General features: G+C 43.7%; 1 protein-coding gene, 1 long non-coding RNA gene and 2 pseudogenes across 3 annotated transcripts in view; 1 reads left to right on the top strand and 3 right to left on the bottom strand.

The window, feature by feature from the left end:
- Positions 1-4,281, top strand: part of LOC115031551 (uncharacterized) — a 23,961-nt gene extending 19,680 nt beyond the window's left edge. Inside the window, exons 2-4 of one of the 2 annotated variants that reach the window (XR_015047771.1) lie at positions 2,564-2,699; positions 2,874-3,028; positions 3,412-4,281. This is a non-coding gene — a long non-coding RNA (uncharacterized LOC115031551). Of the gene's footprint in view, positions 1-2,563; positions 2,700-2,873 lie in introns of both variants that reach the window. The other variant, XR_015047770.1, reaches the window with a different exon arrangement.
- LOC147003757 (V-set and transmembrane domain-containing protein 1-like) overlaps positions 1-10,566 on the bottom strand; it is a 14,832-nt pseudogene extending 4,266 nt beyond the window's left edge.
- Positions 10,567-18,020: 7,454 nt separating this feature from the next.
- LOC110298758 (T-cell-interacting, activating receptor on myeloid cells protein 1) lies at positions 18,021-36,657 on the bottom strand. The gene is made up of 7 exons (XM_021168187.3): positions 36,483-36,657; positions 32,210-32,245; positions 31,481-31,771; positions 30,743-31,039; positions 30,011-30,079; positions 22,246-22,384; positions 18,021-18,039 (listed from the first exon to the last, which is right to left on the bottom strand). Exons 1-7 carry the CDS (start codon positions 36,514-36,516, stop codon positions 18,021-18,023), a joined length of 885 nt encoding a protein of 294 aa, XP_021023846.1. The 5' UTR covers positions 36,517-36,657.
- A 6,982-nt stretch (positions 36,658-43,639) lies between these two features.
- Positions 43,640-59,744, bottom strand: LOC147003756 (platelet glycoprotein VI-like; annotated as a pseudogene).
- Between the last annotated feature and the right edge of the window lie 12,345 nt (positions 59,745-72,089).

Here is a 72,089-nt window from a genome sequence, read left to right as displayed (position 1 = left end):
AACATCTCTAATCCCAGCACTCAGGAGGCAGAAACAAGAGCATCAGGAGTTCAAGGCCACTCTTGATTACATAGTGGGTTAAAGGACAGCCTGGGATATCCTTCTCCTCTTCCTCCTCCTCCTCTTCCTTCTTCCTCAGTTATAAATATAATCAATTATATCTATTTATTAATTAAAACAATTCTAATTACAAAACTAAGAAGATGAAGTTATAAATACAATTAGTTGCAAATGTAAACATAAAAACACAATTATATTTATTATTATTATAAAACTCAAGAAGCAAGGCTGGGGAGATGACTTAGTGGATAATGAACCTGAGTTCTGTAAAGACTCATCTTCTTCAGCCAGGGGGCAGAAACTGCTATAAATCAAGATGAATTCTATCACGAGGATGGTAGAAGAAGGAGGCTCGCATGGCTGTCCTCTGAGAGGCTCTACCAGCACCTCACAGAGACGCAGGTGCTTACAGCCAACCACTGGACTGAGGATGGAGACACCTATGGAAGAGTTAGGGGAAGGACTGAAGGAACTGAAAGGGGTGGCAACCCCACAGGAAGACCAACAGTGTCAACTAACCTGGACCTCTGGGAGCTCCCAGAGACTAAACAATCAACCAAAGAGCATACATGGGCTAGTCCATGGCCCACAGCACATATGTAGCACATATGCTTTGTCTGACCTCAGTGGGAGATGTGTCTAATCCTGTAGAGACTTGAAGCCCCAGGGAAGTGGGATGTGGGAGGTAACTGGGGGACGGTGACTGGGGAGCACCGTCTCAGAGACAAAGGGGAGGGGTGAAGATCTCTTGGAGGGGAATGGGAAGGGGGCAGCATTTGGAATGTAAATAATAAAACAATTAAAAAAAAAAGAACCTGAGTTCTATAATCCCAGTACTCTTACTGTGAGATGGGAGGTGGAGGCTGATGAACCCCTAAAAGCTCTCGATCTAGCGAGCCAGGAGTACATAGCAAGGAGTACATAGCAAGAGTACAAAAAAGGAAACCCTGCTCAAGCAAGGCAGGAGGTGAGGACCAACATCCAAGGTTGTCCCCTAATCTCCATATATATGCCATGGTTACCTTGCACCTGGACACACACATACACACATATATCATATGTACACACAAAGTTTTTTGTTTTGTTTTGTTTTGTTTTGTTTTGTTTTTAATTCAAAGACCTGGAGGGTTGGCTCAGTGGGTGAAGGTGTTTGCTGTTAAGTAAAAAGACTTGAGTTTGATCCCCAGCCCCAAACAGTGAAGAGAGAAGCCAAGTGCCGCAAATTTTCCTCTGACCCCTTCACACATGCTTGTGGCATGCATGTGTACACATGTACACACATGAGGAGTAAATAACATACAAGTAGTTTTAAAACATACAAGGAGCAGGTGCGAGGCTGCTCTGCTCCCCTGTGACCTCCAGCTGTAAGGGCTGACTCTGTCCTGACCACTGTGGGAGGCTGCTGTTCTGTAGGCACAGAAACGGCCTCCAGCGTCTCAGTGAGTGCAGCCGAGTGAGGTGGAACTCAGCTTCCTCTCCCAGAGCCTGCTTCTGTTGCCGATACTGAGAGTTGTATGACCTTCCCAGAGTGACTATACCATTCTGGAGATGAGTCCTGCATCGGAGAGTGACGTTGCTCTCGCACCTGACCACAGAGCTGGGCCAGGCACTGATGGGAGGCCTGGGGAGCTCCTCTGAAAAGAATGCAGAGTTAGTTGAGTCACCTCAGTGAACCCCTCAAGACTTCTGAGGATTAAAGATGTGATGGTTAATTTCAATTAGAGCTTCAAGGAAATCTACCATCCCCCTGGAGACAAGCCTTTTGCCTGTGAAAGATTATCTTGATCAGTTTAATTGAAATGAAAAGAACCATCCACTGTGGGTGGAAGCACTCTCTAGGCCGTGGTCTTCAACTGCATAAAATGAAGAGGGTTAGTAGGAAGGCTCAACTGATAAAAGTGCTCCCTGCCAAGCCTGACATTGTGCGTATGATCCCCCAAACCGTCATTTGTGAGAGGAGAAAATTGACTCAAAACACTCTGACCTCCATACATACGCTGTGACATGTTCACATCTCACAAACCCACACACATAAATAAATGCAAGGATGTTTTTAAGGAGAAAGTGACCTGAGCATAAGGATCCATTGCTCTCTTAGTATTTTCTAAGATTTATTTATTTTTATTTATATAAGTACACTGCAGCTGTCTTCAGACAAACACCGGAAGAGCGCATCAGATCCCATTATGGATGGTTGTGAGCCACCATGTGGTTGCTGGGAATTGAACCCAGGACCTCTGCAACAGCAGTCAGTGCTCTTAACCACCAAGCCATCTCTCCAGCCCCCTCTTTCTCTTTTTAAAATATCCTTTCTTAAGGCTGGAGAAGTGGCTTTGTGTCTAAGAACATTGCAGAGGACCCAAGTCACGCATCTCTTCATCACCTATAACGCCAGCTCCAGAGCATCTGACACCTCTGGCTTACAAAGGCACCCGCATTCATATGCATAAACATGATTAAAATATTTTTAAATTATTTTGTTCTTGTTGTTGTTTAATTTCAGGGATGGAGAGATGGGTCAACGTTAACAGCACTGACTGCTCTCGCAGAGGACCAGGCTGGATTCCAGCACCCGAGTAACAGCTCACAGCTGCCTTTAACTCCAGTTCCAGGGGACCCAATGCTTCTGGCTTCTTTTGGTACTGTACACACATAATACATCCACATAAATGCACTTAAATACTCACATACATAAATAAAGTAAGATTTTAGTGTGTGTATGTGCGTTTGCGTGACATGCGTGTGTGCTACAGTATGTACATGGATATCAGAGGACAGCTTTGGGCAGCTGATTCTCTCCTTCTACTGTGTAGGTTCCAGGTTGTCAGTCTTGGCAGCAACTGCCTCTATTCAGTGAACCATCTCATCTGAGCATTCCCTAACGCTTGACTATTGATGGAATGTGATCAGTTGCCTCAAGTTCCCCTGGCTGTGACTTCCCCACTAGGATGGGCTGCAACTTCAAACGGTAAGACAAACCCTTTCTCCCTGAAGTTGCTTTGCCTCTGCTTGCCTCAAATTCAGGATTTGAAATCCCACCAATCCGCACCCTGGAAAACTCTGTCACCGAAGATACCTTATATAAAGTCTACCTCCCACTCAGTTTTCTGATGCTCCTCACCTGAGCAGAGACTGCCACCCTCTTGTGTCTGTCCCAAGAAATCTCTTGTGTGAGGTTTGTTGTGCAGTGTGACTCTGTGTTGTTCCTTGGCTCCCGACTGCCAGAGTACATTTCCCTTCAGAGCTGTAACAGTTTACAGGGGCTACAGAAGGAGGTCACGGACAGTGGCGCACGGGAAGACTTAGAAGTCACGTGGAAGGAAACACCGTTCTCATCCTCATTTCCCATAGCTCAGGCACAGCCCTGGAAGAGAGAGCTCAGTGCGACACCGCTCAGTAGCCGTTTCCCCTGATTGAAACACCACCTCCTGGCTGAGAAGAATATAAAGCTGGGGGAGTGAACGAAACTCACAAGGCTCAAGGAGTAAACAGAACTGCAAGGCTCCGGAAGCTTTCCCAGCTCAGCATATTCACAAGACCCTTCCCCGACCCGAGGATGGAGGGTGGGGTGGGGGTGGGGAGGGTAGAAAGGCAGTCGTCACTGCTGTGAGAAGAGACTCCAGCCCGCAGAGTTTGCAAGCAATTTCGAGGGAGTTGTGGTGAAGAAGTAACAAAATTCTAGGCCTTTAGGATAAGGCTTGGGAATGTGACCTTTGTGACTCATTGCTCCAAGGTATGCTAATCATACCTTGATAGCGACATTCCTTCCTCCACCTACCTGCTTCCTGGGTTCAAAGAGTGTTCATTCAAAGAAAGTCACCCTGACCAACACCGGAAACTGCCATGCAAATGTGCTATTGTTAGGGGCTCTTAGAAACTGAGAGTTAACCAAAACAATTACCAGGTATTCTCTGTGACTCTTGTGACTTTGCGGAAGTGACTCTTAACTGGTACCTCCCCACTTCCTTGAGTTGTGGTTTCTTCCTTTAAATACCCCCTTATACAGCTACTCGGGGCGCCATGGTCCTCTACCCCTGCGTGGTGTATGACCATGGGCCCGAGAACGCTCTCGAATAAAAATCCTCTTGCAGTTGCAGCAAGACTGTTTCTTGTGTGATTTGGGGTGTCGCCTCTCCTGAGTCAGAACGTGGGGGAGTCCTCACGTTGTGGGTCTTTCAGTGGCTTATGCTGGGGTCAGCTTTTTCATGACCCGTAGTGGCTGGCTATGCTAGCCCAGTTCTTGTAAGTAATCTCTTACCCTCCCAGTAAGACTCACTGGTTTACCAAGACAGAGTTGGGTGGAATTCAGGTAGGAAAGTTGTCAAGATAGTTAAGTAACCCACTTAACTTGGCTAGAGTAATATACACACTGTTTTCCGTACAATACAGGTATCAACCGGAGACGTCCACCACATACAAACATACACCTGGCTCCCAATAAGCAGTAGGTCATTCCTTTCTAACGGCTGTTTGGTAACTTTTCTTTTGTGGCCAAAAACATCTCAAAACTTTACCTGAAACTAAGTGAAATGGGTCAATCAGGCTGATGAGGTTTTGGGAGCATATGAAGTAAGTCAAAACATGTCCTTTGAGTAAGTGTTTAGAGGGAAACCCCTGTAATTTAGCAATGTTAATTACTAATTTAAAATAATAGTAATATTATACTAATGCATGACTAAAAGCAGATGCATCATGGGTAAAGACATGTGCAGCGAACAAAGGCTTACATACCCAAGCCAACCAGTCAGATCCAAAAGGCCGCCTACATCCTGGGCCTTAGCAATCAGCTCCTCCTAGACCCACAAAGGAGTTCCAGGAGGTGACCATGGGCTCTTGAGCACTCTAGGTCGAGACGCCTTCTGTGCTCTTGCAGTATATCTGACCTGTTTTCTCTTTGCTTCTGAATAAAACCCCCTTGCTGCTTTACCATTTGTTTGTGTCTCTAGTTATTTGAACAAAACACCCCAAACCTGGAAATACCTGGTTCAGACAGACCACCAGTAACAGAATCATTTCTTTGACCTCTTGTCACTGTCCTATCCAGAGGTTATTTGTTGGAGTTCTAGTCTGTTCCAGTTTCATTCTGTTGCTGTGGTAAAAAGGTTTCCATCAAAAGCAGTTCAGAGGGCTGGCGAGATGGCTCAGCCGGTAAGAGCACTGACTGCTCTTCCAAAGGTCCCGAGTTCAGATCCCAGCAACCGCATGGTGGCTCACAACCATCCATAATGAGATCTGACACTCTCTTCTGGTGTGTCTGAAGCCAGCTACAGTGTATTTATGGGCTGGAGTGAGCGGGGCCAACTGGAGTGAACAGAGGCCCTAAAATTCAATTCCTAGCAACCACATGAAGGCTCACAACCATCTGTACAGCACTCACATATATAAAATAAATAAGTCTTTAAAAGGAAAAAAAAAAGCAGTTTAGAAAAGAAACGGTTCATATTCATCATTGGTGGAAAACTGGGCAGGAACTTAGAGGCCAAAACCACAGAGGGACTGCTTGCTGGCTCACACACCCAGGTTCATGCTTAGCTGGCTTTTGTATATAACCCAGGCCCCTCCTGCATAAATTAATAATGAAGACAATTCCCCACGGACATGCCCAAATTGACCTAGGCAACTCCTTAATGGAGCTTTCTTCTCAGATGTCTCTAGGCTGTATCAAAACACTAACGGGGACAGACCTTGATCCGGGCTTGGGGATCTAAGTCCGAGTGTTCACCTGGCATGCACAAAACGCTAGGTTCCAACCCAAGCTCCGTAAAGAGTGGGCAGTAGTTTGCACTGGGATCTCTGCTCTTGGGAGGTAGAGGAAGGAGGATGAACTGAAAAGAAAACATGCTAACTAAAAAGCAAGGGACCAAGAATTACACATTGTGTCATTTTGTTTCATACCTTATACAGCATATGCAAATCCAGAGACAGAAAGCTTGTTGGTAGCTGCCAGGAGCAGGAGGTGTGGGGAGCTTAATGAGCAGTGTTTCTGTGGGGGTGATGGCAGTATCTTGGAACTAGAAAGAGATGGTGGTTGCACAATACTGTGGATATACCAACTGTCCCTGCTTGTGTCGACTTTCAAGTGGCTGGTTTAATGTTCTGTGACTCTCACCTCAGTAACTGTTTAAAAATCAATGTACCTCGGGTATTTTTATCCTCTCTCGCGGAGAGTTGTGTGAATGCACAGCAGTGGTCAGCACAAGACCAAGCCAGTTAAAACTCCAGCACAGTTGCTAGGCAGTGCTGGAATGTACCTTTAGTCCTAGCACTCTGAAGGCAGAAACAGGCAGATCTCTGAGTTCAAGGCCAGCCTGGTCTACAGAGTGAGTTCTGGGACAGCCAGGGCCACAGAGAGAAACCCTGCTGTCTAGAATTTGAGGAGGGGATTCCCGAATGGAGGGGTGAGGGACTCCTGAGGATCCATTCCTAGTTGAAAAACTAGCTACTGCATAGGGAAGGAGAACCAGTTTTGGTTTAAGGGTACAATGAGAATTAGATTTCCCATGTCCCACTGGATGACCCTGTACCTATAGACATATGGGCAACACTAATTGAACTTCAGTGTGTTAAGAAAGAGAAAGAGGGGACTGGAGAGAACACTTAGTGGCTAAGAGCACTGACTGCTCTTCCAGAGGTCCTGAGTTCAATTCCCAGAAACCACATGGTGGCTCACAACCATCTGTAACAAGACCTGATTCCTTCTTCTGGTGTCTGAAGACAGTGACAGTGTACTCACCATACATAAGTAAAGTCTTTAAAAATATTTTTAAAAAAGAGAAAGAAAGAGAAAGATAGATAAATAGATGTGGTAGGGTGGTTTAGGAGGGAGTTAAAGGGGAGAATAGGGATAAATGATTAAGATATATTATATATGCACACAAAGATTTCAAGGAATAAATATTTATATAAAAAGTATGGGGGTGGAGAGAGAGTTCATGTTAAAACTACTGATTGCAGAGGACCAGGGATCCCAAGAGCCACATGGTGGCTCCTGTCTGGAACTCCAGTTCAGTGACAATCTCCTCAAGCAAGGCCACACCTCTTAATCCTCCTCACAGAGTCCCACTGAGTAGAGACTAAGTATTCAACTATATGAGCCTACGGAGGCCATTCTCGTTCAAACCACCGCGTGAGTGAGCTTTCAAAGCTATAATACAGCTATAATCCCAGACAGAGTTCTGCTCTCAGACCTTGAGTTCTCCAGCTTTTGGCTTCATCTTACTTCTGGTAAACTTTTGATATTGAAATCTTTATACACATTTGTATTTACTTTATTTTTTATTTTTATTTATTATTTATTAATGTATTTTTTGAGACAGGGTCTCTCTATGTAGCCGCAGCTGTCCTGGAACTCACTCTGTAGACCAGGCTGGCCTTGAACTCACAGAGATCTGCCTGTCTCTGCTTCCCTAGTGCTGGGCTTAAAGACGTTCCCTACCACCGCTCAGCTTTATCCTGTTCCTAGTGTGTATGTATATGATAGATGTTCTTGTGAGAACACCTAAGTGCAGATGTACCATGGCATGGATGTAGATATCAGCTTTCAGGATTTGGTTCTCCTCTGTCCTGAGACAATGTCCAGGGATTAAACTCTGTAGTCAGACTTGAATGTCAAGTGCTTTTGCCCACTAAGCCATCTTTATGGCCTTATTTTTCTCATTTAAAATCCATATAGAGAGCCAGACTCAGCCACTAAGAGCGCTGACTGATCTTGAAGAAGAGTAGGGCTTGATATTCAACACCCATAGGGCAGCGCACAACCAACTGGAACTTCAGTTCTGAGGCATTCGATGCCCTCTTCTGACCTCTGAAGACACTGCACACCTGTAGTGCACAGAGACACAAATAGACGAAACATCCATACATAAAACTATATAAATAACTTAAAAATAAGCAAACAATCACATGTTCACGAGCACAATCTTATTAGGAAGTAGCCATGTTTGGTTTTTGCAAATGTAGCTAGGCTAAGATAAATCTATCCTGGACTAAACTGAGCCTTGATCCACTGTAACTGATGTCACTCAGAAAAGATAAAGAGATACAGACAGGAACAGCCATGAAGCTTTAGGCAGGGTTGTATCCATAGATCAAAGAATGTCTACAAAGCTGGGCATGGTGTTATAGGCCTGTAATCCCAGCCCTTCAGAGACCGAGTTAGGGGACTGTCTAATATTCGAAGACAACCAGGTCTAAATAACAGGTTGCAGGCCAGACAGGACCAGATTAAAAAAAAAAATCTTGTATGAAAACAAAATAAACAAAAACAACAACCGTGGGGCTAATAAGATGGCCCAGCAGGTGTGATTGTCACCAAGCCTGACACATGTGTTCAGTAACCCAAACTCACAGGATGGAAGTGAAAGGTCCTGACAGAATGTAAAAGGGCACAGAAGCCTGAAATTGGCAAAATAGATTTCATTGTTAGCAGAACTAGCCTCACTGATTTAGAAAAATAGAGGTGCACAATGCTCTGGCCGCTCCTTGAACCCGTGTGTCTGCCAATGTTCTGACCATTCCTTGAATCCAGATGTGTGCCCACTGCTGCACCTCACTGCCAGGTGTTTGTGATATTGGTTGCTGGGATAGAGTCAGAAAATCTCCCCAGCAACCACAGTTGGGGCCAATCCGGAGTTACTGTACCTTCATTAAACTCTTTCCTTGTTTCCCTCCCATACCCATTTCTTGAGAAATCAATCACTTTAGAATAGACATTGTTTAAATCTGGAAATCCCCTACTCTCCCCCTTCTCCTCCCCCACACTGAGGGCCTATAAAAACTGGGATCCCTTTCCCCTCAGGGTCGACTCCTCTACCCCTGCATGGGATATGAGTCGTCCCCAGAGCTCTGGCTTTCCCCAAATAAAGCCTCATGTGGTTTGCATCAAGTTTGGTCTCTTGTGAGTTCTTGGGGGTCCGCTATTATCCCAAGACTTGAGTGAGGGTCTCCCTTCGGAAGTCTTGCAGAAGCAGAGAATCGACTCCAGAAAGTTGCCCTCTGCTTGTGCCTTGTATGTTCCCACACACAGACACACGATAAATAAATAAAACTTGCTGGGTATGGTGATGCTTCTCTTTTACCCCAGTACTCAGGAGGTAGAGGCAGGTGGATCTCTGCAGATCCCAGGCCTGTCCCATTTACTTTGTGAAATCTTATGTAGTGGTTTGAATGAAAAAGGCCCAGACAGGCTCTTAGGCAGTGGCATTATTTGAAAGGATTAGGACATGTGGCCTTGTTGGAGGAAGTATGTCACTGGAGTGGGCTTTGACAGTTCTAATGCTCAGGTCAGGTCCAGTCCCCACCCCATCTTTCTCTCTTCTTATTGCCTGTTGAGCCAGAGGTAGAACGCTCAACTACCTCTCCTGCACCACATCTGCCAGTGTGCTGCCATGCTTCCTGCCATGATAACAATGGACTAAGCCTCTGGAACTGTAAGCTAATTCCAATAAAATTCTTTTCTTTGTAAGAGTTGCTATGGTCATGGTGTCTCTTCAGTGCAATAGAAACTCTTACTAAGACTTACTAAGAAACCCTTACTAAAAAATATAATTTAAAACTGTAAAACAATAGCAACAACAAACAATGCACCCAAAAACATTACCAGTTGCCACCAGAAGCTACAAAAGCTATAAGAGACATATGGAGTAGGATCTCCCTTCCAAAGGAACCAACATTATCTATACCTTGATCTCTGGAACCCAAGTAACACAGAAAATAATTTCCCTTTATATTAAAACAACAGGTTGGTGGCACTTGGGTACTGGGTTCCAGTAAAGCAACACAGACTGTATCAGGATGTTTCCTAGAGCGGCTGTTTACCCTGTGCTGTGGATGGAGACTCTCTCTCTAAGGCATATACAGAGAGGAGAACACTGGCCTGAGGGGAAGGCTGTGAGTAGAAAAAGAGGAAGGAACAGGGCAGATGCAGTATTTTGAATGTCACCCTGCCACACACACACCCTGTCCCTACTCTTGTGCCAGGGAGGAACGAGAGGATTCTTAAAAGAGAGCTGCTATATAATATAACGAAACCAACAATCCCACCTTCCTCTTCAGGCTCTGAGGCCAGTTCCACAAGGTTATATTCAAACCCAGGGTGTTAAAAATTAACTCAAGGATGTGGATGGTTGGGAAAACCTGCATCTGCATCATACTCTTAATTATATGATTGGCAGTTCCTATGCCTCAACCTCTTTCTAATCTAGTGGCATAACTAAGCAAGATTGTGGAGCCCAAAATAGAGATGCAGAGACTCCATGGAGTTTGCACTTCTTGTGGTAAACAGGGTGTTCTAGGTGTGGCACTGGTACTGATGTACTTGGGACACCCCTGCCTCCACCCCCACTCCCACCACACCCCTGCCTTGAACACCCACACAAAGACCCTTTTGTGCATTTCCATAGTCACCACCTTGAACCCCCCTCCCCACTGTGAGTTTTTCTAGCCAAGCAATTGTCACAGCCTTGTAGACTCACCCAGGCAAAGCAGGTATATGAAACCTATGTCCATTGCTTCCCTTATCCCCAAGTCAAGATCCAGTCTTCCACTCTCAGGGAGAAGAGGCAGGGCCAAAGGTTAAGCCCCACTTTGTCCCCGGAGCCTGCAGGCCGAAGCTTTGCCCTGATACGGGTTGCCTGCATAGCTGTTGGTACAATTTCCTTCCTGAACTGACTCAAGTCACAAGAAGCCATGGATGATAGCATCTTTCCCCTAAGTCTGTGTGCAGCCATGTCCACCTTGGGACCTTGTAGCCTCCCTGAGCCCTGAAGCAGGCTGATCCAGACTTTGACCTTGCTGCCACTAAGAAGGAAATTACCTAGGGTGGAGCCTTCGGACCTAGATGGCTCTTTTGTTCTGTCACCTGCCACTGCTCTCTCCAAGACACTGCTACCAGCTGAGAAGCCTCTGAGATATTCCGGAGGAACATCCTATCCTGCAGGTCGCCTACAGGCTGGCTCCAGACACCAAAAATGGACTGGCGGGGGATGGGCCTTCCCCTTTTATAAGTAGACTCTCTTAGTAAACTGGCGGGCCTTGAGCAGAATCATGTCTTGGTCTCCATTAATCTCTCGCCATCTAAGTCTCTTTCAGCCCCAGCCTGCCTCCCAGGTGTACCCGTTTCAAGTAGGCCGAAGGCCGGCATACAACAGGACCTACCCTCCTTAACTGAAATCTCACCTGAGAAACATCTCAGTTTACATTTTAATTTGTTCTTTTTGGACAATTTCATGCTTTGCATATGGAATCTCGTGATCACTTTCACCCCTACTGTTTTTTCTTTTGGTTTAAATATTGTTTATTGATACCATGGTGTTATTTTGAATTTTCTCAGCTAATGCAGCAAAGAAATATGTGTGTCTACTGACTTGTACATGCACACATACATTAAAAACTGTTTGCCTCCAAACCTTCCAGTTATTTATTGACTGTACAACCTAAGTGAGGATAGATACTGTTTATCTCATTATTTATTGTCTTGCTTTGATGAGTATGAAGTGTCCCTCCTTATCCTTATCCTTTTGATAACTTTGGATTGGAAGTCAGTTTTATTCAATATTAGAATGGCTACTCCAGCTTGTTTCTTTGGACTTTTTGCTTGGAAAATTATTTTCCAGCCTTTCACTCTAAGGTAGTGTATGTCTTTGTCCCTGAGGTGGGTTTCCTGTATGCAGCAAAATGTTGTCACCCACTACTTTCTCTTCCACCAGCCCCCTCTTTCCAAACTAGACCCCTCCTGCCTTTGAAAGAACCTAGTGGGGAAACCCCCACTCAACTCCCGATTTGGCATGCACCCAAGAATCACGAACAGACAGTCTTGATGTAAATACACGAGGTAGTTTAAAGGCGGAGCTCACGCAGGAGACAGTGGATTCGACCATGAGGCTTGAAAGCTAGGGGTTGTTGAGAGCTATTAAGACAACTCTTGATCTCTGAATTGGGCCTCTCCCCCCGAGAAGAAAAGGGGGTCAAAAGCGGGCCACCGACACACCGATTCCGAGAATGTTCCAGCCCTACCGATTCCGAGAATGTTCCAGCCCTAAGCCATCACCGATGTCCTGACCACACCCTGATACCACCAAGTTCCTGCTTCCCCGAGTAGCTGCCAAAAGAAAGAATTTCTATTGCCCCCCTCCCATAAGTACTTCTCCTTTTGCTTGTATTGCCCTACCCCTCCCACTGATAAGTATCTGTACTTCCCCTTTTGCTTGTGCATTTAAGCCTTGGACCTTTTTCAATAGATTCAGGGCCTTGATACAACTTCAGAATGGTTTCCGTGTCGTTATTCGTACAAGGCCCTTGTCCCTCTCTACCCCCCATTTGGTTCTTAGGAGGAGGTCCCCTCGTGACCCTCGAATAACTGGACCTGCTGGACGGGTCAGGGGTTTTTATAGAAAAGGGTCTGGGGCTGGGGGAGTAATTGGTGCGGTTTCACATGATTGGTCCATTTAAACATCAGCAGGGAGGAATTGGTGTGGTTTCACATGATTGGTCCATTTAAACATCAGCAGGGAGGAATTGGCGCGGTTTCACATGATTGGTTCATTTAAACATCAGCAGACGGTACATGCAGATAACATTTAACTTAGGTCAGAAGGGCAGAAGATAGGGAGGTGCCGGGCCAGTCTGGACATGTCATTCTCTTTATCTTTATGGCCAAGCAGCCTCAGGAATGTCTTAATGACGGGCCTGCCCAGGCATGTCCTGGCCTGCTCTGCTATGTTGTCAGTCCCAGGTTTCAAAGCTCACAAACAACTCTATGGGCTATTTGACATAAATTACATGAGTCACAGGTCTTAAGTTTTATTTTCTTTCACCTTCACACCCCTCCTATCCATCCCTCCTACCCTTCCTTCCTTTTCTTCCTTCTTTTTCTGGTGATACATCTTTATTATCATTCTCTTCTGGTTATTTAGTCTGCTTATTCTGTAACAGTCATATCTTTAAGCAAATTATTTTCTATCCTTCTGAAATGTATTTTCTTTGAAAATTCCATCAGTGTATACAATGTAACTTGATCATCTAGCTTTTCTTTTTTCTTTTGTTTGTTTGTTTGTTTGTTTCGAGACAGGGTTTCTCTGTGTAGCCCTGGCTGTCCTGGAACTCACTCTGTAGACCAGGCTGTCCTCGAATTTAGAAATCCGCCTGCCTCTGCCTCCCGAGTGCTGAGATTAAAGACGTGTGTCACCACGCCAGGTGATCATATAGCTTTTCAATCCTCCCCACCCCCATATCTCCCTCTTAACTTCATGTCTTCCTTTTAAGATTATTCATTTTAAGGGCTGGAGAGATGGCTCAGTGGTTAAGAGCACATGGCTCTCTTCCAAAGAACCTGAGTTCCAGTCCCAGCACCCAAGTCAGGTGGCCTACAACTGCCTGTAACTCCAGCTCCAGGGGACCTGACATCTTTGTCTTTGAGCACCTGCTTTCCCATGCACATATCCACGCATGGGCACACACACATACATATAATTATACATATTTTAAAAATAATTACATATATATAATTAAACAGCAAAAGTAAAATATTAAAAATATTAATAATAAATTAAAAATAAATATTAAAAATAAATTTTATTTTATTTTTGGTTTTTCAAGACAAGGTTCCTTCATGTAGCCCTGGCTGCCTGGAATGTACTCTGTAGACCAAGATGGCCTCAAAGTGACAGAGATCCACCTTTCACTGCCTCTTGGGTGCTGGGAAGAAAGGCGTATACCACCACTGCCTAGCATTATTTATTTTAAGTTAATGTCAAAAGTGGTAAATTTCATAGACATTTTCATGTATATGTATCCAAGTACTTTTGTCCTTATTCATCCTACTTCTTCATCTCAGCTCTCTCCCATCTTCTCCAGCTTGCTCCCCCAACCTAATAGTCCCTCTTTCTGCTTTCTTCAGAAACAATCCAACTAAAAGTGGTGTCTTCGGGTTTCATTGCTGTGAAGAGACACCATGACCAAGCCAACTCTTATAAAAGAAAACATTAATTGGAGCTGGCTAACAGTTTTAGAGGTTTTTTTTTTGGATTGCTGAAGTCCACTTTATTTTGTACTTTACATTTTCAAATAAAAGCTTAATATTATAAAGTATTTACAAAACTTGTGAATATTTTTATCAACAAGAATTTTATACAATTTTATATAAAATGAAGAATCAAATTTCCCTTAAAAGTCCAATGAGAGAAAAAAAATATACCCTCTGTACTGCTTTAAAGTCTAATGCAAACATTTCTTGAGCCATCTGACTGTGACAACCTAAATATGTTAAGTATTGGTGCTAGGATGATATAAGAATACAGGCGCACCTCCCATGTCTCTCATTACAAAGTTATCAACCTGTGAGCTCCTCCCTGAGCTCCTCCCTAAGTGCCTAAAAATGATGCATAAACCAAACCTGTCAGTAGGAGGTATGATGAATAATACCATTCATTCTAAATCTTGGGCATAAGGGCTTGGAATGTAATAAAATTTGGACGTTCTCCAACAGATAAGAGACAGCATTAGCTAGGTTATGTTTCAAAAATGTCTAGAGCTTTTCATATATATTATCAAACGCTTTGTAGCCACAAGCTTAACAACTTGTATTAGTTGACCCTAAACACAATATGCCTCGAGTCTATCTACATTTTTACATTTTGTTTTGTTGCTGTTGTTTTTCCTCGTTTATTTTTGCTTTTTAGTGTTTTTTCTTATGCCCAAAAGAAAACACCTGTATCACACATTGTTATTTGATGTACTGAAAAAGGAAAGAAGTAACTGACTTCTCAGGTCAGTCAAAGGCCTTGTCTTTAGCAGCAATATTTTAAAATTTTAATTTTACCAGCCCAATCTTTATGTAATATCTCTAGCAACAAGATTAATAGCAAGAAAAATATGCCTAATAATTCCAATTCATTCAATATTTAGCTGAAATATTTTGACCAAGGAATAATACTACCTGTCCAAACTGTGCCATCCATAAGCAAGTACATAGGAAAAATTGCTTTTAAAACCTAATCTTAGTACTTCTAACAAGGGTAACAATGGTCACCTCATGAGAGTGTTCAGACTGAAAGTAAAGACAATGTCTAGGGATTAGCATTCAACAGTCTTTGAAACCTCAGACCAAGTTAGTCTATAAATTAAACAAAGTATTGCTGATGTTCCTTTTTGTCTATTAAAATGAATATTGTAGGCCTCACCCATCAATGAAAAGCAGAGTATTTAAAAAATTTAGCTATAATTTTGAAATCATCTGACATCTAACTTTCAGGGACCAGATATCTTGACTCTACCTTCCTTCTTCTTCAATATAACCACCTCATAAAAATAAGAGAACTAAAACAATCCAATCATGATTATTTTTAAAAGTCCTAAGAGTTGGAGGATAATCAGCTCAGTAAGTTGCAAGGCATTCTATGTCATGATGTGAATTCTTCTCATTATACTAATGATCCTCCCAGCAGGACATTACATCATTCAAAGTCAAGTCTTGTTAGTTTGCCAATTTCCCTCATATCCTTGTTGCATTTGTTCTTGTTAGTTTGCCAACTTCCCTCATATCCTTGTTGCATTTGTCGTTATAGCTGCCTACAAGGCAAACTGGTTCAACTTCTGCAACTGTCTAATCCTGTGTGATGTCAAATCCTCAGCCTGATCTGGCTACCTTTCCTCTTTCCCACCTGCTGAGGCCATCCTCCATGGCCAGTGTAGTCAGTCATACCTGAGCTCTCTAAGGCTACTCAGCCCTACTTGCCAGAGTCTTTGATGGGGAAAGGATGCTGAGGGGGGGGGGGGTAACACAGACTATAGAAGTCTAGCATTGCCCTACAGCCCAGGTGCTAGTGCCATGGTTCCTCCTAGCATTTTAAAGCATTTTTAACGAAGGACATGAACACATTATTGCCTATGTATGGCTGCATATTATGTCACTTTTAAACAAGATCCTTTTTCTCTTTCGTATCATTAACCCATCATTTATACAGGACCAGGGCAACCCTTTAACTTTTGAGTTCTTTGGTTACTCTTCAATAGTCAATACAGGAAAAGGCTGATGCCTTTGCCATCGACATGCAGAGGGAAAACAGAGGCAACTGGGCACGTATATCCACTGAGCAATACTTCACTGTGGCTTGAGAAACAACAATCATTTCTAGGTGGCAACTCACTCCTAGTCCAGGCCTTCCTCAATTCACTTCCACTTTGGTTGGCTTTTGGGCCTTTTTGTTTTGTTTTTGTTTTTTTCTTAATGCCTGCTCTGTCCCTGAATATGCATAGTACACAGCAACACTCAAAGAAGAAGTCTTCTCTGAACTGAGAATGCCTTTTGTAGAAGGAGGCTGTTGCCCTTAGAGTAAGGCTAAAATGTAAAAGTCACAGCTCAGATGTAAGAGTTGAGCTGAGCCCAAGTGCAATGGAGTAAGCAGACACTTCATATCAGTGTATATATTACAACTGTTCAACAGGGGGCAATAAAATATTTTGAAGAAGTGATTCTTTTTGTCTTTTGAAGAAAGGTCCTGTGTGGGCTAATGATAGCCCTGCTGAAAGGCCAAAGAGAAATCTGTTCCAGGAGAATTTCACAACAAATAATAAATAATGGGTAAGTCATAGGCCAAGGAACGTAAGAGCTGCCCATGCCACAGTTCCTACAAGCTTTGCCAGCTCTTCTGGAGAGAGTGGTGAGCTGTTTGCCAGTCTTTCTCTCACATGACTTTCACCATTCTCCATCTCTGCAAGCTGGTTAAAGGCACAGGGTATATGGTAGAGCACCAGTGCTGTACTGTTCTCCATCTTTGGGCACCGACAGACCTGGCTGTGGTCCTTACAGACTCAGGACTCCGGGCTTAGTCCAGAGACGGTGGTTTTGTCATGGATTCAGAAATTCTCCCAAAGTTCTCATTGATGACTCATACAGGAATCTTTCAAGGCTATCCTCTTCCAAAGTGATCTCCATGAAGGTCTTCAGCTTTCTGTTCACAGCTGCTGCAACTTCCTTCACCTTTGCACTTATATGTTTACCTGTAAGAAGATTGCATTGAAAAAGCAAAAGATCTCAACATCAGTACATATACATATACTCGGCTGTGCACATGGGATCAGTTTTACAAGTTAACCCTGGCTGACTGCAGGATAATTATGCCTTCCACGGAGATGCTATGAGAGTGCATCTGCTGTGAGTGATAATGCAATTACCAGAAAGGAAGAAAAAACCCAGTTTTAGAGGTTTAATCCATTATCATCATCATGGTGGGAAGCATGGCAGCATGACACACCTGCTCCAACAAGGCCACATCTCCTAATAGTATCACTTCCTATGGGTCAAACATAATCAAATCACCACAGATGGACCCAGTCCCAAGAAATATGCCAAGCCCAGAGACAGTGTCATCCTTCTTTCATACATGGGATCAAGGAAGAAAAATGACACTAAAGAGGGACAATTAGTGATGTCATATTCCTTGTCTTAATATCTGACAGAGACAACTCAAGGGAGGACATTTTTATTTGTATTCACAGTTTCAATCCATCATGGCACAGTGGAGGTCATAGTAGTGGGAACAGATGCTGGAGGCTTTTCACATCAAGCAGGGAGCTTGGGATGGAACAAGAAGCAGGGCCCATCTTAAGTTTCACTCTCTATAAGGCTGTGATAGAACACCCTGACAAAGACCAGCCCTGGTAGTGGGTTGGTGAGATGGCTCAGTGGTTAAGAGCTGCTCTGGCAAAGGTTCTGTGTTCAATTTTTAGCCACCACAGTATGGCTCACAGCCATCTATAATGGGATCTAATGCTCTCTTCTGTCTGATTCCCTCTCCGGTCATGCATGCATACGTGTATCGTGTGTCATATGTGTGTGTGTCCAGATATGTCCAGGCCTCTGTTCTGTGTGAAGAGTCAGGATGAGGCAGCCTGTTCCTGGATGATTCCCAAAAAGCTGCATCAAGGTTTCACATAAATTCACAGAGATAATTTGGTCTGAAGATTCATTTTTCTCCTGGGGCACTGTGGGGCAGGACAGAACTGAATTGAGAGGAATACAATTTCTAAATTGGAGGGGTTCTCATTCACCACCATTTCCCATCCTTCCTATCTGGAGATGTTTGAAAGACATAGTCTTTCCTAAATGCTTCATTTTGGGTTCAGGCTCCATTTTAGAGAACCTGACCTAAGGTTGAACTCAAGTAAACTCACAGGCCAGTACCTAGCACCAGTTTTCAGGCTACCCACCAACAAAACCTGCATCTAGCACCAGTTTCCAGGCTATTCCCCAACAAATCTGCACCCCCCAGATTACAAGCCTGCCCCTGACATTTCACTTCCTAACAACCACCAATCGGGAGGAAAGCAGAAGTTAAGTTTATGGTTTGGCTCCTGGCACCAACCAATTATGCTAAAGGCCATAATGGCCCCCCAATCAGATATGTACCAGGCTCTTGCTTCTGTAAATGCTTGCCTGAAACTAGGCTCAGGGCTCCACCTTCCTACTATGTCAGGGTTGGCAGGGAGCCCAAGCTTGGGCTTGAATAAAAAGACCCTAATATGATTCCATCAGAATCAGCTCCTTGGTGGTCTTCTGGGGTTCACGAATGTTTCATGGCACAACACAACCTCTCCTCTAGCCCGCAGAGGTAGCAGAAGAGAAAAGCTATTAGGATATGGGGAGAGTGGACCTGTTCAGCAATAGTCCTTTGGGGGCGAGCTCAATCATCTTTCTTCAACAGTTCAGTCCTGTAGCAAACACCAAATACGACTCAGCGGCTGCAGACCAGTCCTCTAGGTAGGCAGACACCAGGCAGACACAAACCAGCAGCTGTTGTTCAATCCGGAAGAAACTGCCAGGCTTGACAAACAGCTGCAGGAACCTTATGAGCAGTTCTTGGACAAGTTTCTCTCAATGGCAACATTACCGTAAGTTGAGTTCAAAAACGCTATGTAAAGCAAACCAATACATGTGTGTCTTTAGTGAAGAATAGCGAGGTGGAGCAAACCAAACCAAGGCTCAATGCATCTCTTCCGCTCTCTGTGGGATCATATCTATATTTCTTCATCAAGTGTCTTTTCACATGCTGGCTATATTCAAACATCCTTTCACCTGTGTCTTCTTCAGGAAAACAGTCTTTCATGTGTTTGCTTTAGCAAGACATCCTCTCACCTGTGTGCCCCAGAAAAACATCATTTGACATAGCTTTCCAAAGAAACTAGAAGTTTCCACTTTACAGGACCCGGAGTAACAAATACTAGTCCTCTGTAAAAGCAGCATGTGTTTTTTTTTTTTTTTTTTTTTTTAATTTAAACCAAACACAAATATCTGTTTATTTATGGGCTATCATTTTACATCAATTTCATTGAAACTTAAACCAGTTTGCTGTGCTCGTTAAGTGGCATAACAGTATTTAGTTAAGCTGGGAGTCACAGGACTTGCACACTTTTATGACTGTAATGCAAATACTGACGACACAAGGTATTCACAGTTATAGGCTGGCTGCTGTTCATGTCACAGCAACGCCCAATAGAAATTATTTTATGAAAAAAAGCAACCCACATTTTGTTCTCATTTACAGATATCCAACATTTCAGTTGGTCAATGAATTCTATACAATTTTATACAACTATGAAAGGATAAAGGATAAGGCTTACAGAGGTATTTTAGCAGTTGTAAAAATAAAAACCAAGGGCACAAACTAAACTCTTTTTTTTTTTTTTTTTTTTTTTTGGTTTTTCGAGACAGGGTTTCTCTGTGTAGCCTTGGCTGTCCTGGAACTCACTCTGTAGACCAGGCTGGCCTCGAACTCAGAAATCCGCCTGCCTCTGCCTCCCGAGTGCTGGGATTAAAGGCGTGCGCCACCACGCCCGGCTTACAAACTAAATTCTTAAAGCTTTCTGTATAAACTTCAAAAGTATGGTTAGGATGGCGACAGAGGCAACAGAAATCTGTTAAACCAGAATCTAGAGGTTTGTCTAATCAGTTATAAAGACTGAACACAAGAGTTCATGCTTCAAAAGGGGCACGCCAAAGGCTACCACGGCTATCCAGCACATCTTGTTAGATAACTTCTACCCAGTGCAGTGTAAACGGCTGCAAGCTGCATTCCCCAACAAGAGGATGTTGCCGCACCCTGAAACACAAGTGAACGGAGGAAGGGTGGCTGGGGCTCAGGTACTGGAGAACCGAAGGCGCCCAGGCTTCTTCCAATGGTAGCCATAAGTGCTCTTGATGATCGTTCAACTTGCGTAACTTGGCGATTCTTCAAGAAAAGGGGTCTTTTTTACTTGGTCTGACTCCCCTTAATAATAGCTCTGTAAAAATTGAGAAATCCAAAGGCAAGCCACAGTCACGGTGGTTTGTTTCTTGAGGCAGTTCAGAGATTATCTGGGGTTGTAAATATTGGTCATCCCCTCTGGAATGCCGACTTCCATCCTAGTCATCACGGTGGTTTTTACTTGAGTCTCTATTATCAAAATGTTCACTGTAGATAAAATGGAATTTCTCATGCTGGTAACCACCTTTACTCGCAGGTTCACTGTGCTTAGTGTTTCAAACACTCTCTAGATTCTCACACAGCATTTAAAACAATCCCATCTATGATCCTTCTTTGCATCGAGACAATCGACAGCTGACCTACCTCAACAACAGTCACCCTGAGAGAATGATTCTTTAACCGTGGGACCACCTGAAAAGGGATCCTGCTCTGCAGAGCTATGCCTGTCTTAGCAGTCCCCAGCGCCACACACCTCTAAGCAGCATGTGTTCTTAATCACTGCGCCATCTTTCTAGCTCCTGTTTCTTCTTCTTCTTCTTCTTCTTCTTCTTCTTCTTCTTCTTCTTCTTCTTCTTCTTCTTCTTCTTCTTCTTCTTCTTCTTCTTCTTCCTCTTCCTCTTCCTCTTCCTCTTCCTCTTCCTCTTCCTCTTCTTTTGTTTTTGCTTTTTGTTTTTTGTTTTTGTTTTTGTTTTTGTTTTTGTTTTTGTTTTTGTTTTTGTTTTTGTTTTTGTTTTTGTTTTTGTTTTTCGAGACAGGGTTTCTCTCTGTAGCCCTGGCTGTCCTGGAACTCACTTTGTAGACCAGGTTGGACTCGAACTGAACTCAGAAATCTGCCTGCCTCTGCCTCCCAAGTGCTGGGATTAAAGGCGTGTGTCACCACGCCTGGCTAGCTCCTGTTTCTTATCACTACCCTATGGTGAAAAGAATCTTCCTGTGTGCCTGTGTGGAGACACCTATGACTCTACTGGGTGGGATCTGTTTTTTATATAAGCCCATATTGATTTAGCATACGGCATATACCCTGTAAGTAACAAGGCTAAATTGGACAATTAAAAATTGTCATAAAATGGAGCTTCAGAGATGGCTCAGCAGTTAAAAGCACCAACTGCTCTTCCAAAGGTCCTAAGTTCAAATCCCAACAACCACATGGTGGCTCACAACCATCTGTAACAATATCTGAAGGTCTCTCTGCTGGAGTATCTGAAAACAGCTACAGTGTACTTACATATAAAAAAAATAAAATTTTTTTTAAAAGTTGCCATAAAAGTAGCTCTGTATTGGTAAGTAGGTTTGATAGCTGTTTTGTGTCAAATATTCCATGACTGATGAAATTTCTTATTCAGTACATAATAGATTACTTAATTATTTTTTCCTAGGGTGATTGAAATATAATTGACACAAAAATTCAATATGTTGGGGCTGCAGAAATGACTCCCTGGTTAAAAGTTACTGGATACTCTTGTAGAGGACCCTGGTTCAATTCCCAAACCCCACATGATGGTGCACAGTCACCTGTGAATCCAATACCCTCTTGTGCCCTCTAAGGCATCAGGCATGCACATTGGTACAGACATATATTTGGTACACAGACATACATTCAAGCAAAACACACATAAACATTGATTTTTTTTAAATTAAATATGTCAAGATCCTACTTTGTTCATAGTAAATACATTCAATTTATATCTGTCAGTTACACCTCTCTCAACTGAAGAAGAAAACAGTCACAACTACACAACAGCCCATTTAAAAGAGGAGTGGTAGCTGGGCATGGTGGTGCATGCCTTTAATCCCACCACTTTGGAGGCAGAGGCAAGCAAATCTCTGTGAGTTCAAGGCTAGCTTGTCTGCAAGGCAAGTCCAGGATAGCCAGGGCTGGTTACACTAAGAAACCCTGTCTCAAGAAAACAAAAACAAACACGTAAAAAGGAGTGTTCAGTTATTTTACCAGGGTTTATTTGGAGACAGCCGCTCACGGTGCCAGGCTTCAACCAGAAAGCCTCCCACTATTAGCAGGATTACAGCAGCCACACCGACCCGGATGAGATTACCCATAGTGTAGCCTTCTGTCATTGTATCCAGGGTCTCTGAAAGGGAGAAGATGACCATCACTGGCTGCAGAGGGCATCCCTCCTTCAAAGAGAGATGGACCAGATCTAACTCCCATATGTCTGGCTTGTACCCTGGCCTGTGTTCTCTAAAGATTGAACTGTGAGTTGAAATGGATATTCCTTTACCTTCCTTTGTGTTCAACTCTGCCTCAGCTTTCCCCCTTTGTTTGGCTTTACCTCATTTCTACTTCTGCTCTCTTCCGTTTTTCCATCTCCCTTGATGTATTAGGAGGTAATCTTAGGCAGAACACAGATCAAAGGAGAAAGATCTACACCTAGATCTATGGAACACAGAAATCAGTGGCAGGTCAGCATGCGGTCCTCAGACCACAACATGCTGTGCTGGAGTGAGAGTCAGAGAATTTGAAAGTCTGGTTTACTGTGTATCTCCCTTTCATTCAAGAGGAGCTGTTGAATTATGGCAAAGGACAAGGGGAATGGCTAAGTGGGTATAGTGCCTGAACCCCAGAACCCACATAAAGCTAAATACAGTAGTATGCATCTAAAACCCATATGCACTTTAGTGAGATAGGAGATTCTGAAGAAGCTTGTGGGCCTGATAGCCTGACATCTGCATGCATGAACTGCAAGAGACCCTTGTCTCAAACAAGACTGAAGGCGAGGACTACTACTAGACAATGTTGTCTTCTGACAGCCACACATAAACCTTGGTATATGGATGCCTGCACTTATACATATGAACACACACATACCCTTAAAAGCAGAAGAAGGAGGAGGAGGAGGGGGAAGAGGTAGGAGGAAGGAGGGGAGGAGAAGAGGTGCTGATGTAATGCTTGGCATTGATCTGTCCTTAAAGGAGCCTGCACATGAATCACCTCATCTCAAAGATGCATTCATAACTAAATATATCAACAGCAAGGTTACCTGTGGGCAAGACGCACAGGGCAAGTCAGGTAACATCACTGCTACATAAGAAAGTCATTCTTCACCAGTCAGCATTCATCACATGCACCTTCTTTCTTTCTTTCTTTTCTTTTTTTTTTTTTTTTTTTTTTTTTTTTTTGGTTTTTCGAGACAGGGTTTCTCTGTGTAGCCTTGGCTGTCCTGGAACTCACTTTGTAGACCAGTCTGGACTCAAACTCAGACATCCGCCTGCCTCTGCCTCCCGAGTGCTGGAATTAAAGGCGTGCACCACCACGCCCGGCTTCTGTGGAGGTCTTTGATCTCCTATACTTATTGATATACATATACATAAACAATTATAAGTGGGTTTCTCCCTGATATTGTTCCTTTATGGTTTTAAGTCTCCAAAACTATCCAAAGTTTCCTACGAGAATATTTCCCCATTAACTACCACACACCTTGCTTGTAAATTCTCTTTCTTCCTTCCTTCCTTTCTTTCTTCCTTCCTTCCTTCCTTCCTTCCTTCCTTCCTTCCTTCCTTCCTTCCTTCCTTCCTTCCTTCCTTCCTTCCTTCCTTTCTTTCTTTCTTTCTTTCTTTCTTTCTTTCTTTCTTTCTTTCTTTCTTCCCTTGAGATTTTCTTTTACATAAAAAGGTCTAAGCTGGGTGTAGTGGCACACGCCTTTAATCCCAGCACTCGGGAGGCAGAGGCAGGCTGATTTCTGAGTTCGAGGCCAGCCTGGTCTACAAAGTGAGTTCCAGGACAGCCAGGGCTACACAGAGAAACCCTCTCTCGAAAAACCAAAAAAAAAAAGGCCTCCACAGAGAAAACATTAAGACATCAAAGACAGAAGAAGACACTAGAAGATGGAGAAACCTCCCCTGATCATGGACAGGCAGAATTCATATTGTTAGAACGGCTAGGTTACCTACAGTGACCCACAGATTTGGTGCTATCTTTATCAAAATCTTAACAACATTCTTCACAGTACTAGAGAAAACAATGCTAAAACTCATATGAAAGCACACAAGACTAAGAATAACAAAACTGATCCTTAGCAGAAAAAGCCATGTTGGAAGTCTCATGATACCCAATCGCAAATTAGCTACAGCAACAGCAACAAACCTGTAAAAAGCAGAACACCACCACTAGTGTAAAAACAGACGTGTAGACCAGTCAAATAGAATGGAAATCAGCCCATGTGGTGTGATTCATCTAATTATTACAAAATGGTCAAAAACACAGGCATGGTGGAGTGCACCTTTAACCCCAATGCTCCAAGGAGGCAGGACACAGGCAGGCAAATCTCTGTGGCTTCTGGGACAGCCTGGGCTCCAGAGTGAAACCTTCTCTCAAAAACAAACATCCCAGGGATGCAGGGATGATTGAATATATGGAAATCTATCAACGTAACCCACTATATAAACAAACTCAAAGACAAAAACCACATGATCATCTTGTTAGATGCTGAGAAAGCATTTGACAAAATCCAACACCACTTCATGATAAAAGTCTTGGAAAGATCAGGAATTCAAGGCCCATACCTAAACATGATAAAAGCAATCTACAGCAAACCAGTAGCCAACATCAAACTAAATGGTGAGAAGCTGGAAGCAATCCCTCTAAAATCAGGGACTAGACAAGGCTGTCCACTTTCTCCATACCTATTCAACATTGTACTTGAAGTCCTAGCCAGAGCAATTCGACAACAAAAGGAGATCAAGGGGATACAAATTGGAAAGGAAGAAGTCAAAATATCACTATTTGGAGATGATATGATAGTATATATAAGTGACCCTAAAAATTCTACCAGAGAACTCCTAAACCTGATAAACAGCTTCAGTGCAGTAGCTGGATATAAAATTAACTCAAACAAATCAGTGGCCTTTCTCTACACAAAGGATAAACAGGCTGAGAAAGAAATTAGGGAAACAACACCTTTCACAATAGTCACAAATAATATAAAATACCTTAGTGTGACTCTAACTAACGAAGTGAAAGATCTGTATGATAAGAACTTCAAGTCTCTGAAGAAAGAAATTGAAGAAGATCTCAGAAGATGGAAAGATCTCCCATGCTCATGGATTGGCAGGATTAATATAGTCAAAATGGCTATCCTGCCGAAAGCAATCTACAGATTCAATGCAATCCCCATCAAAATTCCAACTCAATTCTTCACTGAGTTAGAAAAGGCAATTTGCAAATTTATCTGGAATAATAAAAAAACCTAGGGTAGCAAAAACTATTCTCAACAATAAAAGAACCTCTGGTGGAATCACCATGCCTGACCTTAAGCTGTACTACAGACCAATTGTGATAAACAAAACAAAACAACACGCATGGTACCGGTACAGCAACAGACAGGTAGATCAATGGAATAGAATTGAAGACCCAGAAATGAATCCACACACCTACGGTCACTTGATCTTTGACAAGGGAGCTAAAGCCATCCAGCAGAAAAATGACAGCATTTTCAACAAATGGTGCTGGCACAACTGGCGGTTAGCATATAGAAGAATGCGAATTGATCTATTCTTATCTCCTTGTACAAAGCTCAAGTCTAAGTGGATCAAAGACCTCCACATAAAACCAGAGACACTGGGCTGGAGAGATGGCTCAGTGGTTAAGAGCACAGACTACTCTTCCGAAGGTCCTGAGTTCAAATCCCAGCAACCACACGATGGCTCACAACCATCCGTAATGAAATCTGACGCCCTCTTCTGGTATGTCTGAAGACAGCTACAGTGTACTTAGATATAATAAATAAATCAAAAAAAAAAAAAAGAGAGAGACACTAAAATTTATAGAGGAGAAAGTGGGGAAAAATCTTGAAGATATGGGCACAGGGGGAAAATTCCTAAACAGAACAGCAATGGCTTGTGCTGTAAGATCAAAAATTGACAAATGGGACCTCATAAAATTGCAAACCTTCTGTAAGGCAAAAGACACTGTCAATAAAACAAAAAGGCCACCAACAGATTGGGAAAGGATTTTTACCAATCCTAAATCTGATAGGGGACTAATATCCAATATATACAAAGAGCTCAAGAAGCTGGACTCCAGAAATTCAAATAACCCCATTAAAAAATGGGGTACAGAGCTAAACAAAGAATTCTCACATGAGGAATACTTAATGGCTGAGAAGCACCTGAAAAAATGTTCAACATCCTTAATCATCAGGGAAATTCAAATCAAAACAACCTTGAGATTCCACCTTACACCAGTCAGAATGGCTAAGATCAAAAATTCAGGTGACAGCAGATGCTGGCAAGGATGTGGAGAAAGAGGAACACTCCTCCATTGCTGGTGGAATTGCAAGCTTGTACAACCATTCTGGAAGTCAGTCTGGTAGTTCCTCAGAAAATGTGGCATAGTGCTACTGGAGGATCCCGCAATACCTCTCCTGGGCATATACCCAGAAGATGTTCCAACTGGTAATAAGGACACATGCTCCACTGTGTCCATAGCAGCTTTATTTATAATAGCCAGAAGCTGGAAAGAACCCAGATGTCCCTCAACAGAGGAATGGGTACAGAAAATGTGGTGCATTTACACAATGGAGTACTACTTAGCTAATAAAAACAATGAATTTATGAAATTCTTGGGCAAATGGATGTATCTGGAGGATATCATCCTGAGTGAGGTAACCCAATCACAAAAGAAGTCACTAGATATGCACTCACTGATAAGTGGATATTAGCCCAGAAACTTAGAACACCCAAGATACAATTTGCAAAACACAAGAAAATCAAGAATAGGGAAGACCAACTTGTGGATACTTCATTCCTCCTTAGAATAGGGAACAAAGGGCTGGTGAGATGGCTCAGTGGGTAAGAGCACCCGACTACTCTTCCAAAGGTCCAGAGTTCAAATCCCAGCAACCACATGGTGGCTCACAACCATCCGTAATGAGATCTGACTCCCTCTTCTGGAGTGTCTGAAGACAGCTACAGTGTACTTACATATAATCAATAAATAAATCTTTAAAAAAAAAAAAAAGAATAGGGAACAAAATACCCATGAAAGGAGTTACAGAGACAAAGTTTAGAGCTAAGATGAAAGGATGGACTATCCAGAGACTACCCCACCTGGGGATCCATCCCATATTTAGCCACCAAACCCAGACACTATTGAATATGCCAGCAAGATTTTGCTGAAGGACCGTGATATAGCTGTCTTGAATGAGGCTATGCCAGTGCCTGGCAAATACAGAAGTGGATGCTCACAGACATCTATAGGATGGAACACAGGGCCCCCAATGGAGGAGCTAGAGAACGTGCCCAAGGAGCTGAAGGGGTCTGCAACCCTATAGGTGGAACAACAACATGAACTAACCAGTACCCCCAGAGCTCATGTCTTTAGCTGTATATGTAGCAGAAGATGGCCTAGTTGGCCATCATTGGGAAGAGAGGCCCCTAAGTCTTGCAAACTTTTCCCGGTACAGGGGAACGCCAGGACCAAGAAGTTGGAGTGGATGGGTAGGGGAGCAGGGCAGGGGGAGGGTATAGGGAACTTTCGGGATAGCATTTGAAATGTAAATAAAGGAAATATCTAATAAAATAAAATAAAAAACTAAAGTCTCTTTAAAATGAAACAAACAAACAAACAAACAAAAACAAGCAAAAATTATAGAAAAGACATTGTCTTTAACAAGTCATGCTGGGGGCTGGTGAGATGGCTCAGTGGGTAAGAGCACCCGACTGCTCTTCCGAAGGTCCAGAGTTCAAATCCCAGCAACCACATGGTGGCTCACAACCATTCGTAACGAGATCTGGTGCCCTCTTCTGGGGTGTCTGAAGACAGCTACAGTGTACTTACATATAATAAATAAATAAATCTTTTTAAAAAAAAAAAAAAGGTCATGCTGGGAACACTGAAATCGGCTTGTTGAAAATGAAAGTAGATCCACCTCTCTCACCCAGCGCAAAAATCAATTCTAAATACACCAAAGCCCTTAGACCAGATGCTTTGACACTGCTCAACAGAAAACACTTCAGCATAGCAGACGTAGGCAAGGACTCCCTGAAAAACTCTTTGATGACGCATTAAATGATCCAAAGAACTAACAAGCAGGATCACATAAAACTAAAAGGCGCCTTCTCTATGACAAAGGACACGCTCTCCAGTGTGAAGAGACATCATGGAGAATGAGAATGATCCTGTGCAATTACACAACAAGTAGAGGATTAACATATAGGATATAAGATGGACTCTGAAAAATTAAGCAACAAAAATCATCCAAACAATATACTAGCTAATAAACTGAATAGGCAGTTCTCAGAGCCAGAAACACAAAAAGCTGTTAAATAGAAGAAAAGGTGCTCAGAGAAAAACTTCTATGAGAGGGCTGGTGAGATGGCTCATCGGGTAGGGGCACTGACTGCTCTTCCAAAGGTCCTGAGTTCAAATCCCAGCAACCACATGGTGGCTCACAACCACCTATAATGAGATCTGATACCCTTTTCTGGTGTGTCTGAAGTCAGCTACAGTGAATTTATGTATAATAATAAATAAATCTTTTTTTAAAAAAACTGCTATGAGGCTGGCATGGTGGTGCATGCTTTTAATACCAGCACTCGGCAGGCAGAGGCAGGTAGATCTCTGTGAATTGGAAGTCAGCGTGGTCTACAAAGTGAGTTCCAGAACAGCCAGGACTGTTTACACAAAGAAACCCTGTCTTGTAAACCAAAAACTGGGCTGGAGAGATGGATTTGAGGTTGAGAGCACTGGCTGCTCTTCCAGAGGTCCTGAGTTCAAATCCCAGTCATATGGTGGCTCACAACCATCTGTAATGGGATCTGATGCTCTCTTCTATCTGATGCCTCTTCTGTCATGAGGCATACATTCAAATAGAGCACCCACATACCTAAAATACATAAATAAAACTTAAATATAAAAAATTAAAATTTGTAAAAAAGAAAAAACAACAGCTATGAGATTCTATCTTACCACAATCATAATGGCTGAAAATGTACCAACCAATGCTGGTGATGATGCAGGGAGAGGGGAATCCTAACACCGCTGGTGGGAGTGTAAACTTGTACAGTCAGCATAGAAATCAAAGTGGAGGTTTCCCAAAAAATTGATAATAGGAACACTATACAACCAGCTGTGTCACTCCTTGGTGTATACCTGGAGGGCTCTCAGGTCATTGTACCAAAGGGATGCCTGCTCATGCTCCTCTGTACCTATTGCTCCCTTAGTCACAATGGCCAGGAAACTAGACCAGCCTTGATATCCATCAAATGTGATGTGTGTGTATATGACAGAATTTCATGCAGCCATGAAGAAAATCAAAATCATGGTATCTGCTGGAGGTCACTGTGTTAAATAAAATAAGCTAGTTTCAGAAAGATAAATATCATATTTTCTTTCAATGATACCCAATCTCAAATTATTTTATAATCATAGCAACAGCCTAGCCTAGATTTAAAATTATATGTATGTGTGCCTGTGTGTGTGTGTATAGTTTATATGAGAGTCGCTAAACTATATTGAGGATCATGAGAAGTGGGTATGAGAATTAGGGGAGGATAAAAGTATATAATGAGACAATGACTAACAGGGAGACAGGAGGAAGCAGTTGGGGGCAGTGGGGGTGACTAGAGCAGTGTGGGCAGAAAGGAGAATAAATGTCTTTAGTCCTTGTAGAGTCACACTGATTAAACTCAGTGTGCTAGCTGTATTAGTGGTTATTGCCTCACTAAAGCAACCAAAGAAAGGGTTTGTTTTGACTCACGGAGTGAGGTTGCTGTCAGTTGCGGTGGGAAAGTCGAGGAGGCAGCAAGATCTTGAGGCAGATGGTCGTCTTGCATCCACAGTCGGGAAGGAGAGAGCAAGGTAAATACCGGGGGCTCACGGTTCACTTTAGCCTTTTTATCTAGTCTGGGATCCCAGCCCTTGGATGGCAAGCCTTCCCATCTCATAACCTAATTTAGATAATCCCCCATTGACAAGCCCAGAGGTTGGTTTTCTTGCTGATTCTAAGTCCCATTGTGATTAACTTTATATTAACCTGAAAGTTTAATTAAAATCATAAGCCAGAGTAGCAGTATATGCCTTCAAACCTAGCATTCTGAGGCAAAGGCAGGCAGGTCTCTGTGAATTTGAGGCTAGCCTGGTCTAGGCCAAGACTACATAGTGAGACTTTGTCTCACAATAATAATAACAAGGGCTAGAAAGATGGCTCAGCTGTTACGAGCACTGACTGCTCTTCCAGAGGTTCTGAGTTCAAATCCCAGTAACAACACGGTGGCTGTGATGAGATCGGGTGCCCTCTTCTGGTTTGTCTGAAGACAGCTACAGTGTACTCATAAATAAAACAAATCTTTTTGTAAAAAAAAAAATCAATAAAACTATAAATATTGCTTAGCTAAATAAAACATGTCTGCTAACTATGACAACCCCAGCACTGGACAACTCCCTCAGCCAACACACACACAGGTGGTCACAAGATTACACATAACCTTACCTATCACAGAGATCTCAAGCAGCTTGCTGGGCCCTGAGGCCCGATAGGGAGCCTTTGCCTGATAGTAAACACAGCTGTACTCCCCCGAGTCTCTGACTGTCACATTCTCAAGAGAGAAGTCTGATACCATTCCTGTTGAGCTCCTCGTCTGCACAGGAGTTGAGCGTCCCACCTTCAGTAACACAAACTTCACGGGTCCGAGGACACTGCCTGCTTTCTGGCACTGCAAAGTCACCTTGCTTCCTGCAGTCACTGTACCCCGGTGGTGGGCTTGAAAGGAGGGCTGAGGTAAGTATCCTGGAAGAGAAAGAGGCTCTGAGCTCAAGGGAAGAAGCTGTGGGTCCTGAGTGCTGGTTCTTGGTTTGTTTTTGTTTTGTTTGTTTGTTTTTTCGAGACAGGGTTTCTCTGTGTAGCCCTGGCTGTCCTGGAACTCACTCTGTAGACCAGACTGGCCTCGAACTCAGAAATCCGCCTGCTTCTGCCTCCCAAGTGCTGGTGGATTTGCCACCACTGCCCGGCTATTTTTTCATTCTTGTTCATGTGGTGGTGATCTCAGGAACCTTGCCCCTCTGTCTATTGTGACTCTAGGACAGAGATATTAAACTTCCCACAAGCCCTGGGGGAGCCACATACTTGCTCCTCTAACCCTGGCGCTGGAGATCCCACCCTTTCACTTCCTCCTTTTTTCTAGTCCCTCCCCCAACCTCTGTCCATCTCTTTGAGGTAGACCATCCTCACCTGTGACCAACAAGAAAAGGGCATTGCTGGGGCGTGACAGTGTGTCATGGGGCCATTTGCTATAGTATTCACAGGTATAGTGTCCGCCATCATTCTGTCGTAGGTCGGTGATATGAAAATCAGCCGTCTCCTCTGTCAAATTATATGGCTTCACAGAATTCAAAGCGAAACCTTCCCTTTTGAGAATGAAGTATTTACTCGGGGTGGGGCTCTTACATTGCATTGTCACGTGGCTCCTGGTGGGAAGCACTGTGCTGGGCCAGGCACGGAGGCTGGGCTTGGGAGGAGGCCCTGGAAGGAAACAGACTGGAGCTTTATCTGAGATAGTTCAATTAGTAACATGCTTGTAATGTGGTCGCAAACACCTGAGTTGGACTCCTGGAAATTAAAAAAAAAAAAAGGTCTGGCAATGCATGCTTATAATCCCATTGCTAAGGAAGTGGAGACAGATGGATCTCTGAACAGGTCAGCTAGTCTAGGTTAATTGGCAGGCATTGGATCCAATGAAAGACTTTGTCTCAAAAAAAAAAAAAATTACAGCAGCACGACCCCAAAATAAAATAAAATAAAGAATGGAGGACACCTGAGAAACAACACCAGCGTTGTTGACTTCTGGCTTCTACATGCATCCTCACAATATGCACATGGACGTACACACAGAAGATAGAAAAGGGGGAGGGAAGACAGGGTATTTGGGGGAAGGACGGAGGAGTCTGAAGAACAACTTACCACTTTCAGGAATGTCTGTTTGCCCAACACACAGCCCTGGGGGAGGGAGAAATCACTCATGAGGCACAGGCCCCTGCCTGAAGTTACCTAGTCACCATCCCTGGTCCTGAGAGGCAGGCAGGAACACTCTCCTGTTATCACTTCAGGATATCCTCTCAGGAGCTGCATGCTCCCTACTTTGGGCTGTAGCTTCGGCTTGTTTCTGGGATTGACTGTTATCCTCTTGTTGATCTTACTCCAAGGGTCCCATCTTCGTCCTATAAACTCCCACAAACCTTTCCACTGTTCATCCCTATCCCCAAGCTTCATAAGTCACCATGTCTGCATGGGTCACATTGTCTGGGTCATTACTTCTCCTCAGGGAAGGGACACAAGCCTCGAAGAACACTGGAGAGAAAAGAAGTTAACCTACTCCTCACGGTATCGAGATCCCTTGGGGGAAGATGGGGGTGGCTTTGCATACCTTTAATCCCAGTACTCAGGCAAGAGGACATTTGTGAGTTTGAGGCCAGCCTGGTCTACATAGTGAGTTCAAGAACAGCCTGAACTGAGAACAGAGACCCTGTCTCAAAACAAACAGACTAAAAAGGCTCTGTGGAGAGAACCTGGGGAGGCCTTTCAGTCAGCAAATCTCTCAGTATATGCAAGTTTGATCCCTAACACCTATGTGAGCTACATTACTGTGGTGACAAATGCTTGGAGTCCCAGTTGCCCGAGAAGTAGAGACAGGAAGATCTCTTGGGCTCAGGGGCCAGCCAGTCTAGATCATGGGTGAGCCTCAGAGCAAAAAGAGACCTTGTCTCAATAAGCAACATGAGTTGCCCCTGAGGAGTGACACCTGAGGTTGATCTCCTGCCTTCCACACATCCATGAGAGTCTGCATATACACCTGCACCCATGTGAACACACGCACAAAAACACACAATTTATTGACAATGTATACAAATAAATAAATATAATAAAAATAAGTCTATAATAAAACTCCTCATGTCTCCACATGGTGTCACCCTAGATGAGGAGCTACTTAAAGATGTGAATAGTTGCTGAGAGGAGAATCAGTCTCTTCCTGGGATGAACTCCCACACCGGTTGTCCAATGCCAAGTGGTTACTCCTAGACACATATCCATATGAGTATAGCTACTCAGTAGGTTGTATATACTCATGTATATATATATATGTGTGTGTGTGTGTGTGTATGTGTATGTCTGTATATGTGTATATATGTATATACATATATATGTGTGTATATATGTGCTCATACACATACATACATACATACATGCATGTAGCATATAAACAACAATGATTAAAGAAGAGATCATGAATTGGGAAGTCAGACGTGTAAGGAGTTGGAAGGAGATGGAGGGAGGAATGATACAGATGCAGTGTTCATGTGTGATCTTATCAGAAAGAAAACACTATGGGCTGGTGAGATGGCTCAGTGGGTAAGAGCACCCGACTGCTCTTCCGAAGGTCCAGAGTTCGATTCCCAGCAACCACATGGTGGCTCACAACCATCCGTAACGAGATCTGGCGCCTTCTTCTGGAGTGTCTGAAGACAGCTACAGTGTACTTACATATAATAAATAAATAAATCTTTAAAAAAAAAGAAAGAAAGAAAGAAAACACTAAACTATAAAAGAAAACCCTTCATACACTCTTCAAGTTCATTTAACCAAGCATCCAGAAACCCTGGCCCAAGATGTCTGGGGGCTGTAGACTGTCCCAGTACCTAACTTTCCACCCTGGGGAAGCTTCTGTCAAAAAGAAAAAAAAAAAAAATTAAAATACCGATAGGTGGTGACACATGCTTTTAAGCCCAGCACCCTGGAGGCAGAGGAAGGTAGGCAGATCTCTCTAGCCTGGTCTACAGAGCAAGTTCCAGGACAGCCAGGCCTATACAAAGAAACTCTGTCTCAAAAAATTAGAGAGAGAGAGAGAGAGAGAGAGAGAGAGAGAGAGAGAGAGAGAGAGAGAGAGAGAGAGGATTTCCCTGTGTAGCCCTAGCTGTCATGAAACTCACTCTGTAGACCGCAGGCTGGACTTGAACTGAGAGGTTCGTCTGCCTCCGTCTCCTGAGTGCTGGGATGAAAGCCATGTGTCACCACTCTCTAACTTTAACTGCAGTTTTTATTGCTGCATTAAAACACCCTGCCCAAAAGCAACTTGGGGAGGAAAGGGTTTCTGCTTCACTGAGAGAGGTCAGGGAAGGAACCTGGAGACAGGAGCTGATGCAGAGACTATGGAGAAGTGCTGACTCCTGGCTTGCTTCCCATGGTTTGCTCAGTCTGCTTTCTTACAGGATCACCTGCCCAGGGATGGCACCACCCACAGTGGTCTGAGCCATCCCACATCAGTCATTAATCAAGAACTTACTAAAGTTGAAATGATCCAGAGATTAGTGTAGTCTGTGAAATGACATGCAAATTTGTGAAGCGTACCATAAAAAAAGAAAAGAAAATGCCCCCACAGACTTACCAACAAGCAATCTGATGGAGGCATTTTCTCAAATGAGGCTCCTCTTCCCACATAATCCAACAATTGTAAGGTTAACAACAACAAAATCAAGACAAACTCCAAGTCCCATCAAACATTTCCAAGATGGTCCCACAACAAGGAACCCTGTAAACTCAGCCTTGTTCATAGAACTCTGGGCAACATGGAACCAGTAATACTGTTTGGGTTAGACACACGTGGGTTGAAATTCGGTTTCCTCAAAATCTCTGAAATATTGAGCCGGGCGTGCTGGCCCACACCTTTAATCCCAGCACTCGGGAGGCAGAGGCAGGTGGATTTCTGAGTTCGAATCCAGCCTGGTCTACAAAGTGAGTTCCAGGACAGCCAGGGCTATACAGAGAAACCCTGTCTCGAAAAAGCAAAACACAAAACAAAAGCAAACAAACAAATCTCTGAAATATGCTGGAAATCACTTTGGTTTGCAAATTCAGATCAGATTTCTAACCTATAAAAGCAAACTTAATCTTCTTCAGAAGGCTTTTAGGGTTGTTCATTTGTTTTTAAATAGGGAGTGGGTCAGGATGGTCTCACTATGTAGCTCTGGCTGGCCTGGAACTTGCTATGTAGACCAGGCTGGCCTCAAACTCACAGAGATCCGCCTGTCTCTGCCTCCTCAGAACTAGGATTAAAGACGTTCTACTGTGCATGCTTTATTTCATTATTTTATATACGGCCTCATATAACCCAGCTGGGCTCAAATTCACGACGTAACCAGATGACTTTGAACTTCTGATCCTCCTGACTCCTCCTCTCTAGAGCTGGGATTACCCCTGCCTAAGGAAAGTTATTTAATAACATTTGTCATCTATTGTAGTGTTGTTGTTGTTGTTATTATTTATTAAAAAGAGCTAGACATGGTGGCACAAACCTGTAATCTCAGCATTTGGCAGGATGATCTCTGTAAGTTCAAGACCAGCTTGGTCTACATAGTGAGGTCAACCAAGGCTGCATGGTAAGATCTTGTCTCTTTTTTTTTTTTTTTTTTGGTTTTTCGAGACAGGGTTTCTCTGTATAGCCCTGGCTGTCTTGGAACTCACTCTGTAGACCAGGCTGGCCTCGAACTCAGAAATCCACCTGCCTCTGCCTCCCGAGTGCTGGGATTAAAGGCGTGCGCCACCACGCCCGGCAAGATCTTGTCTCAACAAATTTTAAAAATAAGTAAACAAGAAGGTCTTTCTGAGGTTGGTCTCGGTCCCATCTCAATCATAACAAGTTGGCTTCGTAGAAAAGAAATAGCGGGCTGCTGACTCAACCTTGGCTAGCAACAGCACATAGAATTCCTAGTTTTGATTCCTTTACATTATATCTATGCTCTATCTGCTTTGTGTCTGTCTGTGCGTGTGTTGAAGGGAGGGGGGATGTTTATGTAGTCCAGGCATTCCTTAAACTCCCTACTTAGCTAAAGACGATCTTCAAATTTTATTTGCCTCTCTCCATCTACCATGTACTGGAGTTACAGATTTCATGTCACTATTCTTGATTTATAGTACTGGGAATGGAACCAGGGCTTCACGTACACTTGGTAAGCACTACCAACAAAGCTACAGCCCCAGCCCTTACTTTTCCCCATCTCTGCCTACTACATGTTGAGCATTGGTTTTGCCCTAACATGTACAGTGAACTCGCTGAAATTTCTGGTTTGTCCTATGCACTCAGCACACTATCTGGTGTAAATTCTGGCTTCAATCCCCACCCAAGTATCTCACCAGCTTTATGATTTCCTGGAAACTGAATGTCCCACCCTGAACAACTTACGGAGGCAGAGAAGGGAAAGGAGCCTAAAGATCATGGTGGCTCAGCGGCTGGTCCAAAGGTCTTCAGCAGGTCTACTATCAGCAGAAGAAAGTGGCCAGGGCATCAGCATCTCCAAGCTCAGAGAGTAGGCAGGATTGGTTTTGAGATGGCTGCTCAGTTCCTTCCTCACACGTTCACTCTCAGGAAATGTGCTGATGCTATCTGTTGCAACATGTTCCTATAAACCCCTTCAGAGACTTGCCTCACTTGGTCCTCTTCCGTTTCAAATTTCAGGCCTTACACAAGTAATTTTCAAAGGGCTTAACACTGGGTTTACTGGGTTTATACTGAGCTGAGATTTGTGTAAATTGAGAGTCATATATCATAGTCACTAGACATTGGCGCCAATACTCCTTTCCTACTAGAGATGATCTACCTCTCCTTACTGAGGAAAAGTGGCAGAGCCCAGACAGTTTCTCTCTTTTACTTTCATTTTATTTTGCTGGATCTCATGTAGCCCAGGGCAGCCTCAAAATCACCATAAAACTGAAGATGACTATTTATTTATTCATTTATTATATGTAAGTACACTGTAGCTGTCCTCAGACATATAGAAGAGGGTGTCAGATCTCATTACAGGTGGTTGTGAGCCACCATGTGGTTGCTAGGATTTGAACTCAGGACCTTCGGAAGAGCAGTCAGTGTTCTTACCCACTGAGCTATCTCTCCAGCCCTGAGGATGACCTTGAACTTCTGGTCTTCTTGCTTCCACATCCTGATGGGATTATGGGCATGTGTCACCACATATGGTTTAGGCAGTGCTGGGAATTGAACCCTGGGCTTTGTGTTTGCTAGACAAGCTCTCTACCAACAAAAGCCACAGTCAAAGGTTCCCAAATGCATTTCAAGCTACATGAGTGAACATTAGTCATGATGACATTTGCCTTTAATATTTGTTTTAGTATGAGAGTTTAGTTTAGTGTTTGTTTGGTTTGGTTTGAAACTAGGTCTCAATATGTAGTCCAGGGTGATCTCAAATTTCCCACTGATGAGGATGGTCTTGAACTTCTTATCATTATGCTTCAATCTAGGTACTGGGGACAGAAGTTTTCAGTCAAGGAAGCTGCTGAACACATGAAGATGCTCAGGTCAAGACTAGGCCCCTGGCTCAGGAGTATAGTGCTTATCTGGGATGCATGAGTCACTAAGTTTAAACCCCAGTGCCATCACCAAAAACAACCCCAAAAAGGAATTATCATGATTATCCATAGAAGATCAAATTGATAAAATGATAAAATTATCATCATCCATAAAAGATCAGGGTGGAAGGAGCCCAATGAGAATGATAAATAAATTATAATATAATCATAAAAGTGAATGATCTCAAGCTTCTGCAAAAATAAATAAATAAAATACATGTAAGACCATGAAATCTCAGAAGTAACATGGAGTGTGAAAGAACTTGGACACAAAGAATGCATGTGGTCCAACTCTAGCTATCCTGGTCAACTGCAGGCAAAACCCAGTCACAGAAAAATTCAGAATGGATTATCTAAGAAGAAGCAGAAATTGACTATAGAGAGGAGGGCCAAGAAAACTTTTAAGAGCACTAAAATAGTCTAGTTTTTTATCTACACAATGTGTATACCAAGGTGGGAGAAAAAGCTCTGATAAATTATAGGCATGGCAGATGATAGATATAGATGAATGGTAGACAGATAGAAAAGAAGATAGGTAGATAGATATAGATGATAGATAGATAGAGATATAGGTAGATGATAGATGTAGGTAGAACAGACAGACATATAGGCAGACAGACAATGTCATAGTTTAGATTTGGAATGGCTATTTTCAGCTTAAGAGATCAGGAAACTTCAAAAGATGGGTGGGGCCTTATGAAAGATCTTGAATCTCTAGAAGTGTGCCCTTGAAGGAGATAGCAATATCCTAAGCTTTTTCTCTGTTTTCTCTCTTCACAAAAAAACCTGACTTTCCTTCACCATCTAGTTTTGCCATGATAAGCTGTCTCAACAGAGGCCCCAAACAGTTGTACCAAGCAATAAAACTGAAACCTCAGAAGCCATGAGCGAAACGAAACTTTTCTTTTGACAAGTTGATTTATCCTGAGTACTTATTACAGAACAAAAAGCCAACTGACACACATAGCTAGAGAGCTATAATGTCTCTAACATGCGTCCTAGGATTTGTACAGTTTACTTTGTAAATATACCACTCAATAAACAAAAACTAGGATGTGAATGTAGGTCAGTACTTGAGAGTGCTTGTTTAGAAACTGCCGTTCCTTGGTTTGACTCACAACACTGCATAAAGTAAGCATGGTAGTAATCCCAGAACTTGGGAGACGGAGACTGAAGGATTAGGTGCTCAGGGTTAAAGTTGTAGGGATTCATCAGCCATAAAGAACATTCAGAGGCTGGAGGGATGGCTCAGAGATTGAGAGAACTGACTGTTCTTCCAGAGGTCCTGAGTTCAATTCCTAGCAACCACATGGTAGCTCACAACCAACTATGGTGGGATCTTCTGGCATGCAGGTATTTATGCAGGCAAAACAACTGTGTACATAATAAATAAATGGTCTTGAGAGAGAGAGAGAGAGAGAGAGAGAGAGAGAGAGAGAACATTCAGGCTCTTTGGAGAGGACCTGTGTTCAATTCTCAGCACCTACACAGAGTGGCTCACAATCTATAACTCCAGATCCAAGAGATCTGCTGCCCTCTTCTGGCATCTGCATACTTACACTTGTGCATGCATACATACCCACACACAGTCACATACAGATTCTTGCTAAAATTCCTTCTCTGGGAACGATATAAAGAATATCTACCCCCTTTTTGAGGTCCCAGTGACAAACTGAAGTGCAGTTCCAGCCAAGCTCACGCTAGAGCAGCAGCTCTCAATCTGTGGATCATGACCCCTCTGAGGGTCACTTGTCAGATATCCTGTATATCAGATATTTACATTAGGATTCATAACAGTAGCAAGATTGCAGTTAGGAAGTAGCAGTGAAAACAAGTTTATGGTTGCCGTCACCACAACAGGAGGGACTGCATTAAAGGGTCTCAGCATTAGGAAGGTTGAGAATCACTGTTCTAGGGGAATCAGTGAGTTTGCTAAGCTTACTCACAGAGCAATGAATGAAGGGCTGTGGGCAGGAGCATGAGTGACCTTAAAGCAGCCACACTGTAAGATCTTCACCCAGCATGGTGAGGACTCCCTGATTGATGGCTGCATAGATGGTGCCACCTCAATAATCGCTCTCAACCTATATCCTTCTAGCCCCCAACTAAAGGCACGTAAATTAAGTCAGAATTGCATAAAGCTAGTCTGAGGTAGTGGATACTCAGGTGAGAATGCCATGACCCTCCCACCTCTCCTTCTATGGAGAAAGTCAACAGTCACCAAACACAGCTGGGACAATTTTTTTCTTGACCTCACAAAGATAGTGGTAGGACATAGTAGTACATAGGATAGTCCTGTACAACACACCGAATTAAAACTTAGAGTCTTTCTGGAAAAGTAGGTAAGTAAACAAATAAATTTTTTACAAGGAAATAAGTCTTCATTGGAAATTTCAAGGAAGGGAACCCCAATGTGGTCTCGGGTCCACCCCTGCTTCCTCATTTGATGCCTTCCCTCAGTCTTTAGCAATCCCTGTACTTCTGCAGAACTGAGCACACACAAGCATCATGAGACTGCCTGGTCTGACTGTAAGGGATCTCACTCACAGCTCAGACGTCCATCTGAGCATAAGTCACTCTACAGGCTTCTTCAGTTCTTGAGCCCTGGGGTTCTTCCTCTTCAAGGTGAGTGAATAGCAGTGTCAAGTCCAGAGAAGAGTATTTGACTGTGAGTATTCCAGAAGCATGATGACACCAGAGTTGGAGATCAAGATGGGACTCCCACAGGGGCTGGCCTAGTAGTTAGGAGCACTGGCTGCTCTTCCAGAGGTTCTGAGTTCAAATCCCAGCAACCACATGGTGGCTCACAACCATTCATACTTGGATCTAATGCCCTCTTCTGGCATGGAGGGATACATGGAGATAGAGCACTAATATACATAAAATTAATTAACTAATTAACTAAACACACAAAAAAGATGGGGCACAGGCAAATCAAGGAGGAGTGAGTAAAGAGGATGTAATGGAAGGAAGGCTGTCCAATGCTGACTTCTGGGAGAGGCATGACCTGTTTGTTACCCATGCATATCTACTCACAGCAACTGTGGCTACCTGCACAAGATGAAGTCACTTACAATTTCTGGCATGGATAGGAAGTGTTAGCCTACATGTATGTCTGTATATCATGTGTATGTCTGGTACCTGTGGATGTCCATAGGGACTGTTAGATCTCCTGGAACTGGAGTTATGGGTGGTTCTGAGCCAGCATGTGGTAACTGGAAGCTGAACCTGGGTTCTCTAAAAGAGTAGCAAGTACTCTACCAAGCGAACCGTCTCCCCAGCCCTACATGTGGTTTTCTGCTAGGTGAGACTGACAGCCCTCCTGTTTAAGGCAGTAGTTTCAACTGATAGGATACAGAAGTTGGTTTGCATTCTTATTTTACATATTTTAATTAGTACTTGATCATGCACACACGGACAAGGTGTGCGGAGGGGAAAGAACAACTTGTAAGAGTCAATTATCTCTTTCCAGGCATCAAACTCCAATCACTGGACTTGGTGGTAAGTGCCTTTACTTGATTGGCCACGTCACCAGCCCCCAAAAGTGTTAGCCTTTAAAGAAAATGCATCTTTGATTGTTGGTATTTACTGCAGTTCAAACTTCTTAGCATTAAAAAGACATCATAGGGGCTGGAGAGATGGCTCAGTGGGTAAGAGCACCCGAGTGCTCTTCCGAAGGTTCAGAGTTCTAATCCCAGCAACCACATGGTGGCTCACAACCATCCGTAACGAGATCTGGCGCCCTCTTCTGAAGTGTCTGAAGACAGCTACAGTGTACTTACATGTAATAAATAAATAAATCTTTAAAAAAAAAAAAAGACATCATAAAGAAAACCATCAGGACTGGCGAGATGGCTCGGCGGGTAAGAGCACTGACTGCTCTTCCAAAGATCCTGAGTTCAAATCCCAGCAACCACATGGTGGCTCACATACACCTATATGAGATATGACGCCCTCTTGTGTCTGAAGACAGCTACAGTGTACTTATTTATAATAGTAAATAAATCTTTGGGCCCTAGCAAGCAGGGATGGAGCGAGCAGAGGTCCTAAATACAATTCCCAACAACCACATGAAGGCTCACAAGCATCTGTGTGTATTTCATATACATAAAAATAAATAAATCTTTTAAAAAAGAAGACAATCTTTATATTTTTATATCTCAAAGCAAAAAAGGTAAATAAAATAACTAAAATGGGCCTGGGAGATGGCAGAGCGTGCTATATAAGCACAAGGGCCTAAGTTCTTTGTTTTATTATTATTACTTCATTGTTTTTTTTTTTAAATAGAATACATTTTGACCACAATTTCTCCTTCCTCCCAGTTCTCTTCAGACTCTCCTTTCCCCCAGATCCACACCAGCCTTCCCTTCTTCCCCCAGAAAAGAGCTGGCCTCCCAGGGATGTCAACTGACCTGGCACAAGATACGATAAAAGTAGACACAGGCCCTCCAATTAAGGCTGGAAAACCCAATAGGAGGAAAAGGATCCTAGGAGCCGGCAAAAGAGACAGAGACACCTCCACTCCCACTGCCAGGAGTCTGCCCAAAATATCAAGCCAATAACCATAACACATACACAGAGGACCTAGCACAGACTCATGTAGACTTCAAGACTGCTGCTTCAGTCTCTGTGAGCCCCTATGAATGCTGCTTAGTTGATCCCACAGATCTTGTGTTCTCCTGGTGTCCTCAACCACTTTGGCTCCCACGGTCCTTCCACCTCTTCCACTGGGTTCCCAGAGCTTCAAAGGGAGGGGCCCAATGGAGGCCTTGAAGAGCTCACTCTCCACATAATGTTTGACTGTAGAGAGGGCCTGAGTTCTTATACCCAGTATATCCACATAAGCAGTCAGATGTTCCAACTATCCTGGTAACCCTCTGTTAGGCAGAGGGAGACAGGAGGATGTCTGTGGCTTCTTGTCCAGCCAGTCTAGATAAATCAGTAGTTCCAGATTCAGTGAGAGACCCTGCCTCAGAAAACAGGATGGAGGGATGGAGGGGGGGAGAGGGAGAGGGAGAGGGAGGGGGAGGGGAGGAGGAGGGGGAGGGAGAGGGAGAAGAGAGAGAAGAGAAGAGAAGAGAAGAGAAGAGGAGAGGAGAGGAGAGGAGAGGAGAGGAGAGGAGAGGAGAGGAGAGGAGAGGAGAGGAGAGGAGAGGAGAGGAGAGGAGAGGAGAGGAGAGGAGAGGAGAGGAGAGGAGAAGAGAAGAGAAGAGAAGAGAAGAGAAGAGAAGAGAAGAGAAGAGAAGAGAAGAGAAGAGAAGAGAAGAGAAGAGAAGAGAAGAGAAGAGAAGAGAAGAGAAGGCTTAATGGTTAAGAGCACTTGCTGCCTTGTTACTCTTCCAGAGGACCTGGGTTCAGTTCCCAGTACCTATGTTCAGTTCCCAGCATTTGTTATCAGGTGGCTCACAACTTCTTGTAACTCCAACTCCAGGGGATTTGATGACCTCTTCTGACTGCAGTGGGCACCTGCACATATGTCACACACACACACAAATAAATCTTTTAAAACATGGTAACAAGTAATAAAAGAAAGACACATGATACTAGCCTCCACATGCACACACACACACACACACACACACACACACACACACACACACACTGGACAAAGCATCAAACCAACAATTTATCAAAAGTATTACAATTAATTGTATATCAGATACACGTAGTATATAGTGCATAAAGATACCTAATTTGTATACTACATACATAGTGCCATGGATACCCAGGATAGCACACCGAATACATTCTAAAGAAAGTATAAAATAAAGCCTTATGGATCACACTAACATAACTATGAACTCAGAAACAGATGCATGGTACCTAGGCTCTGGTTTATGCTCTAGGCAGTAGGCCTTATCTGTAGGGAAAAAAGGACTGTAGTTTCAGTGCAGTTATTGTAAAACGGTGAAGTATCTGTTGAGCATCTGTGCTGAGTTCTGTCCTCTGTATCATATAAGGAACAAAGAGATGGAGCTGTCACCCCATTCCAGGATAGCTTTCAAAGAGCAGGCAGGACAGGCTCCACCAAAAACTGAAGAGCAGCTTGTCCACTTTGACCAATGGTTCATGGTGGCCCTGGGTGCTGTAGGGCCTGAGGGTGAAGAAGATTAGACCTGAATTTGGTGGAGAATTATTAACTCTTTTGTTTTAAGTGAACATGTGCATGTGCCACACATGGGTGCCACATTATTGGTGTGGAGATCAGGGAATAATTTGTGGGCATTGGTTCTCTCTTTCTATGCATGGATCCTTGGGGATCAAACTCAGATGATCAGATCCAGCAACAAGTGCTTTTACCCACTAAGCCATACCAACTACTCAAAAAATTTAATTTTATATAGGGTCTCCACAAACATTGGTTCTCCTCTGGGGGGGGGGGGGTCCCTACTCCATTTCCCATCCTCCATTTGAGATATTTGAAAGCTACAGTAGGTAGAAGGTACTTTAAAAACAGGCTTTTTAGCTGCTCGGTGGTGGTACATGCCTTCAATCCCAGCACTCAAGGGACAGAGGAAGGTAAGACTCCGAGAGTTCCAGGCCAGTCTGGTATACAAAATGAGTTCCAGGACAGCCAGGGCAACACAGAGAAACCCTGTAAGTGGAGAATCATAGATATGTGCATGTTGGAGTGGGGTGCTGCAGAAGCCAAAAGAGAACATTAGATCCCCAGGGGCTAGAGTTCCAGGTGCTTGTGAGCAACCTTTTGTGTTTTCTTTTTTAAATTAATTTATTTTTATTTTCTGTGTATTGGTGTTTTGCCTGCTTGTGAGTGTGTCAGGTCTTGCTTGGAGTTACAGACAGTTGTGAGCTGTCATGTGGATGTTGGGAATTGAACCTAGGCCCTCTGGAAGAGCAATCAGTGCTCTTAACTCCTGGACCATCTCTCCAGACCCATGGGCAATTTTTTATTTCACAATTTGAGGCCTCTGTTGACATTTGATGGGAAAGGACATTTACTGCTTAGTAATCTAGATATGTTAAATATATCTATGCCTAAAACAAATAGGATAACACAACATGGTAAAATAATCTACTCTACATAAAATGATATGTGTGCTCATGTGGAAAACCATGAGAGTCTCCACGGTAAAGCCAAATGTTTAGATAACTCCCTGTAATGATCAAAAGTACAGTGCAGTGACAGTAATGAATAATGGAAGTTTTCTATAAAGCTAAATCTTCATAAGAAGGTTCATTAGCTGCTTTGTGGTGATCATTTAATTATTAGTGTAGCTATTTAATACACAATTAATTACTTAATTTTTTCTGTGTTGATTAATATATATTTAACAAAACTTAATTATATCATAGCAGAATGTGTTATTTCTTTTTTACTGTTTTTGTTTTGTTTTGTTTTGTTTTGACGAGGTCCTACAATATACCTTTAAATGGTCTGGAACTCAGTCTGTAGACCAGGCTAACCCGGAACTCACAGAAACTCAGCTGCCTCTGCCTCCTGAGCGCTTGGATTAAGGATGTGCAACACCATACTAGATAATTTTTTATTTCTCAATTATAGCTCTGTTAATTTGGTGGTCAGAAACTCCCCCTAATGACCCAACAGTCAGTGGCATAGGGAAAGTCTGTTGTTTTACCTGGGTCTGTTAAGTGACGCCCTCTAACTGCACCAGGCTTCAGCCAGGAAAACTGCAATAAACAACACAAACATAGCAGATATTCCCAGACGGATGAGATTGCTCTTGGTATAACATTCTGAGAGAAGATAACCCACGCTCTTTGTAAGGAGCATCTTTCCTCACCAAAAGGACCAACCAGATCTGACTTTCTTCCATCCACTTGGACATTGGCCAGTGGGCAGCTGTCCATTCTTTGCAGTTTTAATCCTTGAACTTAAAATGTAGGGTTTTATGAGAGTTGAAATGAGTAGAGTTTTTTTTTTTTTAACCTATTTTCTGTATATACATCCTGTCTATTCTTCTTTGTTTTTTGTTGCCATGATAAAAACATTTTGACCAAAAGCAGCCTGGAGGAGGAAAGGGTTTATCTCATCATGTAAGTTACAATCCACCATCAAGGGAGTCAGGGCAGTAACTAAAGGTAGAAACCATGGAGAAGGGCTGGAGAGATAGCCTAGTGGTTCAGAGCATTGGCTGCTGTTCTGAAGAACCTGGGTTTAATTCCCAGCACCCACATGTAACTCCCAACCATCCATAAATCCAGGAGCTTCAGCAGCCTCTTCTCACCTCCTTGGGTACCTAGCACAAATGTGGTACACACATATATACATATACAAATAAAATACTCATACACATAAAATAAGTCTTTAAATGAAAAAAAGAAACTCTAAATTATGGTTTGCTTTCTTGCTCACTCTGCCTTCTGCTTAGCTGTTTTTTTTTTTTAATGTAGTTCCAGACCACCTGCATGAGGAGTAGTGTCATCCAAAGTGAGATGAGCCTTCCTACATTGATTAATAATTAGGACAACCCCTCACAGACATGGCCACAAACCAATCTGACCTAGGAAATACCTCAATTGAGGCCTCTTATTTCTGATGACTGTAAGCTGAGTCAAACTGACAGTCAAGGCTAACTAATACTGCTCATCTTGGCTAGGGTTTCTAATATTGTATAAGACACCATGACCAAGGCAACTCATAAAAGAAAGTATTTAATTTGTAGCTCACAGCATGGGAGGTTAGAGTTCATAACCGTCAGAGTGGGGAGCATGACAACAAGGTGGCTGAGCAGTAGCTGAGAGCTCACATCCTGACCCAAAGGCACCAGGCAGAGAGAGCTGACTGGGAATGGCTTGGGATTTTGAAACCTCAAAGTCCATCTTCCATGACCTACCTTCTCCAACAAAGCCACACCACCTGATCCTTCCCAAGCCCTTCCATGAACTGGAGACCATGCATTTCAATGCATGAGTCTGTGGGGGCCATTCTCATTCGAACAACCAGACCGCCTTAGCTCATCTCCTTTATTTATGTTATTACTTTATTTTATTATTCTCCTTTATTTATTTTACCTCATAGCTATACCTTCCCTGATTTCCTTTCCCCTCATCTCCTTTGATGCTTTAAGAATTAGTTTTATGAGCAAAACGTAAACCAAAACATATTCACAGAACACCAAAGTCCATGGCAGATCAGCCACACTGAGCATAGCCGAACTTCACCTGGCATCTGAGCCCCTGGAACATTGTGAATCTCTGCTTCACTCAAGAAGAGCCATTGCAATATGGTAATAGAACAAAAGAGACACAAAGAACAGTGGAACACAACAGATAACCAGATATACTCATACAGCTGCAGCCCCCTCTCCCCACTTTTTGACAAAGATGCCAAAAGTTCACACTGAAGAAAAGATACCGTCTTCAATGCTGGGAAACCTGGACTCCCATGTGCAGAATGAGACCGGATCCCTATATCTCACCCTGCACAAAATCAACTCCAGATAAATCAAAGACCTGAATGTAAGAACTGAAACTGGAAATATTAGGGGAAAACAATTAAATACATAGGCCTGAGGGAAAATATTTAAATATATAGGCCTTGGCAAAGATCTGATCTCAGTTCCCAGCCCCTATATCAGGTAACTCAAAACCGCCTGCAACTCCAGCTCCAAGGAAGCCAATGCCCCATCCTGCCCTCATTCATGTGCTATATCTACACACAGACATACGCATAATTTTCAAAAACAAAATAGATCTTTTGTAAAAGAGAGAAAAAAGCTGGGCAGTGATGGCACATGCCTTTAATCTCACCACTTGGGAAGCAGAGGCAGGTGGATGTCTAAGTTCAAGGCCAGCCTGGTCTACAAAGTGAGTTCCAGGACAGCCAGGGCTACACAGAGAAACCCTGTCTCAAAAAAGAGAGAGAGAGAAAGAGAGAGAGAGAGAGAGAACAAGTGATAATGCAATAAAATTATGGAATAAACTATAATAATAAAAATAATAAATTATATTATATATAAAACATTTAAATTATACCATATAGTATTTATTATATATTATATATAACCATATAGTATATTACATAAATATATAATTATATATTTATATATAATATGATTATACATATTATATATACATATTTATATTTGTGTTATAATATAATTATGTATAATATATGCATATATTTTATATATTTGTACTACATATAATTTATATCATGTATAATAAATTATATGTTATTTATATTATAATCTATATAATTTATAATATGTAATATATAACATATAATGTATATTGACAATATATAACATAATATGTAACATATAATATATATTGTATGACATGTAACTGCTATACAATTATATAATGCATACTATATAATTATATTGTAATAATAATGTAATAACAAATTGTTAGGAAACAAATCCTCTTGCCATGATAAAATCCTTACTTGTCACTGAGATTGCAAGATGGTTGCTGGGATGAGAGGCTCTGAAAGGGGGTTCTATCTGAAGGTACACACATCTGTACCTTCCCTTATCATTAACTGTCACATTCTGAAGGGTGAAATCTACCGTATCACTTTCTGAGTTCTGAAATTGTATGGGTGATGAAGTTCCCTCCTTTAGCAGAGTGAACATTTTATAGTCTGTCAAATTGTATGGCCCCTGACACTGTAGGTTCACCTTCCCTCCTGTGGTTATCAGGCCCGAGTGATGGACTCGGAGGGAAGGCTTATACAAGTATCCTGTAAGAGAAACAAAGTCCAAGGGCAAGGGGTGAAGCCTGGAGTCCTATAGTCCATTCATTCTTCTTGACCTGCAAGGGTCCTGCTGATGCATAATCGTTCCTACAGTCTATCCTGACTCTCAACAGACATTAATTAAATTTGTTTTTAGACATTTTGCACATGTACACATTACATACTGACCATTTTCACCACCCCCAACACCTTCCCCATCCCCATAAATCTCTCTTGTATTCATTTCCACTCATTTTGTTTGAGGACCCACCGAGACTAATCAGAGTCATTTGTGTGACTATTGGTTTGGAGCTCTATGCTGGAAACTGGTGGGCTCAGCAGAGGGTTCTCTCTCTCTCTCTCTCTCTCTCTCTCTCTCTTCTCTCTCTCTCTCTCTCTCTCTCTCTCTCTCTGTCTCTCTCTCTGTCTCTCTCTCCCCCCCCCCGAGTCTACCCATAGTCAGTAGTTTAGTCATAAAGAGTATGACCCTGTAAGCTCTCTCCTTCTCTTGACTTTATTGTTGATAAAATCATTCTTGTGTGCGACCAGCGCAGAATAGAAATTTATTATTTTTTTACTCCTACATCTGTCAGGAAAAGTGGGGCATTTGATTTTGTCCTTATAAACTCATGTCCTCCCCAACTCCCCAATTCTTCAGATGACACCTCTTTTAAAATTACAATTTTATTTTACTTAGTGGGAAGGTGACATACCAGAGCATGAATGCAAAAGTCTCAGGACAATTTGTGGGTATCTCTCTTTCTACCGTGTGGGTCACAACTTGGGTTGTCAGATATGGCAGCCAAAGCTTCTTTCTACCAGCCAAGCCTTCTCACCAACCCTAAATGACACTCCTTTTCCCTACCTCCATTCCCTTGGTTCCACACTCACCCTTTTCTGAAAATGACTGTCTGTCATTCTGAGGCAGTCTCTCCTCACCTGTGACCAATAGTAAGAGACTGTCACAGGAAAGTGAGATTCTATAAGGGGATTCCTTTGGATAGCATTCACAGGTATAGTATCCAGCATCCTCCAGCTGTAGGTTAGTCAGACGAAACTCAGCTGTCCGCTGTGTCAGATGATGTGGAAGCCTGGAATCCAAAATAACATCTCCCTTTCTGAGAACAAGCTGTATGCCCAGGATGGGACTCTTGCACTGCAGGGTCAGGTTGCTATTCTCTGATGCTACTGAGTTGGGCCAAGCACTGAACCTGGGTTTGAGAAGCAAATCTGGAGGGAAACAAAAATCAGTCTGGATCTGCCACACCCACCTGCTGCCACACCCACCTGCTGCCACACCCACCTGCTCCCAGGAAGCCCAGGGGGAAACAGAATAATCGGGATGAAAGCTCAGAGTGGGTGTGTTGAGTCAGTTACTGTTGTTCTCCGTGTCTGTTTGATCAACATTTGGATCTACAAAACAGTCATGAATGAGGTACAGGTGCCTGCTGAGAGGCATCTCGTTACCATCCTTGGTTCTGAGGAGCACCCCAGAGGTTCTGGCTGAGCTCAGACCCTGAGTTCATAGGTTCAGGGTTTGTATGCTCCCACAGCTAGCTTAGCACCTCCTTTGTTGCCTAAGACTCCTCTGCCACCTCTCTGCTTCCACTTCTAATACTTAAGTGCTACTCATGTCTCCAAAATTCCACAAATCTTTCCAATGTCACATTCATTCTATCCCTAAATTTTACTTCTTCTCACCACTTCTGTTAGAGCAGGGTGTGTATTCCAACCTGCACTCCAGGAATAGACAGAAGCTATGCAGGACACTAGGGAATTCCCATGGATTTGGGTGTTAAGACTGGCTTCTTCCAGATGGCAGAAATGCCTTTCATATGCAGGGGGTCCTCTGAAAGTCTCTTAGAACAGGTAACCCTTATAGTAATGGCTTCAAGTAATATAACTTTAGGACATCTATTTCCCAGCTATGGATGAGTGAGTGGGTGATACCCGAAATAAGAAGACTCAGACATCAATTAATCACCTCTATCCCCAAATGAAAAAGAGGAAGAACACTAGAAACCATTCAGCTCCCCCAGAAACTGGAGCAGGGCTGTCCCTGACTGATGCCCACCTGTGGATCCTAGTCCCCTAACTGGGTTGCCTTGTCTGACCTCAGTAGAAAATGATGTGCCTAGCCTTGTGTCCAGGGGTCCTCCACCTTCTCAGAGGAGAGGAGGAGGGGGATAAGAGGAGTGTGAGGACCAAGAGGAGGGGGCACTGCAAATGAGATATAAATTGAAGGAAGGAAGGAAGGAAGGAAGGAAGGAAGGAAGGAAGGAAGGAAGGGAGGGAGGGAGGGAGGGAGGGAGGGAGGGAGGGAGGGAGGGAGGGGAGGGGAGGGGAGGGGAGGGGAGGGGAGGGGAGGGGAGGGGAGGGGAGGGGAGGGGAGGGGAGGGGAGGAGAGGAGAGGAGAGGAGAGGAGAGGAGAGGAGAGGAGAGGAGAGGAGAGGAGAGGAGAGGAGAGGAGAGGAGAGGAGAGGAGAGGAGAGGAGAGGAGAGGAGAGGAGAGGAGAGGAGAGGAGAGGAGAGGAGAGGAGAGGAGAGGAGAGGAGAGGAGAGGAGAGGAGAGGAGAGGAAGAAGAAATCTTAAAGATGAGCTGGAGAGTCAGCTCAGGAGTTAAGAGTATCAGCTGCTCTTCCAGAGGACCCAGGTATACCTACATGGTGGCCAACAACCACCTGTAACTCCAGTTTTAGAGACAGGGGATGTGACCTCCCTTTCTGGCATCTACAGGCACTGGGCATGCAATTGGTTTACAGACATCTGAGCAGGCAAGACAGCCATACCCATAAAGTAAAAGGAAAGTAGAAATCATTAAAGAAAGTATGTGAAACTTGGATCAGAAAGGCTTCTTTTTGCAGTGGGCAGCAGTGGATCGGAGGGCTGAGAGTGAGAGAGGGAATGTTCAGGCTAACAGGGACATCTATATGATGACCACCACCTCCTCCACTGCTGCCGCTGCTGCCACCACCACCACCATCACCACCACCATCACCAACAACACCATGTCTACCACCACCACCACCACAACCAAAGCTCAGAGAACATCACAGAAGAAGCAAAAGCAGAAAGAATGTAAGAGCTAAAGAACGGGAAGGATGTTCTCTTCTGAGCATACATAACACGGCTTACTCAGGAACTTACTTACAGCAGCTAGGGTTACCTGGACTGGACCTGCACAAGATCAAGCCAGCCTAAATCTTGGCATAGATGGATAGAAGCTCTTCAGATCTCATCCTTTACTGACCAGCTACTGGAGGCTGACAGTTGTGAGGAGTAGAGGGAACCACTCTTTTTGGAGGACATGACCACTTGCAGGTTTCCCATGTTGCAATGGATGGCACAATATCTGTGCACATAGAGGCAGCACTAATTGGATTTAGTGGGTTATAACAAAAACAAAAACAAAAAGAAAATTAAAACAAAACAAAACAGGGGCTAGAGAAATGTCTCAGTGGTTCAGAGCTTATACTGCTCTTTCAGAAGACCTGAGTTCAGTTCCCAGAACCCAAGTTAGATATCTTAGAACCACCTGTAATTACAGCTCCATGTGATCTGATACCCCTTCTGGTTTTCATGGCCACACACATACACACATACAAACACATACAAATGTACATACACACAATGAAAATACTTAAAGACATGGGAGAAGAGAATGGGGCTGGGTATAATGACACATTTCATTATACATATGGATGAAATTTAAAGCATAAAAGCAATTTGAAAAAATAAGAAGATGGCCGGGCGTGGTGGCGCACGCCTTTAATCCCAGCACTTGGGAGGCAGAGGCAGGCGGATTTCTGAGTTCGAGGCCAGCCTGGGCTACAGAGTGAGTTCCAGGACAGCCACGACTACACAGAGAAACCCTGTCTCGAAAAAAACAAAACAAAACAAAAAAAAAAGACTTCTGAAACCCCCACAGAAATAGAAAGTTAAATGTGAGAGAGGAGAAGTCTATCTGACTGGCTTCTCTACAGAAGAGGAAAAGCCGAAGACTCATTCACAATATAAGCCTTGGTTAAAGCAAAACATCGTTTGCCCTAGTCACAGAGCTAACTACACATTTCACAAACATGGCCAGTAGGGCATGTAGAAGGGCAAGCGATCCCATGTGACAAGTCAACACTGGGAATGAAATTCATTTTTCTCTCTGTGACATCCAAGCTCTAAAATCAGGAATACAGGAGGGTCACAGGAGAGGTTGAAGAGAATTGTGGGTGCATATGACATGTTATTTAACATCACACAGACCACTAGGCGACCACATGCTGACAGGTGACCAGGCACATGCTAACACACATAGGCAGGCAGAGGCACACACATAGACAAGCACACAAAGACCACACAGAGGTAAACATGCAGGCCTACAGGCACATGTGCACGCACACACACACACACATACCAAGTTTGCCAAGGTGAAGGCTCTCGTCTCTGACCTCAAGGTCATATTTATACAGAACCACAGAACTGTCATAAGTAGTGTATAGCAGATTATGTCGCTTGTTTACTTTTGGGTCTTCTGGACATTCAGTGTCAACATTTTTTTGTTTTTGTTGTTGACTCATGCCCTCTGGATGTCCAGTTAGCCATCTTGGTCCATGCCAGATGTCCATGTTGTCTAAGTATAAACTGTCCCAAAAGCCCTCTGTTCCCTGCTCCTTCTCCGTACCTTACAGGATCATACCCAGGCATGTTTTGAGAGGGAGCTTACTGTTAAAGATTCAGATACTCTAGAGAGGCAGAAAACAGAATAATTACAATCTGGGAAACCTGCACCCTGCTATAGTTTCTGTGCGGAAGACAGCTGTAGTGAGGGGGAGTCCAAGTGTAGACATATTGAAAAGTTGAGGCAGCAGGAAGCTTAAACTTTGAAGGATACAGGATACCCTGTGGTGAGGAGCAAGCCCCAACACCTCAGGATAAATGGAAAGAATAATAGCGCGCGCGCACACACACACACACACACACACACACACACACACACACACACCAGATCAGCAGAGAGATGGAGCATCAGAATCTGTAGAACAGGAGAAGCAGTCAAGATACAAACAAACATAGATTATCTATTCAATGGGATGGGAGTAAAATATTTTTTAAATCTAGGGAAGAAAATGAATATCCAAACACCAGATTGTAAATGTACATACAAGAAAAGAGCCTGTGGGGTTGGTGAGATGGCTCGGTGGGTAAGAGTACTAACTGCTCTTCCGAAGGTCCTGAGTTCAAATCCCAGCAACCACATGGTGGCTCACAACCATCCGTAATGAGATCTGACTCCCTCTTCTGGAGTGTCTGAAGACAGCTACAATACAGTGTACTTATATATAATAAAAATAAATAAATCTTTAAAAAATGAAAGAAACAAACCAAGCTACAATTAAAAAAAAAAAAAAGAGCCTGTCCATGATGAATCATAATTAAAGTACTAAGACAACAGAGCATAGAAATAATATTAAAATTTGAAAAGGAAAAATTATGAAGTCACAAAAGTTAACACCAGTCTCTCAGCATAAAAAGCCACAGAAGGATGGGATCGTATTTCAGTCCCTGAAAGTGACAGCTTCTAATCAAGGTTACTATATACAGATTATAATCAGCAACTAAAAAAGAATTGATCATGGTCACCTTAGCAAAACAGCAAATCCCAAACATGAATGAGGTAGAAAGAAGAAACACGACTCATGTCAATTAGGGAAACAACCGGCGTAATTATAGAAACTGGGGAATCTCTCTCAGGAACCCAGGGAGATCTGGAGAGAGGCCAGCATTTTGGGAGCAGGAACTGTTCTTGCAAAGGATCAGAGTTCAGTTCGCAGCACTCACAATGGGAGGTTCACAGCTACCTGGGCCTCCAGAGCCAGGACATTCCCCTCCATCTTCTGGCCTCTGAATAAGCTGCACTCACCCACACACAAACACATCGTTTAAAAAAAAAAAAAGTCAGCCAGGCAGTGGTGCTTTATGCCTTTAATCCCAGCTCAGGAGGCTGAAGCAGGCACATCTCTGCGTTCAAGGCCAGCCTAGTAGTCTATAGAGCAAGTTCTAGGACAGCGGGGGCTATTGCACTAAAAAACACTGTCTCCAAAAAAAGAAAAAAGAAAAAAAAGAGAGAGAAGAGAGGAGAAGAGAGAAGAAAAGAGAAAAAAAAAAAAAAGCTTAAAAGCTCTTGGGAATGCCTTTAATCCCAGGCAGAGGCAGTTGGGTCTCTGTGAGTTCTAGCTAAATAACATTTAATTATGATTTTCTTTTCTTAATATTTATTTTATATTAGTTATGAGAGAGAGAGAGAGAGAGAGAGAGAGAGAGAGAGAGGGCCTGTGCATGTCTGTACGTCTGTATGTGGATTGTGCCTGAGTGCAGGTACCCTCAAAGGCCAGAATTGAGTGTCAGATTCCATGAAGAGCTGGAGTTACAGGTGGTTGCAGGCTGCCTGGGTTGAGTCCCAAGAACTGAACTCTGTTCTCTGCAAGGACAGTAAGTGTGCCTAACTGCAGCCCTTAAACAACTTCTTTTATCTCTACAGTAACAATAAAATATTGATTTTTTTATTTTCATTTTTTTAAAGTTATGCATTCCAATTGCTTCACCTCGTCTCAGTCCTCCCACACACACACAAAGTCCCTCCCCCCACCCCCATCCCCTTCTCCTCTGAGAGGCTGAAGCCCCCCTCCCCCATATCCCCTCATCCTTGTGCATCAAGTCTTCTCAGGGTTAGATGCATCCTCTCCCACTGAGGCCGGACAAAGCAGCCCTGTTGAGGAACTGATTCCACAGACAGGCTTTAGGGACAGCACCCCCTGCTCCAGTTGTTGGGGGACCCACATGGAGACTCAGCTGCACATCTGCTATATATGTGCCTGGAGGAGAATATTTAAAACTTATCTGACACCAAGATTTCAATGTGATCACTGGGATGTGAGGCCCAGAAAGATGCTCCTTTCTCATGATAGACACAACTGTAATTTCCTGTGCCACACAGTATCATATTATGTAGTAAGAAGTCAGCTCTGCTGCTTTCTGAACCTGTTCAGAGTTGCCTTCCTTCAATAGCATGAACACTTTGTACTCAGTCACATCATCTGGCTTCTGACAGTGCAGGGTGACATTGGTGAGCTTGGAGGGAAGGCTTAGGTAAACGTCCTGAGGGAGAAGAATCAAGGCCTGGGTTATACTGCCACCCTTTTCTCATGATGTCTGATCTGTCCTACTATGTATCTGGCCTCAATGTGTATCTCTGGCTATTCTGGAATTCACTATGAAGACCGAGATGGCCTGGAGCTCACGCAGAGATTCATCTGTCGCTGCCTCCTGAGTGCTGGGATCATATGTGTGAGCCACAGCATCTAGCTAAAAATGGAGACTTTTTCCCCCTTCCTTTAAGTCTCAGATAAAACTAAGGTATTAAGGTTGAGATGATTGCTCAGTAGTTAGAGTATTTGCTGTGGAAAAAGAGTTTCCCGAAAACAAAGAAACAACCCAAGGAGATCAACTATTTGGGGGGGTTGTAGAAGGAAAGCAGCAGATGCCCCTAACCCAGACACTAGGTTGTTGCAAAAAGATACAATAAGCTCTGCAGTCTCAAAAGCAGCCTAAGGAAGCTGCTAACCTCCTATGTGTACATGCACATTGAGTCTGGACATTGATATGGTCAGAATCCTCCTCAATTGCTCTTCTACCTTATTCAACAAGGCAGAATCTCACAATCACATCACAGCTCTTGGACATGGTTGCTCTCACCAGCTGGCTTACCTGAAAGTACCCCTGCCTCTGCCTTCTAAAGCTGGACTTTAGGTGGATTACCACACCCACTCACCAATTTCATGGCTGCCCTATGGATTCTGTCTCCCCCCTTCACTACCACTAGCGATTAAAACCTCAGCTGAAAGCATGGAATCTATGTTTTTTTGAATTCTGGTCATTGAGTGACTGGGTCCTGTGCCCTCCCTGATCATGGCATGGTCAGAACTAGTGTGCACTTTATTTAATTTATTATTTGAGGCCATGTAAATTCTCATCTTTTATTTCTTCCTACAAACTTAATTATTTCTTATCCTAATACTATCCAGGCATGAGGACTCGATTTTGGATCCCCTTAAGCTACTTAATTTCTAGACTTACCTGTAACTCCAACTTCAGAAGAAGGATTCCCCCAAAGCTAACTGGCTAACAACAGTACCCACACCCAGGAGGTATGGTTTGCTTGTGAGATCCCATCTTCGTGGACAATTAATCACTTTCAAACTCTGCATGCATGCACACATACCCGCCCCCCAGCCATAGGTGTCCATACACATGCAGACATGCATACACACACATGCACAACACACACATACAAAAATAAAAGCAATAACTAAAAGTATTCATTTCTGTCACTATTGCCTCCTGACCTCCCCAACTGCTCTGAAGACGACCACTCTTTTCTCCCTCCCTTTCTCCCTTTGAGAGATTGACAAGTGTCGTTCTAAGGAAGCCCCTCCTCACCTGTGACCAACACTGAACTTTTCATCAGGGTTCTCACTCTCATAGCATTCACAGCATCACTCTGCTCTAACTCCGTGAGATAGAACTCAAATGCATACTTCCATCCCGTAACAAGATTGAAATCAGATGACCAGCCTGACAAACCAACTTGTCTTGAGATACAAATTAATACCTTCTTTTTTAATAACACACTTTGCACCTTGTATCTTAGCTATACATAGCAGAGTCACACTGCCTCTGGTGGGAACCACAGAGCGGGGCCAGATATTCAAGGTGAGTTTGTCAAAGGACCCTGGAAGAAAGTAAATCTTAGAGTTGTATACGACATATCGTCCTGCTCCCTGGGAACCATTTAAATGAAGGGATGTAAAAAAATAATAGACGCCTCACGGTGTATGATGCTGTAAGTCCTCTCTCTCTCTCTCTCTCTCTCTCTCTCTCTCTTTCTCTCTCTCTCTCTCTTTCTTTTGTAAGTCCACTCTCTCTTATCATCTATCTTGCAAGTCAGTTCTATACTTGCATTTCAGGCATGCAGTGCCTGTGGTGGCCAGAAGAGGGGCGTCACATGGCTCCTAAACTCTAAAATCAAGATGTCTAGGCTGGGTGTTCTTTTCCAGACTCTCAGGGACAAGCTCTTTCGTATTACTTAGAAGATTCTAAAGATTCTACAGAAGAATTCTTCCATCTGCTAACTTACAGCAGGGCTAGAGAGACGGCTCACTTAGTAAAGGCACCTGCAGTCAGTCTGATGATCTGACTTGGAACACACATTGTGGAAGGAGAGAGCCTATTCCTGAAAGTTGTCCTCTGACCTTCACAGGTGTGTTGTAATATGCGTGTGTGTGTGTGTGTGTGTGTGTGTGTGTGTGTGCACGCGCACATAAATCTGGCAATCACAGTTATATCCTTGGAACCCAGATACATACACACACACACACACACAGATTTATATATGAATATATTTATACAGCCTTGTGGTGATGGGTGATAGTTCACAGCTTTAGACTCAGCACTTAGGAGGCAGCAGTAGGTGGAGTTCTGAGTTTGAGGTGTCTAAAGAGCAAGTTCCAGGACAGGCAGGGCTTCACCAAGAAACCCTATCTTGAAAATCCAATATTATATAATTATACATATAGTATTTATAGAAAAACATATTAATTATTAGACATATATGACATATATACAACACACATATATAATATACATTATTATGTATTGAAAAAGTGTAGGGCTGGTGAGATGGCTCAGTGGGTAAGAGCACCCGAATGCTCTTCTGAAGGTCCAGAATTCAAATCCCAGCAACCACATGGTGGCTCACAACCATACGCAGCAAGATCTGGTGCCCTCTTCTGGAGTGTCTGAAGACAGCTACAGTGTACTTACATATAATAAATAAATAAATCTTTAAAAAAAAAAAAAAGAAAAAGTGTAACATAAAAAAAAAAAAAAAAAAATTCTAGGCCTTTAGACCCAGGCTTGAGAATGTGACCTTTGTGACTCAATGCTCCAAGGCATGCTAATCATAAAACAGATAGGGACATTCCTCCACCCACCTGCTTCCTGGGTTCAAAGAGTGTTCATTCAAAGAAAGTCACCCTGACCCACCCTGACCTTTCATGGAACTCGCTATGCAAATGTGCTGTTGTTAGGGGCTCTTAGTAACAGTCTTGAGAAATAACCTGCACAATTACCAGGTATTCCTTGTGACTCGTATGACTTAGCACTTCCTCTCGACTCTTAACTGGTATTTTTTGGTGTTTTCCAATAAGGCCCTCCCCACCCCCTTGAGTTGTGGTTTCTTCCTTTAAATACCACCTTACCCAGCTACTCGGGGTGCCAGGTCCTCTACCGCTGCGTGGTGTATGACTGTGGGCCCGAGAGCTCCTGAAATAAAAGTCCTCTTGCAATTTGCATCAAGACCATTTCTCCTGAGTGGTTTGGGGGGAAGTCCTCACGTTGTGGGTCTTTCAGTACAATATATATGGTTAATACTGTCAACTTGAAAGGACCTAATTGAAAAGCCTTTGATCACGCTTCTGAGGGATTACCTAGATTAGATTAGCCTCTAAGAATGCCCATGAGGGGGTGCTTGTGAGATGGCTCAGTGGTTAAGAGCACTGACTGCTCTTCCAAAGGTCCTGAGTTCAAATATCAGCAACCACATGGTGGCTCACAACCTTCCGTAACAAAAATCTGATGCCGCCGGGCGTGGTGGCGCACGCCTTTAATCCCAGCACTTGGGAGGCAGAGGCAGGCGGATTTCTGAGTTCGAGGCCAGCTTGGTCTACAAAGTGAGTGCCAGGACAGCCAGGGCTACACAGAGAAACCCTGTCTCGAAAAACAAAAACAAAAACAAAAAATCTGATGCCCTCTTCTGGAGTGTCTGAAGACAGCTACAGTGTACACACATATAATAAATAAATCTTAAAAAAAAAAAAAAAAAAAAGAATGCTCATGAGGGACTGCCTAGATTGGGCTAGTCGAGGTGGGAAAACCCACCTTAACTGTGGGCAGTATCATCCCATTGTCTGGGGTCCTGAGCACCAGCATTTACCATGTTGGCTATATATGTAATGTCTTCCTTGGCCATGAGGAGGACCCATGTGTACACACAGACACACACACAAATACAAAAGAGTCTCATTCATTTGGCAGAAAGCCATTGAGAAGCTCAGAACCTATTGATTTGGACAAAAGAGGAAAATGTGTGTAAAGCATCCAACAGTTGCTCATGTTTACAAAGTGAAACATAGTTACTTATCCTTGTGGACTCACTGGCTACCTCAGTGTCTTTACCAATTCCATCGCCTCTCCAACCCACCCACCCACCCCAAACGGCCCTACTCCTCCTCAGACTTACCAAGACAGAACAAGATCAAGAACTGGGAATTAATGATGCCCCTTGTTAACATACTTTCCCCAGAATGCATCTTCAACTTGCCATTCCTGTTACAGTTTAATTCCGGGACCTGCCAGTAAGGGCTGTCCTTCAGTTCTTAATCTTCAGAGCTAGCCCACAACTTCTGTTTCATGGTGATAATCAGGAGCTGATCTCTCAGCAAAGTACCGTGCCACTTCCTACCGACTGGGATTATGCTGCTCTCCAACCACACAGAAATAACTCAGACCACCTACTTCTAAGCGTATTCATGCATTTCTACCAAGCTTCTGAGGAAATGTGAATCATATACTAATTGGTGTTGTCCCCAGTCCTTTTGTTGTTTGGTTTGTTTCAATATTAATTTTATTAAATGATAGTTCCATACATGTAAACAATTTATCTTGAGCATCTCCAAACTTCCACTTCTCTTAGACACTTCCTTTTTTGTTATTGTTGGGGTTTTTGTAGACAGGGTTTCTCTGTATAGTCCTGGCTGTCCTAGAAATCACTCTGTAGACCAGGTTGGCCTCGAACTCACAAATCTACCTGCCTCTGCCTCCCAAGTGCTGGGATTAAAGGCGTGTGCCACCACCGCCCGGCTCAATTGGTTGGCTCTATCTCCAGAGAAGTCCCAGAATGGTTGCTAGGGGGCTGGAAATTGTTGCTGACTCTGCCCTTGCCTCAGGCCAGGTGGTGGGGCAGCCTCTGATGATGAGGCAGTTTCTGATTGGCTGCCTGAGGCCTAGGGTTTTTCCAGTAACTGACTTGTCTGGATTTGTCTAGTTCTGGGAAACAAATATTTAGGTCTAGTCTCCTGACCTACCAGATTGAAGACTGCCATGGAGTCTGAGTGATCCCATGGGTAGTGCCACCCACTGAGCTGGTGGTCCTGGGTTCTATAAGAAAGCAGGCTGAGAAAGTGGTGAGGAGCAAGCCAGTAAGCTTCTCCTGCCTCCATTTCTGCCTGGTTTCAGTACTGCCCTGGCACCCCTCAGTGAACTATGGCTCTAGAAGCGTAAACCATATAAACCCTTTCCTCCTGGGGTGCTTTTGCTTGTGGTATTGCATTACAACGGTAGTAACCCTAAGACACCCACCGAGTCCAGTTGGTGCTAATTGTTGGAAGGTTGAGTAATCCTGCAGGCTTGATTTTGTCTAATAGCCACAGCTGCAATGAGTTCACGGCAATGTAACATCCTGAAGGTTGTAGCTTGCCCATCTGTGCTCAGAATCTTGTGTTCTATCTCTCCTATCTGGTGTTCCTCGAGCCTTGGTTGGGGCGGGAATGATATAAATGTCCCATTTAGGGTGCTCAATAGTCATTAATTCTCAGCATCTTTACATTAATCGCTGACTACTGTGGAGAAGTTTCCCTGGCACTATTGAGGATAGCACTATTAAATATGAACATCAAAAAGGCAGTTTAATAATATGCCCATGGGATCCCTTTCTTACTTCAGCCTAGATTTGTTTGTTCGTTTTTCTTTTCTTTTTCTTTTTCTTTTTTTTTTTTTTTTTTTTTTTTTTTTTGGTTTTTCGAGACAGGGTTTCTCTGTATAGTCCTGGCTGTCCTGGAACTCACTTTTGTAGACCAGGCTGGCCTCGAACTCAAGAAATCCTCCCGCCTCTGCCTCCCGAGTGCTGGGACTAAAAGTGTGCGCCACCACACCCGGCTTCCTTTGTTTTTCAAGACAGATTTTCTCTGTGTAGTCCTGGCTATCCTGAAACTGGCTCTGTATAGCCCAGGCTAGCCTGGAACTCAGAGATCTGTCTGTCCTCCTGAGCACTGAGGTTAAAGGCCTGTTCCACCAGCAGCCAGTTTATAATAAATTTATTAACCCTCTCTCAACCTAGAAGAATACTGGAGCTTTTCTTTAAAAGTATATTGGTCAAGAGAAAATTCTAGGTTCTTCTCTGGGAGAAAGGAGACGAATGATTCACAGTGAGAAGAGGGGGACTGTAACTGACTTTATTCCAGACAGTACAAGCCGGTCTCCCTTCCAACCCCAGCTTCAGAAATGCAGCAACAGTGCCACCTCCCTGCAGGAGACAACAGGAACCTCAAAGGAAGAGATTCAGACTGTTATCAACCTTTGCTCCTATCCCCTGGAGGAACCAGCTGCCACCTTACACAATCCCCATCCAAGTTCCTGTAATGTGTGACACAAATTTTATGAATTTTTTTTTAACTGCGAATTGACAACCAGAGGATATCTTGATAATGGTCAGAAGTCTCTACTACGAAAGTGAGAAGCGGGTGCTGGAGAGATGGCTCAGTGGTTAAGAGCACTGGCTGCTGTTGCAGAGGACCCAGATTCAGTCAACAGCCCCTGCTAACAGCTGCAGAGGAGCCAGATTCAGTCAACAGCCCTTGCTGCTAACAGCCTCTGTAACTCAGGTTCCGGGAATCAGAGGCTCTTTTCTGACCTTGGGCACAAGGCACACATGTGATGAACAGAAAGTGGGGACTGCAGTCATGAACTCACAGCAGCTATGGTTACCTACCCAAGACCAAGCCAGTCAAATCTCAAGAATGTATAGGGGAGGAGTTGAGGTCCTGCCTCTAACCATGGAACTATTTATTAGCAGTTTATAGTCTCTGGGAAAAGGAGAATTGTTCTTTTTTATATTTTGTAAGATTTGTTTAGCCAGGCCTTGGTGGCAACGTGCCTTTTATCCCAACACTCAGGAGGCAAAGGCAGGTGGATATCTGTCAGTTCGAGGCTGGCCTGGTCTACAGAGTATGTTCCAGGATAGCTAGGACTACAGAGAAACCGTGTCTCAAAAAACAAAAAACAAAAACAAAGCAGAAAAACAGAACGAAATAGCATTATTTTATTCTTGTGTATGAGTGTTTTACCTTCATGTAGTTCATATGTGTGGCTGGTGCTCTGGGAGATCAGAGGAGGGCTTTGGATCCCCTGTAACTGGAGTTGCAGATGATTGTGGGAGCAGAACCCTGGTCCTCTGCAAGAGCAACAAGTGCTTCACCACTGAGCCGTCTCTCCAGCCCTAGAAAATCGTTCTTTTAGGGGGTATGGAGACTGGTAGATTGCTCATGCTTGCAGAAATTTTTTATCTCCATCTGGGGTTTCTATTCCACCTTTGACCATTTAGTTCCTGGATAAAAGACACACACCACCTTATATTTACAATAAGCCTTAATCGGCACTAGATCTGGGCAGTTATCTACTTTCTATGCTATTAAAATCTAATTCCTATCGAAACCCTGAATTATTACTTACTATGGTTCATCTGGGTTGCTCTTAACTCCAATTTGCCAGCCTCAGGGCCATGTTTTCTAGACCCATGGTGTTTTTCCCTTTCTCCTCACCTTCTCTCCCTCATGGTTCTTCTCAGGCCCCTAGGCCCAGAAACCATACCCCCTGCCTATGTCTCTTCTGCCTAGCTATTAGCTGTTTGCATTTTATTCACCAATCAGAAATAAGTTGGGGGCAAAGTCACATAGCGTCACTTGGGTCTATGTGCGGATTCTCTCGTCTCTGGGGCAACCAGGTCTTGAGGAACCAGTATTAGGATTAGTATGCAAGCAGCATCAGGCCAAGCCAGTAAAATGCTTCAGTGAATGACCACATACCCATGGGCATAAGGGCAGCACTAATTTGATATAGTGGGTATGGTGGTTTGAATATGTATGGTCTTATCTTAGTCGGTGTTCTGTTGCTAGGAAGAAACGACACCGCTCCCAGTGCAACTCTTATAAAAGAAAAAATCTAACTGGGGCCTTGATTTCCATTTTAAAGCTTAGTCCATTGTCATCATGGCAGGAAGCATGTCAGCAGGCATGGCAGACATGATGCTGGAAAAGTAGCTGAAATCTACACAGTGATCTGTAAGCAGCAGGTCGGGAAAGAAAGACAGGGCCTGGCTTGGGCCTTTTGAAACTTCAAGGCCCATCTCCAATGACACACTTTTTCCCACAAAGCCTTACCTACCTCAACAAGGCCACATCTCCTAATCCTGATGACTAGGCATTCAAATCCATGAGTCTATGGGCGCCATTTTTACTCAAACCATCACAGGTCACAGGCCCCATATATTTGAATGCACAGCCACCAGAGTGGAACCTTTTGCAAGAATTGGAAGGATTAGGAGGTGAGGCTTTGTTGAAAGAGCTACGTCCCTGGGGTTGGGTACTGAGGTTTCAAAAGCCCACTCTCTCCCTCCCTCCCTCCCTAGCTCCCCCCAGATCAGGGTATAGATCTCAACTACTTCCTCAACAACATATCTTCCAAGCCTGTAGCCATGCTTCCTGCCAAGCTGATAATGAGTTAACGCTCTAAAACTGTAACCAAGCTCCTAATTAAATCAATCTGTTTGTTTGTTTTTTGGGTTTTTCAGACAGCGTTTCTCTGTGTACTCCTGGCTGGAACTCTGTAGACCACGCTGGCTCAAACTCAAGAGATCTTCCAGCCTCTGCCTCACCAGTGTTGGGATTAAAGGCTGTAGCCACCATGGCCACCTGGCTGGCTGAATGTTTCTGTTATGATAGTTGCCTTGGTTACAGTGTCTCTTTGCAGCTGTAGAACAGTAACTAGATAATAAACTATTGAGAGAGAGAGATAGAGAGAGTGAAGTGTGTGAGAGAGAGCAAGCATAAATTTGGGAGGAAGATATGTTGGAATGATCTGGGGAAAGCTGGTGACGATGTTACCATATTTCATTGTCTACATGTATGAAATGCTCAAAGAATAATTTTTAATACATAGAAACTATTTGTATGTGAGTGTCTGTGTGGGTTAATGGCACATGTGTGGATACTTGGGGAGGACAGAAAAGAGCATTGGAGTCCCTGGCACTGGAGTGACAGGCAGTTGTGAGTCGCCTGTCATAGTGTTGGGAACTGAACTCCAGTCTACTGGAGCAGAACTCACTTCTGAGTCATCTCTCCAGCTCCTGAAAACTTAGCATCAGACACAGACAATGCTTTGTTCCAGATGTTAACTCCTCCAAACTCATACATAGAAACCCAACTTAGATAAGGCTTAGGAGTTGGGGGTGTCTGCAGGACATGAAGATGGGGTCTCTTGGGTTTCAGACCCTGGACAAAGGGCTGACTTGCGTATTTAACATACCAATGCTGGGGCTGACAAGATGGCTCAGCAGGTAACAAAACTGAGTTCTCTTCTGAAGGTCCTGAGTTCAAATCCCAGTAACCACACGGTGGTTCACAACCACCCATAATGAGACCTGACGGCCTTTTCCAGTGTGTCTGAAGACAGCTACAGTGTACTTATGTATAATAATAAATAAATCTTGGGGCCAATGGCTCACAACCATCTGTATCCCTACAGTGTATTTATATACATAATATATAAATCTTTAAAAAAAAAAAGCATACCAAAGCTGACCTGGCCTCCAGGTTCTCCCAGCATCCCTCAGTCCCTACCTGGCATAACCCACCCTCTACCCTGAACTTTCCAGCCCAGGGGCTTGTTGGTATTCCAACTCCATTCCCACAGTTACCTGGCAACAGCCAGGTAGGCCTGGCCCACTATAAACAGAATTGCTTGCCCCCTCCTTTTGTCTCTCTTATTATCACTAGGTTGGTCTTTCTCTCTCTTAGAGACATTTTCCTATATAAACCAACCATTTTGCATTTTGGTCTCTCTCCCTTTCTCTCTCCTCTTCCTCTCTTGTCACGTACACACACTTTTTCTCTTTCTCTTTTCCCCTCCCCTTTGTCTCCTTTCCCATGGGAACTTCCCTGGTCTCATTCCTTGGGACCACCTGCCTGTATATACTTTAATCTAGCTTCAATTGGCATGTTTCACTGGCAGAGAAATAACATCATTCTCCAGTGAACAGAATTTGTATCAAAAAAAAAAAAAAAAAAAGGAGAGAGAGAGAGAGAGAGAGAGAGAGAGAGAGAGATGGTTCAGAGTTAAGAGCACAGACTACACTTCCAGAGGTCCTGAGTTTAATTCCCAGCAACCACAAGGTGACTCACAACCATCATCAATGGGATCCGATGCCCTCTTCTGGTGGGTCTGAAGACAGCTACAGTACATAAAATAAATGTACTCATGTACATAAAATAAATCTTTTAAAAAAAGAGAGAGAGAAAGAGATAACTCAGAGATTATTAATTGAGGTTCCAATTGATAATTAATTGAGGTTCGATTCCTAGCCTCCACATACACACCCACACACACACAAAATAAAAGTCACCTCTTTTCTTGGCTTTTTGGAACAGGGTCTCCGTATGTCAACTTAGCTGTCCTGGAACGCCTATGCAGACCAGGCAGGTTTGAAACTCAGAAGTCTGCCTCCCAAATGTTGGGATTAAAGGAGATCACCACCATACCTGACTAATATATTTTTTAAGAGTCTTGATAAGTTGTTTTTCTACCAGTGAAATGAACCAATTCAAGCCAGATTAAAACATATATAAATGCAGATTTATAGGGTGAGTTCACTGGCCCCAAGGAAGAAGGCCAGGAAAATTGTCGTGGGAAGGTAGAGAGAGAGATGGAAGAGAGAAAGTTCACATGAAGAGGGAAGGAAAGTAGGACAGAGAGAGCCCCAACTAGCTTACAAATAAATGAGACTCAGACTATGGTTATTTTATTTGGCTTTGGCAATTACTGGTGGTCACCCTTAATTTGCTCTTCTAACTGCAGACCTGGCTACCCTCCCAGCAGTGTACCCCAGTTACTTGCTATTTCTCCTGGCCAGGAGCTCATGGTTCCTCTCCCCTCATGGCGGCTTCCTCCTCATTCCCCCAGTCTCTCCTCCAACAAGGTCACTCCCAACATACCTCTAATCTCTCCAGTCATTGGTTGTAGCCAATTTTATTTAACCAATCAATTTAAATCAAGGAACAAGATTTGCGCAACAAAAGACTGTAAAAGTGAGAAGTCACTTGCAGGCCTATTAGCATTGCAATACATAGCAATAAACCAAACTTCCACATGTCTGGATTATATAGGAAAAGGGGTGGGGGGAGCAGCCCACCCTTGTGCTGGAAAGTTCTGGGTAGAGGGTGGGGTATGCCAGGTAGGGACTGAGGGATGCTGGGAGAACCTGAAGGCCAGGTTGGCTTTGGTATGTAAAGTTATGCACCTCAGCCCCTTGTCCTGAGTCTGAAACAGAACAAGTCTTAAGTATTCTCTCACCACTTCTGCCAGGCCAAGACAGCACAAGAAGGGGTCATCTATGAAGCAGGAAGCTGTCCTCAGATATCAAACCTGTCAATGACTCCGTCTCAGACTTGCAACATCTCCAGAATCATGAAAAATAAGCTTCTCTATCTTATATGACATCTAGTTCAAGATATTTCGTTATTACAGCATTATCTAAGACAATAATGCCTACTTTCGCTCCGTCCATTGGACACAGAATGGAAGTGATAACCAACTGAGCAAGGAAAAAAAAGTCTATCCGAATTATATAGGAGGAAATAAAACTCTCCTTGTTTGCAACAGCTGCTGACTTTTAAAAATTTAGCTATCCGAGTAAATAGCTGTATCTACTCCCTTGCCCAACAGTCAATATAAAACACGTTATCACATTTATTTATTTACTTATTGGGGAGGAGCTGAGGACTCACCCCAATTTATGGACCTACTGCAGGGATTGCATGCATGCAGAGATTCTTGCAGGCAAAACACCCATACACGTCAAAACCACCAACAATGTAACAGGAAGGAAGGAGAGATGAAGAACAGCTTGGGCAGGATCCGAGTCTGCAGATGGCTGCCTTCCTGCCTGCATCTGAAGTGCATGCAGCCCCACGGCTCGGCTCGCACCTGCATGTCGATGCTTGAGGCTCTTTGGTGAATTCCCCTCTACCCATCTGTGAGCTTGCTAGGAAATTAATGGCCCTGAAAATAGCCACCAGCAACATCTGCCAAGGGTTGATGAAGAAATACCTCCTCTCCTTCTTGCTGTGAGAGAAAAAAATCATGAGGGAAAAACCCCTGGGGTGTGTGTGGGGGGGAGGGAGAGTGGGAGAAAGGGAGAGAGGGATCGAGAGGGAGATCTGTCCACCTCCCAGTGCTTCCACAGCAATAAGGAGACTCGAGCAGCTGTCAGAGGTTGATTCTGGTTAGAATGTACCTAGCAACTTCACTCATATACCTGTATTCTCCCCAAAATCTTGAACTTAGATCTTTTTCTTGAGGTGGTATTGTGAGGCCTTTGGGATGTGTGTGTGTGTCCCATTTAGGGTTTAAGAATAAAGACACAGGTCTGGAGAGATGGCTCAGCGGTTAAGAGCACTGACTGTGGGCTGGTGAGATGGCTCAGTGGGTAAGAGCACCCGACTGCTCTTCTGAAGGTCCAGAGTTCAAATCCCAGCAACCACATGGTGGCTCACAACCATCTGTAACGAGATCTGGCGCTCTCTTCTGGAGTGTCTGAAGACAGCTGCAGTATACTTACATATAATAAATAAATAAATCTAAAAAAAAAAGAGCACTGACTGTTCTTCCAGAGTTCCTGAGTTCAATTCCCAGCAACCACATGGTGGCTCACAACCGGCTGTAATGATGCACTCTTGTAGTGTGTGTCTGAAGACAGCTGTAGTGTACTCATATAAATAAAAAATAAATAAATCTTAAAAAAAAAGAATAAGACAGAGACATCTGCATAATAGAAGGCTGCTGTCCTGGTTGTTGGGTGTACTGGCTGGTTTTGTGTGTTGATTTGATGCAAGCTGGAGTTATTGCAGAGAAAGGAGCCTCCCTTGAGGAAATGCCTCCATGAGATCCAGCTATCAGGCATTTTCTCAATTAGTGATCAAGGGTGGGAGGGCCCACTATAGGAGTGACGTCCCTGGCAAGCTGAGCAAGCCAGGGGAAGCAAGCCAGTAAGCAGCACCCTCCATGGCCTCTGCATCAGCTCCTGTTTCCTGCCCTGTGTGAGTTCCTGCCCTGACTTCCTTTGGTGATGAACAGCAATGTGGAAGTGTAAGCTGAAGAAACCCTTTCCTCCCCAACTTGCTTCTTGGTCATGATGTTTTGTGTAGGAATAGAAACCCTGACTACGATGCTGGGGCAATCCCTTAGCTAGCCATCTAACCTGACTTCCCTGTCACTGCCTGCCCACCACATGGCTCTCTCTGTTCTACCTCCAGGCTCTTCAGTCCAGCTCCAGCCTCACTGTCTCTCACCTCCAGCCCCAGCTCCAGTCACCAGCTCTTTAATCCTTCAAATGCCACACTTCATTCTAAAGAAAAGGAAAGGGAAGGAGAGGAGAGGAGAGGAGAGGAGAGGAGAGGAGAGGAGAGGAGAGGAGAGGAGAGGAGAGGAGAGGAGAGGAGAGGAGAGGAGAGGAGAGGAGAGGAGAGGAGAGCTATTAGCACAGTGGGAGAGATTACACAGCTACTTATTCTGAGCCATTCATTCAGCAGCCAGACTTTTGACCCCCTACCCTCCCCATCACCTCTTCCACCCAGAGCTCTCCCTCCATCCACCTTCAATGTCTATTTTATTTACACTCTGAGAAGGTTTCCGTCATCCTCCCTTGAACCTGCCTTGTTCTTTGGCTTCTTTGGGTCTGTTGATTATAGCGTGGTTACCCTGTACTTTATGGCTAATATCCATTTATAAGTGAGTATATAGCATTTCCTTTTGGATATGGGTTACCTCATTTGGGATGATATCTTCTGGTTCTATCCACTTGCCTTCAAAATTCATGATGTTCTTGTTTTTAATAGCTTCGTTGTGTAACTGAACCACATTTTCTTTATCCATCTTTGGTTGAGGGATGTCTTGGTTGTTTCTGGTTTCTGACTATTACATATCCCGTCCCTCGGGACCTAATTATTCATGGGATTGAGGGGGACCAACCCTGAAAACAAAAAAAAAAATCAGGTGAGAAAAGGGAGCAAGACCAAGCAAAGAGTTGTCAAGGTCTGTTTAATGGAGTCTAGGAGCCTGATTATAAGCACACAGTGAGAGAAAATAGGGAGGGGTCGAGGGGGTATAGTAAAATACAGAGAAAGGGATGGACATCTGGGGCAGATGTTGATTACAGGCTTCAAATATCTTGCAGCTTATCTTGGAATGCCGGCTCTATCTAAACAGTCCCAGGCTCTATCTTGTCCCAGGAGTCAAGTGGAAACATGAAGGAGGGGGTGATGCTGGCTCTATCTAAACAGTCCCAGGCGCCAAGTGGAGACATGAAGGAGGGAATGACACTGCTCCCATCAAAGGGTCAGCCGGATCTTCAGGGTGAGAGTTGCTGAGAGTCTGGTTTCTCACAGTTTGGTCTCTCACAATTACAAATGAAACTATGGCATGGTGGCACACGCCTTTAATCCCAGTACTTGGGAGGCAGAGGCAGGCAGATTTCTGAGTTCGAGGCCAGCCTGGACTACAGAGTGAGTTCCAGGACAGCCAGGGCTACACAGAGAAACCCTGTTTCAAAAAACAAAAACAAAAACAAAAACAAAAACAAACAAACAAAAACCTATGAACATAGTTGAGCAAGTGTCCACGTCTTTTGAGTATATGCCTAGAGTGGTATAGTTTTTCTTTGGGTGCAGGCGAGGAAGCAGTAAACACACTGGCAAGCCTGGTGCTGTAGCACAGTAACTAACAATTGAGAATACAGGGGCACACCTTCACAGCCAGTTGCTAGAATATCTGTGGGGGTAGGTTACCCTAACAGGGTGGGTTTCTGGAAGAATGCAAAAAGGTCTAGAGCAGTTTTGCAATGTGACACAGGAGTGGACAGGGACCAAGCTTTGCCATGTTCAGGATGGAGGGACACGGGTTAGCTCAGCTTATTCTGAAGTTATGAAAGAAGTAATTACAGGGCTAGGAGTGTGGGTGAAGTGCATAGGGGACACCCCAGATAAACCCCACCCTGGTGGCACATGTCTGTAATCCCAGCACTGCGCAGGTAGAGGCAGGAGGATGAGGAGACTGAGGTTGTCTTTAGCTGCAGAGCAGGTTTGAGGCCAGCCTGGGAAACACAAGGCCTGTCAAACCGAACCAAACAAGCAACCGTAACAAGAAAACTGTCCCATTTTATGATGGACTCCCTGCTATGGACTCATCTCTATAACCTCCAGATAGCTCAGTGCATGCTTATCTTTATCAGACAAGAACGTCTTTTGAAAGTAACCTAGCCACCACCGACAGCAGCACAGGAGAATTCACACCTTCCTCAGCACCAGCCCAGATCCAGTCAGCATTCAGATTTGCTGGGGTGTCACTAAAATGTGCTTTTATCACTTTTCTAACCTGGGGAGCCAAAGCTGGGGATGTAAGTAGTTGGCAAAGTGTTCACCTAACATGCATAAAGCCCTGGGTTCAATCCCCAGCAACATATAAAGCTGCCACCATTGTATGGTGGTGCAATTCTATGATCCTGGTCTCAGAACTCTTAAGATGAAGCTAAGATAATTGGTAGTTTAAGGTAATTCTCAGCTGTTCAGAGAGTTCCACTCTAGTCTGGGCCATGTGAGACCCTGGCTCAAAAGAGGAGGAGGAAGAAAGTTAAAAGCACTCAACAAGAGGAGGAAGAAGTGTTATGAAATATAATGTGTATGGGGTATAGCTGGCACGCCCATGCCAAGGTATCTCCCTGAGAAATCACTCCATGCAACAGATTGGTATAAAGGAGGTTTCTTGGGGGAAGGGGAAGGAATGGGGGCCGAAGAAAGGGTCAAGGCAGATAGACAGGAAAAGAGTCATGAGAGCAGAGAAGGGTGACAGAGAATGACAGAAAGAAGGACAAGATGGGGGAGAGAGACCAGCCTGGAACAAATGGGAATAGAGAGAGAGTTGGAATGGCAAGGCAGTCCTTTTATATGCCACCCACATCTGGTGGCAGGTAAAGGTGGCAGGTGATGACATAAGCCATTGGTCCCTGGGCAGATGCCTGTAACCCAATAAGAAGAACACCCAGCTCCCACATCAGGCCACTTAAAATTGCCACTAACTCCAGTTCTGGGGGATTTGACTCACTCTTTTAGTATCCATGGGCACCTGCATGCTTGCCATAATCTCCCTCCCTCCCTCCCTCCCTCCCTCCCTCCCTCCCTCCCTCCCTCCCTCCCTCCCTCCCTCCCTCCTTCCTCTTTCCCTCTCTGTCTCTCCCTCTTTCTCTCTCTTTGTCTCTCTCTCTTTCACACACACACACACACACACACACACACACACACACACACACACACAATTTTAAAAATAAAAACAAATCTCTGGACACACATACCTTTTTTTTTTCTTGGTTTTTCGAGACTGGGTTTCCCTGTGTAGCCCTGGCTGTCCAGACTGGTCTCGAACTCAGAAATCTGTCTCTGCCTCCCAAGTGCTGGGATTAAAGGCGTGTGCCACCACTGCCCGGCCCATACACACTTTTTAACCCTAGCACTTGAAAGGCAGTAGCAGTCATATTTCTGTGAGTTCAAGGTTAGCCT

Source organism: Mus caroli, unplaced genomic scaffold (genome assembly GCF_978045245.1).
Source record: "Mus caroli unplaced genomic scaffold, Mus_caroli_1 scaffold_8, whole genome shotgun sequence".
Classification (NCBI taxonomy): Eukaryota; Metazoa; Chordata; class Mammalia; order Rodentia; family Muridae; genus Mus; species Mus caroli.
Note: the sequence above shows the minus strand (reverse complement) of the source record. Positions and strands in the feature narration are given on the sequence as shown.

Bases quoted from the DNA above. Each gene is read 5' to 3' on its own strand.
- LOC110298758 (XM_021168187.3), bottom strand. From the start codon at position 36,516: ATGATCTTTAGGCTCCTTTCCCTTCTCTGCCTCC. The intron at 31,772-32,209 runs GTAAGTTGTTCT...GTTTCCTTCCAG, and splicing joins AACAGACATTCCTGAAAGTG to GGCCTCCTCCCAAGCCCAGC. The intron at 31,040-31,480 runs GTGAGGATGGTC...TTTCTCTTCCAG, and splicing joins CCTTTTCTTGTTGGTCACAG to GATACTTACCTCAGCCCTCC.